General features: G+C 36.2%; 1 protein-coding gene across 1 annotated transcript; it reads left to right on the top strand.

The window, feature by feature from the left end:
• Window positions 1–47,956: 47,956 nt before the first annotated feature.
• On the top strand, window positions 47,957–49,744 carry LOC129874292 (glyceraldehyde-3-phosphate dehydrogenase A, chloroplastic-like). Its single transcript, XM_055949556.1, has 4 exons — window positions 47,957–48,191; window positions 48,356–48,657; window positions 48,742–48,986; window positions 49,058–49,744. The coding sequence occupies exons 1-4, from the start codon at window positions 48,033–48,035 to the stop codon at window positions 49,558–49,560; spliced, it is 1,209 nt and encodes a 402-aa protein (XP_055805531.1). The 5' UTR covers window positions 47,957–48,032; the 3' UTR covers window positions 49,561–49,744.
• The last annotated feature ends 22,345 nt before the right edge of the window (window positions 49,745–72,089 follow it).

Here is a 72,089-nt window from a genome sequence, read left to right as displayed (position 1 = left end):
CCATGTTTACGAATGTCTCTATGAATCGTGGGAGTTTCCACCACCCGTAGAAATGAGTCATGGAGGGAGTCATTATTAGTAGTCATGAAAAACCTAACAGGGAGGTCTTACGACTCATGTTGATGACTTGTTCTAAGTTAGACGATCCGTAGACACAACTCGTAGGAAGAGTTTTGAGGCTAAGTTCTAGCAATCTCTCAAGCTCAAGTCTACAACTTGACAGGATGGCTCATAGAAGCTATGATGGGTCATAAGAACTACCCGTTACAAAACTTTAGAGACTTGTAATTTGTAGGTTTTTGGGACCTACAGGATGAGCCAATAGGACAAATCGTAGACAACATGACGGTCCGTAATCCTTGCCCATTCCCAAACATCAGAGACTTGATTTTTATGCTCTTTTCCTAGACATCCGGGATTACTTGTTTAGAATACTTGTCGAAGTAACCTGCAGGACAAGTTTTTAGATGATTGGTCAACACTTTGACGACCGATAGAAATGGATCCATCGGGCCAAATTTCTAGATTTAATGAAGGGTTATTGTGACTTTTCTAATTTTTGGTTCAATGAACCTAGACACTTTTATGGCTAAGTTCAAAGTTTATAAATATTCAATCCTTCAAATTCCCCTCCTATTCAATTCATTCTCCCAAAATTTGACTAAGGCAAGAATAAAGTCTCTGAAGGTTTCTCTCCAAATTCAAGCTAGGGCTTCCAGATTTCTTCAAGTTTATTCTTCAATTCTTATCTAAATTCGAGAAAGGTATGTGGAGATTGATTCATGGGCTCTTTTCACCCATGAATTTCCAAAGATTTATCAAGTTTTTATTCAACTTACAACTGATTATGAACCCTAGATTTGATGAATTGCATTAGTCAGAGTTGATTTCATTTTTAGATATTATCAATGATATTTATATGCATGGTCTCCTATGAATTCCATAATTTCAAGTTGAATTATAGATACCCATGCATCAAGCTATATTTTTAAGTTATGATTATGAACTAAAGATGAGTTGATGAGTTGATCATGAGTTAAATTATTTTCAATGAAAGTTTTATATGAGTTAAAGTTGAGATTTATGATTCTAAAGTTAAAATTATGATGATGATCAGAGTTAAGATCAAAATATGTTTTAAAGATGGTGATAAGGATAATTCTCACCGAATCTATATATTCTTATGAATCATTAAGTAGATGAGCTATTCCTAATATGTTTTAAAGATGGATTGATAGGCAGTTACTATCTTTCCCTACTATGTTATGATCAAGTTTTTATACATTTCTATTGGGATATTAACTAAGCACCGAGAGGACTTCTAGGTGGGATTCGATTCGTTAACGCAGTTAGTTATGCAAGGGAATCCTAGTAGCAACCTAAAGTCCCAAACTACGTTGACCACGTAGGTTGCCTTCATGACCTATCTAGTAGATCCACATAAAGCATAGTTTAGTTGAGTTGAGTTCTTTTGGAATATGCCCTAGCAAGGTAGCCTCCCCTATTTTGATGTAGGAGTCATCGGCCTATCTCGATGGAAGAGTCATCGGTATGTCTCGATGCAGGAGTCATTAGATTATATGTAATATCTCGCACGGTCTTAGTTGTTGATTAAAGGTCCTATCCCACACAAGTTGGATTTAAGTTATGAGATGTCAAGTTATAAGTTTATGATAAAGGTTTATGATATATATTGACCAAGAGTTTCTTATGTTTTAAATTGGTTTTAAGTTTTACTCATGTTCATTATGATGGGTCATGCATCTTTTGGCATATTGATTACGTTCTTTTACTTGTTTATGCATAGCTCATATACTTAGTACATTCAAATATTCTAACGCATATTTTGCCTACATTGTCTCGTAATGTAGGGATGGATGACACTCGCGACCATCCTATTTGTGGCTAGAGTTTGCCCTAGATTCTTGAGAAATTGGTGATTCCTTATTCTATGGAGGACATGACTTTTATTCATGTTGCTATGGTTTTGACTTTCTTCTTTTCTTAGGGTGAGAGAGGAGGTTGTCGTAAGACCCCATCAAATATTAGAGTAGAGGCATGTTTAGACAATACTCATTGGTGTATTCTGAATTGAACGTTTATAGATTTGATCTCTCTTAGTCCCATTTCCTTGTGATGATTACTTCCGCTCTTGTTTATATTATTCTTTACCTTATGTATGCGATGTATACTAAGATAGTTTATGGTTTCCCTTTCATTCCGATTGTTGTGTTATGACTAGGCCCTAGCATGGGTCGTGATAGATACGCTCATACACAAGTGTAAGGTAACAACCTGAAATGGCCCCTATAAGCCAGACAGGAGCAAAGGTAGTTGAAGTAAAAGATTAGACCCTATATTGTTCCAATAATACTACCAATATTTTGGACTTGAACCGAACCATCCCAAAAGTCGAAATCTTTAACCCAAAGTAGAGTGTAGATGAAGACTTGAACAAAAGATTCATCAGTGAATATGGAATTTGAACCACATGTAAAATGGACTATGATCTTCAACCAGGTAATGGTAGCTAATGACTAGACACGAGTAAACTTCAACTAGGTAACTGTACCAAAGGGACGAACACGGGTAAGATAGACCATGGACTAAAACCGGGTAATCTTAGCTAAGGGATTGAAAAAAATTAAAATTAGCGATCAACCAAGGGTGACGAGGAGTAACCCCAAACTGAGTTCCATCAATACATCACTCCAGCCCAAACCATATACAACCGGAATTGTCAACATGGCTCCCAGAGTCAAGAACCAAGCAATATCGAACCGGGGGGAGAATAGAGCATGATGAAAAAAAGGTCACAAGCTGAGTTATTGCTTGGATAAAGTTTAAACTATCAGACTCAAGTCTACTATCTGCTATATCAGCCTATAGGGAGCTAACTATCCGAAACGACGTCGGAGAAGTTCTAAGGCCCAACATCACCAATATGGTGCAAGTCTAAGGAAACACTACTCTAAGCCTAGACTAAGGTCAAACATTCTTCCAAACATATAACCACAGGCACAACATTTATCACAAGATATGGATGATCAACAATAGTAAGAGTCATGCTTAAACAGTCCAACAATATCCCAAAATAGAGACTTGGATGTGAATTCTAGGAATTTAGCATGTTCTACACCCAAACTTCTCTCACTCATACAATTCAATATACATTTGCCTATACATGTTTAGTCTCATGAGGGGAAAATCGTAGCCTACCTATAGGCCAACCATGCACGCTCCAACTCACAAAACCAAAGCTTTTCTCTTTCGTATGACCTATGAATGCTGCTACACTATCAACAATAGAGTTACAACATTAATACGGTCGTTATGACACTAAATTATTGAATTTAGAGACAACCCAATTTCAGAGTAAAAATTGAGAATTATGGGTCCTGCTCTGTAACTCACGGAATTGACTTCAAGAATAGGCTCCAACTTCTACCCCCAGCTCATGTTCCAAAAAGGAACACAATTCACACCCTAAAATAGACTCAAACCATTTATGCCTTCATGATCAACTACATAGCCTAAGAACACAAGAAACGCAGGAAAAAGGGGAAATTACCTCAAAGGAATTCTCAACTAATAATTCTGAGCACACCACTGGGTTCCCCTAACAACATCTATTCAAATTAGACTTTTGAATTGCCCATGAATTGAAGGAGAAAATAAAGTTTAAAGTTGGAGATCAAAGCTGGAAATTTAAACTTAACGGGCTACAGGTGTCGCTAAAGCGAACACCTGCTAGTCGTTTAAGGTACCACCTCAAAGAAGTGGGCATCGCTTTAGGGATACTAGGTCGTTTAAGCGACCTATCGCTTTAGTGAAAGGTCTGTATCTTAAGCGATACCCGCCCAAAAGGGCTGGTCTCTTTAACAAGCTCCTAGCTGCTTTAACGGCCAGGAGTCTCTTCAGTGACAGCACAAGACCCAACTAGTGATAATATGATCTTAACATGCCATTTCCTCTGATGGGATGCTTGAGATTCATTCAGAATTCCATACGCGTAAACGAGATATGCTACTCTACCAAATTTGATGTTTTGGACTCAATGAGGCATTCTAAATTCCGTAATGAGGTCATTTTAATAAAAAATGGATCCACAGCTAGGGCTATATTGAGCCTAATTCCACAATGGGCCTTGAAATTAGATTGGAAGCCTCGTAAAGCGAACGAAGGGTCGTCTTGACCAAACACAACATTTCGGAGCTAACTGCGCTGTTAGAATTCTCATCCAAACAAGTTTTTCAAGAATGTTAATCAAAGTCAACCATAGGCCAAGTTTCAAAGGCAAAAGCGTCAGTCATCCTCAAACTCGTATCGATTGCTTTGGTACTTTTGCCGACTATGCTGATTTGAGACCAAAAATACATATTATATTTACTAGTGTCTCCCATTTAGTCTTATTATTTATTCTTTTTGACCATAAATTTTTTAAATTGTGCTAAATAGTGTATTTTATTTGTAGGATTAATCTTATACAAAAATAAAGAAATTTGAAGCCAAAATAAATTAAATAAGAAGAATTAAGGAAGAAAATCAAGCAAGCAACTTAATAGATTAAATTGAATATTATATTATATTTATATAATATTCAAGTGTTTGTAGTTTTCAACAAAAATAACTTTCTCATGACCAACTTCCACGTGGCAGTTTCCCATGTGGCATGAAGAATAGCGAACAAATGAAGGCAGCGCAGCATACGGACAATCAAATTTAGTTGGTTTTGGTTTCCCAATTAGTTTTGGACTCGTTTTTTTTTCAGGGTTTTGTACATCTATAAATAGTCCATAAAAAATAATTCTTCTAGACAACTTACATAGAACTAACGCACAACTCACAATTAACTTTTAATCTATGACTTAGATTTTTATAGCTTGGGAATTTTGGAAGAGCTGTCATGAAGACTGGAGAAAATTGGTTTATTTTTTTCATCTCTACTTTTTTTATTATATCTTCAAGAATTCAAGATTTTGAATTTATTCTATTCAATTTTGCAAGTTCATAATTAAGATTTTGTCTATAATTTCTAAATTGTGATTTTCAAATTATCAGAGTTAAATTGCGTAATTGGATTTGTGGGAACCATGATGAATTATCGAAGTAAGTTAATGTAAAAAGAGATTCTTGAATGGTTTTTATGCATGTATTGTTTTTCCTTTCGCTTTGATTGTTTTTAACGGTTGCAAATGTTACAACTCGTCTTATTCTTACTTTTCGGATCAAGGAGGTAACGAATGGGAAAAAGGGATTAAACAACAAGATTAAGGGCTAATCATACTTATCTAATTAGTTTGAACGGATCAAGGGATAGCTAAATCTAGCATCATTGGTCAGGGTTAGTACAGCATACACTCGTAGACAGATCAAATTGCATAGTGAAATTCACTTATTTGTCGGATCAAGAACTTAGGTGAACTTAAATTACCGATCTTGCATGCTAAGAACTAGATTCAATTACTAATAAAATATTCTTGCTGAGTTATGAAATCATGGAGAACACATTCCTAGTTACTTCTAATAATCTAAATAGAAATAAATATTTAATCCAAGCTATAATTGTTCTTTTTATTTTTGTTTCAATTTAAATCCCCCATTTTTTAAATATGGACTATCAAGTTAAATTTTGCTATTGACAATATTCTTCTATATTCTTTGTGGGATCGACCCTGACTCATATTGAGTAAATATATTGCAAACGACCGTTTATATTTCTTTTCGAAAATTATGTGTGGACGTTATAAAAACGGCACCATTTTCTGGGAATATGGCTTAAAAATTGTCTTTAGTAAATTATTTTTATTTTTAGTCCTCATTTTTTAGTTTATTTTTTTAAAAGTATTATTTTTGCATTTTTTAATTATTATTGTTAATAATTTTTATTCTTCTTAAGAAGTCATCAGAAAAAGTATGCAGTGTTAAGTGTTCTTCTAATTCGTGTAATTTTGATATTATGGATTGCTACTGGCACGACCCAATCCTAGGTCCTAGACGTGACACGAAGAATGAGACACCCGGATGTACCTCACCCAAGCCTCTTAGCATTCATTAAGTATTTCATTGGTAATGATAAACAAATCGAACGAAAACATAAGGGATATAGGGAATAAGGGGCTTCACATGAATAAGAGTCAAAGACAACATATCATCCTTTACTATGTCCAACAATACCTTCTACATTAAAACTTGGTGAGGGCTAAGACATGTCCCTAGCTCTCTCTCAAGATTAAGTCAAAATACCAAACTTAAGTGTCTAAATATAACATACGCTAGATGAGATAGGAGTGTTGTTTCTGGAATAGGGGAACTCACCAAAGGGGTAGCCTTCAACACTCAACTTAGCCACAAAGAGAAGAGTGTGGAGAAATGTCAGTCCCTACACGGTGATATCATGTAGGCAAAAGTATGTGTTAGTACTTTGAATATACTAAGTAGGTGGGTGTGCTATAAAATGAAGAACATAAGTGAATTCATGCATGAGAAATCATCATATGAATTCTTAAAACATTCATTTTGTGAGAAGGCGACCTTAACCGACATTTAAGACTATGTGAACTATTACATGGAATCTAACATAACCCTCTACATTGGCACATGGAGACTACTTGTCGGGTAGAACTCCGTCAACTTTAATCACTTCTTTAACTTTGACTTTAAGGGCTAATTGTGGATTCACTAGCCTAAATATCCTACAAGGGCTCCTATGTTGGCGCATAGTTAATGCAACATGAGACTTTACTTAAGGAACCATTAGGTCGATTCCCCATCTGTATGCTACATTCGGTGTTAGGTCAATCCCACAGAATAACATTTAAATATCATAATAACATAAGCAATGTATAACTTTAGACATCAAATCATCGTCGGTGGAATGGCTCATTGAAATATTTCATTTGATTCAAATATGTGAGAATTGTCCTTTCACATTGAATCATCTCTTTGTCTAAAAGCCCTTTCATCATCATTCAATCATTTCACAAGACTCTCTCAAACATAGGCATTTGCTTTATAAACATTCATTTGGAGTCAAAACTTTCAATTCAACTTCATTTTAACATAAGAAGACTTGGTGGGTTCATTTCGTATAACTTTCAAATACATCTAATGGATGAGACTGATGGAAATGTATCATATAAAACATCTTAAAACAACTCACCATATATACTTTAAAATTGTCTTTCAAGCACTCATGTAAGAACCCAAGCAAAATCATTCATTTCATGAAATGAAGAGTTAATATATATCAATTTAAGTAAATAAACTTCAAATATACTATAATATATGCATTTGGAATCATCATGTAAAAGCCCATAAGAATTTTAGAATTTAAAATATCAAGTTGAGAAAACATTTGGGCTCCATGGGTGGAAGAACCCATGGATGAAAACCCACATACCTTGCTTGAATTCACTAAGAATTGAAGAAGAACCTTGAAGAAATTGAATACCCTAGCTTGAATTTATAGAGAAACCTTGAGGGACCTTGTGAGTTCTTGCGTTGGAAGTTTTGAGAGAATGAATTGATTAGAAGGGGACCTTGAAGAGAAGAGTGTCTACAGGCTTTAATCTTGGCCATAAAAGTGTCTAGGTTCATTGAACCGAATATTAGAAAATACATAATTGCCCATCATTAAATTTGGAAAATTGGCCCTACGGGACCCTTCTATGGATCGTCGTCATAATGATGAGTCATGTAAATGACCCATCTTACAGGCCTGAGAAAAGAGCCTCAAACATAGTCTTTGAAGTTTAGGAACGACTTGTGTATACGACCCATCATCAAGGAAATGACTCGCTCCTTGGGCTCATCCTGCAGGTCCCCAAATCTTGCAAAATTCAAGTCTCTGAAGTTTATGAATGGGTGATTCTTATGACCCGTCTGAGCTTCTATGACCCATCTTGCAAGTCTGTAGACTTGGCCCTTAGGGGTCCTTGAAACTTGGCCTCTGAACTTATATTACGATGGGTTTCTATGACCCATCTTCTCGAGAAAGACTCTTCCTAGAAGGTTGTAGAAACTCTCCTGAGGGGAACTTAATTTTTCTTCCTGAAGGGTTTCTCTACGACCCAACCTTATGAGCTGTAGAAGGCCCTATGAGCCATAGAGGGGATCGTTCACATGGATGGGTTTGAAATTTTGAGACTTTTCTCCTTGATTCCAACTTTCTTACTTACAGGGTCTTACAATTATGGGTTAGTTTTTTTCAACGAGATAAGCTATATTGGGATATGGAAGATTTATTGATACTCCTCTATAAAATAATTATTAAGCTCACGTATGAGGTTAATATGTTTGAATGGGATACTTACAAATTAAATGTTGAGTTGAATGCAAAGATTGATGCATTTGACACCCAACACATTAGTGAGGAAGAAAAGATACCTATACACCAACTTGAGGAGCTAAAATCGAAGGGCCAATTACTTGATCATACTTATATTGATGTTTTCACGGTTGAGAAGAGTACACTAGAGTTATGTAATAAGTAGATAATATTATTTTTTTAAAATCTAATATGTGTAAATACGAGGATGTCAATAGAAATTCAATTCATGAGTTAGGGCGCATTGAACCTCATTCTAATCATTTTTCCACATTATTTTTAGATGATGAGATATTAATTGAGCCATCTGAGGTGTGAAAGAATTTCTGGAGAAGGAAAATATACCTATATTCTTGAATTTCTTATTTTAAAATTGAAAAATATTCCTTGTTTAAGGGCCAAGAATTGAAACAAATAATTTCTATTGTTTGGTTCCTTTATTTTTGTAACACCACCTCTTGAAAGAAATAGAAACATTGATGCAAAATTGGGGGTGCAATTCATTTCTCTAAATGGAAGAAAAAATAGTCATATTGATGGTGTCGTGCCGTGACATTAAATCAGGTGCTTAATGGGAGGCAAATCACGTATAAACATGATGAAGTTTGAGTATTCAAGTGACCAACGTCGTGCCACGACGTTAAATCAAGCACTTATTGGGAGGCAACCCAATTTGTAGTGTACTTCTTTTTTTATAGAGTATCACTTTTTTGTGTGGTTTTATTTTTGCAGATTTAGGGGTAGACTGAGTACTCAAATTTGGAGCTAAGGAATATGTGTTGAGCTTAAGTACAGGGCGCACACGATCCTTGATTAAAATTGAAGAAACAGGTTGTTGGCTAGGCCCTAAAGGGTCTCAGGGAGTATTTCTTACCCTTCTGCTTCATCTCTCTTTATAAATTGCTTTGGGGACAAAGCAATATTTTAAGTGTGGGGTGGAATATGTCCCAATATTTTAAGGGTGAAGTATGTTATAGTATTTTATTTACTTATTTATTTCTTTATAGTTGATTTTTTTTAAAAAAGATAAAAATACAAAAAGATTTTTCTTTTATTATTTCAATTAAAATAGCCCTTTTGTGATTATTAGATTTATTTAGAGCATACTTCATCCATCCCTTGGTTTTACTTTTCAGTTCTTTTCCGAGGGGGGTCCCTTTGAACCAAGGATGTTTTATTTATATTTTCTTAGATTAGATTTTTCTTTTCATTTTTATTTATTTATTTATTTTTGGAAGAGAAAAGAAAAGACCCTTTTGATATGATACTTGCTATTCAGGCCTAATTTATAGTGTAGCTTCTTGTGAATGCTTGAGTACTCATTAAATTACAGACTATTTGACACCTAAACTCATTCTTGTGACTCTGTATATAATTTATTTTATTGTTTTTAATGACCCTATCTACCTTAGAAGTAAAATTGATCCATCTTGATTGAGACTTGTGCCATATGAGGTGAGGTTGCTTTCATATATTCCATGTTTTGCATCCTAGTCTAGAACTTACCCTGTATGTTATTGAAGTGAAATAAAATGTATTGCATTGTCTAGAAGATGATAATAGATGTTACACCCCACGCTTTTAAAACTCGGAATGTCTCATAAGTTCCTTAGACATTATCATGTGAGCCGGATATGCTACGACACTATCAAACGACACTAAGGAAGGGAGAATGTGATACCCCATAGTAGAGAAGGTTGGAAATGGAGTCATAAGAATCTGGAAGGAATTGGAGGCCAAGTAATGAGCCGTAGGACTCAATTTACCTACGTAAGCTACTAACTTGGAAGTCTTACATACTTAAGCTATTAGAGTACGTACCAAACTTGCATAGCACGAATTACATAGGCTATTAAAATAAGATGAGATTACGAACCTATTATAGGGAGAAAAAACTAGTTTCCGAACTTACGAAAGTGAAGCAAGCAGGTGACAAGCAAGTAGGTGACTCACCTGCCTGCTTGGGGGGTGGACCCCGCTTCCACGTGGCGGCGTGTGATAGGCTGCATGAACCTAGGTGGCGTCCTAGGGGATGCCATGTGGCACCTTTTAAAGAAGTGTATATATGTGGATTTGGATGACTACTAAGTCATTCTCATTCTATTTGGAGCTGAAACTCCAGCAACCAAAAGAAGAGGAACAACGTGAGAAACAAAGCACAAGGCAGCCTTGGTTTTTAAGGATTAAAGGTAATTTCTTAAATTGTTCTTCGTGAATTAATTATATACGGTGTTATTTAAGTACGTGGAGGTTTATATATGTATCTTATGATGTCTACGGAATTAATTCTTCAGCTTAGAACTTGACAGAAAGTTGAAAGAACAAAGAGGGAAAACATTAAAAATTAGTTAAAAAACCCATTTTTGGAGGAGACAGTTGTTAGTAATATTGGTATAACTTCTTGTGTATAGCTTCGTTTTAGGTGATTAAATATTTTTTGGAAAGTTATTTCATAGGTATATAACTTTGATTTAGACTTTAGAATCCAGTTTTGCTTTTAGCTTCTCAAAAAAGGGTGATGAAGTGTAGAGGAGGTACTGCCCAGATTTTGATTTTGGAAATCTTACACAGACTGTTGTTGGTGTTTTGGGTATATCTTTTGGTAAATAATTGATGTAGGGGTGATTAGAAATTGTATGCGACCCTAAGACACATGTCTATAATTTTCATGAAGGACATAAATCCTGTTTCCCTCCATTACCCCTTCAAAACGAAGCGACAAGGTAAAATAGTAAGCTGTCCAGAATTCACGTTTTGATAGTTTTGAGTGAGTTGTTATTGCAGGGGTGTAATGCATTGTTGCAGGGCCTAAATGCATTCTAAAATGGGTGTGGATGCTTCTGGTTTTAGCCACACGACCCCTTATTTTGTATAATGAAAGACATTATAGAATAAAGACTAGACGCCCTATTTGATATCATCTTTTTGAATGAGTCATTTGGAGTTTATATTGTATATTGTTGGTCTGAATTGCTGCAGGTTTTTATTGTTGGTTGGATGTAGGTCTTAGGGACCTAATTGTAAATTTGGATAGGGCACATTATAGGGGAGGTGCTGCCCAATTTTCGGCGACGCCTTGGCAAATAACAGAACTAGTTAGGGAAACGACTAAGGAAATAGATTCCATTAATACTAAGGTGTAACCTAGGGTTCTGGAAAGTTAAAAGTGGTTGATATTCATATTACTTTCATATTGAATAGTTCCAAAGGACGGCGAGGCAAACAGGATAAGGAATAATTCAGATAAGGTATGTAAAGCTTTCTCTTGGCATGTTTTGGTATAAGTTCGTACAGCTATCTTTCTTTCCTTTTGGCAATGTTTAGCCTTAAGTGAATTGCATATGAAGTGCGGGGATAATTCCATTCCCAGAATTCCGAGTACGCCTCATAACCCCTATCCACTGTTCAGTATTAGAGTTCATGTGAAGATCAAGTATTGCCTAGTAGGGATTCTATGTGTCAGAATGTAATATATGGGAAGCTGTCTCTCATTTCCCTTGATTTGTATTTGGTACGAAAATGAGATTATGATGCCATAGTGGTTCACTAAGCCCCATGATGGGCTGGGTACGAAATATGTATATGAAGATCACCTGAAGGAAAGTACAGACTATATAGAGTTTACTCTCTTTCTTTTCTGGCATGTCTGAGTTGTAAGTTAAATATGATGTGATCTCCGGAGTAACTCCATTCTTAACATCTCCTATTTACTTTTGAATATTGAACTCTGATAGTAGTTGAACTATTTCCCTGGAAACTTCTATATGTTAAAGAGGTACCAAATGTACAGTCTCCATGTCTTAAAGACTATATGAGACTAAGTATTTTGATTCCATAAATGAGTTGGCCCTATGTTGATACATGTCTAGGGTCCCCGAGATTACCTTTCAGGCATCCCATAATGGCATTTAGAGGACACTCGAGATGACTACACCATTACTCGGGTCCTTAAACAAAAGCTTAATTGTCTTATTTTGTCAAGTCTCTGATAATGATTTAAATTGCATATAGTTACTCACTACTCTACTCGTGTATATTGTAGCACTTCTTTCACCGAGTCCCGGGCCAAGAATAGTAATCATGCATAATTCACTGTATTGTCCACTGAGCCCCTCACTAGAGGGTCGGGATACGTATGTGTATATATATGATAAAGTATTGTAATAAGGTGGTGATGGAACTACGGCCATGATGGTTTTACAGAGGTGATTTACCGGACCTCCGAAAGGGCCGACTATATGATATGATTCGAACATGCATGTTTTTGTAATTCACAAAGTACAGGTACATGTTTCTGATTTGAGATCTTATCCCTTGTTCCTCTATCTCAGATATGCTTCCAGTTGTATTATGTTATGTTTTACATATGCAGTACATATATTGTACTGGCCCCCTTTATGAAAATGTTCAATTTTCATAAGATCTTCTTCGGAAGGGCTGTGTTTCATGCCCGCAGGTACAGATATAGGTTTTGGAGTTCGTTAGCCTAGGATTCCACTCAGCTCAGCTGGAGGAGGCTCCATTGTATCGGAGCCTAGTTTTTGATACTGACCATTGATGTATAAAATTATTTTGTCTATTCAGGGGAACGGCGGGGGCCCTTTCCCACCATATGTTGTCATTTATATTTTTAGAGGTCTGCAGACATGTATATGTGGGTTGTGTATGTCAGTTTGATTCAGCTGGGTCTACATGATATATGATATATGTTATTATGCTATGGCAGCCTTGTCGGCTTGCGTGCCCTATCATGTGGTGATACAAACGAAAAGGGCTACAGGTTTATGAAAATGTTATCGCCCAGTGGGGCTCTATTACATGATATTATTTTATTTATAGTTCAATTTGACCACAGTTGATAGGTAGGTATACGGGGGGTCCAGGTCGAACCCCAGTCATGGCCTATGGGGTTGGGTCGTGACAATAGACTTTCCTTGAATTGTGTTGTTAATTTTAGCCTTTTTTCAAATATTATATCACTAGTTAGCACTTTTGATGTCACAACCCGATTTCTCAGGTCATGATAGCGCTACTATGACCTACCAGTAGGAGTACCGACCCATATCCCAAAACTGTAAGTAATGGGATGTCAGGGTAGAAGACCAGCAATATAATCTAAAATAGTAACACAACAATAGAAGCATATAATGAAAGGGTGGAAGCAACTAAATATATATATATACACAACAAAAGGATCCCTCCCAGAATCTGAAAGTCAGATGTACAGAGCTGCTAATAAAAGAGTACAAGTCCCAAAAGTGGACCACGAAAATAGAGCTATCTCAAAAAGCAAAATACAGGCAAAATTAGATTTACAGAAGGAGACGGGTAAATCCAGAATGTTGTGTGCCCACCCTCGCCTCCGATCACGACCGTGGCTAGCTCAAATCAAAGCTGATAACTAGTACTCGGACCTGCATCACGAAAATAGTTGCAAAGTATAGTATGAGCACCAAAACAATAGGTTCCCAGTAGGCATCATAAGCTGACTGAGCAAGATAAGCAAAAGTAAACTGAAATGCGAATAAAAGATCACAATCAAAGACAAGAGAAGAAGTAAATGTGGGTATGTACATGAGCGTACTAGCAAACAAAGAGAAAGAATCTAACTAACTCCGTCGGGCTTTCATAAACCCGGCGGGTAAACTTGTGTAGAAATAAAGAGTAACCACCTCCAGGGACTCCCATAAGCCTGATAGATGCAATAATAGCTGAAAGAAAATTAACGGAACCAAAGGATTTCAATAATATTAGCATTTCTGCGACTTGAACTAAACCAATTCAAAACTGTAAAACCTCATCCCACAGTTAAGAGTAGATAAAAACTTAACAAAAGATTCATCATAAAATGAGTAATTTAACCACGTGCAAGCTGGACCACGGACTAGAATCGGGTAATTATAGCTAATGGCTAGACCACAAACTTTAACCGAGTAACTATACCCAAAGGTCTAGAACGGTTAAGCTAGACTATGGACTTTAACCGGGTATCTATATCTTGGAAGCTTGGATACAAGTAAGATGGACCATGGACCTTAACCGCGTATCTGTAGCTATGGAGCCGAACACAAGTATTTTGGACCATGGACTTTGACCAGGTCTTTGTCGCTAAGGGACCAGACCAAATTAGAATCAATGACCAACCGTGCATCAAGGGGAGTACCCCTAAATCGAGTATCATTAATACACCACTCTAGCCCAAACCAAATATAACCCGAATCACCGAGGCAATGTCTAAAAATCAAGAACTGAGCAATACAAGACCGATAGGATAATAGGGCATTATGTAGGTAAGGTAACAAGCTAAGTTACTGCCTAGCTAAGGCTCTGACTATCAGACTCAAGTCTTCTATATAAGTCTACAGGGAGCTAACCTTCCAAAATAAGGTCGAAGAAGGTCTAAGGCCCAACGGCCCCAAAGTCACGCAACTCTAAGGCAACACTATTCTAATCCTAGACTAAGGACAAACATGCTTCCAAACATATAACTATAGGGAAAACATTCATCACAGGATAGGAACAGCCAACACCCACTGGAGTCATGCTTACATAATCCAACAATTACCCGAAATAAGGCCTAGGACATGGATTTATGAAATTCAGCATGCTTGACACCCAACCACACCAAACTCATACAAACCAATGTAAAATTGCCTAAACATGTTCAGTCGTATGAGGGGAAAATTGTAGTCTTCCTAAAAGCCAACCACGTGCACTCCAACTCATAAAATCAGAGTTTTTTCCTTTTGAGTGGCCTTTTAATGCGGACATGCTATCACAATAGAATAACAACATTAATACAGTCATTATGATACTAAAATTATCGAATTCGGATATAGGCTAATTTCATAAACAAAATTGGGAATCGTGGGACCCGCTCTGTAACTCACGAAATTGAATCCGAAAATAGGCTCTAACTACTACCCCACCTCATGTTCCACATGAGAGCACAATTCCCACACCAAATCAGCCCCAACACCATCATGCATTCACGATCAACTACAAGGCTCAAGAACTTAGAAACGCAGGAAAATAAGGAATTACTTAAAAAAAGACTCAAATCCTAATTTTTAACAAACCACTGGATTCCCTTAAAAAATCTACACAAATTAACCTTTTGAATCTCCCAAATCACCCAAGAATGGAATAAAAAAATGAAGTTTGAAATTTGACTGAAAATCTAAAAATTGAGTTTTAAGAACGACCCTCAAATGTCGCTTTAGCGACCACCCGGGGATTGCTTAAGCGACACCCACCTAAAAGGCAGGCCTCACTTTAATGATGCCTGGTGACCAGCCGCTTTAGCGACAAGGCTGTCGCTTAATCAAAACCTGCCTAATAGAGCTGGTCACTTTAGCGAGCTCCTGGCAACTTAAAAGACACTCGCTTTAGCAACCAGGGGTCCCTTAAGTGGCGGCACCAGATATAGCTGGTGTGAAAACAAGCTTAGCATGCCAAAACCTCTGATAGGGTGCTCGGGATTCATTCAAAACCCCATGCGCATAAACGAGATATGCTACCTTCACTAAATTCAATATTTCGGATGCAATAGCGCAGTCAAAATTTCCATATGAGGTCATTACTATTAAAAGTCCCACACCTAAGGGCCATTTTGAGCCAAATTCCATAACAAACTCGAGATTAGATCGGAAGCCTTAAGAAGGAAATAAATAGTCATTCTAGACAAAACTTAACATTCTGGAACAAACCGTGTTGTCAGAATTTTCATCCGAGCATGTTTTCCAAGAATGTTGACCAACATCAATATTGAACGAAATTTTGAAGGCAAAAGCGCCAAGTGGTTCTAAACTCATACTGATTGCCTAGGTACTTGTGCCGACCATGCAATGAGCCTAATTTGGCCATTCCTGAGCTGATGGAACTATCAAAATAATGTTCCGAGGTCATTTTCTTGAAGTGATGACCGAAGTCAACTTTTCAAGTTATAAAATCATGAAAATGGACCTAAAGCCCAAGCGAAGGACTAGGCAATCGAACAGTTAGTGCTAGTAAGTCATAAATAACTTGGGGTCATTAAAGGAATGCTCGAAATGACGAAATGAATGACTTAATTCAAAAAAGACCTGGAGGGTCATTACAACATCCACTACTAAAAGAACTTTCAGCTAAGAATGTAAGATTCAAGAAGTACCTGAACGCTTAAATAAAATGGGGAACTGTGCCTGTATCTCATGCTCGGTCTCCAAGTTACCTCCTCGACTGGAAGATACCTCCAACGGACCTTAACCACAGGAATGGCTTTAGATCGCAACTACATGACATCTCTAGCCAAGATAGCAACTAGCTCTTCAATATAGCTCAAACGATCATCCAAGCCAGCCACTTCATACTAAAGCAAATGGGACTCATTTGGAATATACCAGCGTAGCATCAAAACATGAAAAACTGTATGAATAGATGAAAAAGTCCAGAGGTAAGTCTAACACATATGCCACCTCACCAACTGTCCATAATAACTAAAAAAGCCAATATACCTAGGTCTAAGCTTGACCAACTTTCGAAATCTCATCACGCCCTTGATGGGCGATACACAGAGGAATACTGGTCTAAGCTTGACCAACTTCCGAAATCTCATCACGCCCTTCATGGGCGATAAACAGAGGAATACTATGTCACTAATGACAAATCTCAACAGCTGGCGCCTACGATCCACATAACTCTAATGTCTACTCTGAGCTGTCCTGAGTCTTTCCTAAATAACCCTCACATGATCTAAGGCCTCCTGCATCAAGTCTGTATCGCACGACCTGGGCTTTGTAGACTCAAACAAACAAACTAGAGAGCAATAATGCCTACCATATAAGGCCTTGAATGGGGCCATCTATATACTAGAGTGATAGTTGTTATTGTACACAAACTCTGTCAAAGGAAAAAAGTGCTTCCACTGACCCCAAAACCCATAACACAAGCCCACAATATATTTTCAAGGACCTGAATCGTGCGCTCCAATTGACCATCTGTTTGTGGGTGAAAAGTTATGCTAAGGTCGACATATGTACCTAGCTCCTCCTAAAGAGTCCTCCAAAATCTAGATTTGAACAGCAAGATCTAGTCTGAGATGATAGAAATAGGCACACCATGAAGACGAACAACATCCTAAATGTAAATACGGGCCAACCTCTCAGTATTGTAGGATGTATGAACGCTAAGAATGTGTGCTGACTTCATCAATCGCTTCCCGCTTCTACAATGGAAGCTTCTCCTTTACTTTTTTAGAGTGTATCGCTATTTTGAAATGATGCACGATGATCCAAATGCTATCAAGACCATGGGACGTGCAAGGCAACCCAATAATAAAATCCATGGTGATCTACTCCCATTTCCACTCAAGAATGGGTATTTCTAAAGCTCGCCACCAGGCCTCAAGTGCTTAGCTTTTAGCAGGTAACAACTCAAACAACGAGACACATAATCTATAATATCTCTCCTCATGCCACTCCACTAGTAATATCTCATGCAGCTCCACTAGTAATGTGCATTAATTCACGATACATCTTAGTTGTGCCCAGATGGATAGAATATCTAGAGTCATGGTCCTTGCTAAGGATCATCTGAATCAAACCCCCAACTATTGGAATATAAAGACGACCACGAAACCTCAAAACCCCATTTGAGTCTAAGGTAGCTGGAAAGGAGTCACCTCTTAAAATCCGATCTCATAATGCAACTAAATCCTCATCCTCAAACTGACGGCAATGAATCCGGTCCAATAGAGATGAATGAGCTCTCACATAAGCTAGCACACACAGAGAATTAGAAATATCAAGTCAAATTATCCGATTAGCTAAGGACTGGATTTCCAAAGCTAATGGTCGCTCAATAGTAGAAAAGGAAGGCTAGACTACCCATACTCACCGCTTTCCAATCAAGGCATCTACGACTACATTCGCCTTGACTGAATGGTAAAGAATAAAGAGGTCATAGTCCTGTAGGAGCTCAATCCAGTGGCGATGCTCGAATAAAGATCCCTATGGCTTATAATGCATCGAAGGCTCCTATGATCACTGTAAATCTCACACCAAACTCCATACAGATAGTGCCTCAAAATCTTAAGTGCAAGAACTACTGCCGCCAACTCTAAGTCATGGGTGGAGTAGTTGCGCTTGTGCAGCTTAAGCTGCCTGAATGTATAAGCAATAACTGACGGAAATGAATCCAGTCGAATAGAGATGAATGAGCTCTTACATAAGCTAGCACACACAGAGAATCAGAAATATCAAGTCAAATCATCCAGTTAGCTAAGGACTGGATGTACAAAGCTAATAGTCGCTCAATAGTAAAAAGGAGGGCTAGACTACCCATACTCACCGCTTTCTGACTCAAGGCATCTACGACTACATTCGCCTTAACCGGATGGTAAACAATAGAAAGGTCATAGTCCTTTAGGAGCTCAACGTAGTGGCGCTGCTCGAATAAAGATCCCTCTGGCTCATAATCCATCGAAGGCTCTTGTGATCACTGTAAATTTCGCACTAAAATCCATATAAGTAGTGCCTCAAAATCTTAAGTGCAAAAACTACCGTCACCAACTCTAAGTCATGGGTGGTGTAGTTGCACTTGTGCAGCTTAAGCTGCCTCAATACATAAGTAATAACCCGACCCTGCTGCATCAGTACACAAACTAAACCAATGTCAAACGCATTACAATAAATGGTGAATCCTTCGCCCTCAACTGGAAGAGTCAATATTGGAAAGATTGTTAGCAACTACTTAAACCTCAAAAAGCTCCTCTCACACTCCTCCGACCATACAAATGGGACATCCTGGCAATTCAATTAAGTCAGAGGTGCCACTACAATAGAAAACCCCTCAATAATATGCCTGTAGTACCCTACCTATCCGATGAAGCTACGAATCTCAGTCACAGAGGTGGGCCTAGACCAATCATGAATAGCCTCAATCTTTTTCGGATCTACCTAATTCCATCCTTAGACACCACGTGCCCTAAGAATGCTATGGACCCAAGCCAAAACTTACACTTTGAGAACTTGGCATAAAGCCACTGATCTCTCAAAGTTTGGAGCACTACTCTCAAATGTTGGTCATGCTTCTCCTGGCTCCACGAGTATACATGAATGTCATCAATAAAGACTATGAAAAATGAGTCAAAGTAAGGCCTAAACACATGGGTTATCAAGTCCATGAATGCGGCAGGGGTGTTAGTGAACCTAAAAGACATCACTAGGAACTCATAGTGGTTATAACGAGTGCTTAATACGGTCTTAGAGACATCCACTGCACTAATCCTCAACTGGTGGTAGCTGAATCTAAAATAGATCTTAGAAAACACCACGACACTCTGAAACTAGTCAAATAGGTCATCAATCCAAGGAATGGGGTAGCGGTTCTTCGCTGTCACCTTGTACAACTGCCTGTAATTGATGCACATCCGCAAAGTACCACCCTTTTTCTTAATGAATAGGACACGGAACCCCAAGAAATTACACTAGGACAAATAAATCCCTTATCCAAGAGATCCTAAAGCTGAACAATCAGCTCCTTCAGCTCTGTCTGGGCCATCCAAAAATTCTCAAATGGTAGGTATTGAATCAACTGTAGGGCCCTCCTACTCACATCTCTAACACAAGCCAAGTATGAAAAGTATCCACTAGCCACTAAACTCCATGCCCAAACAAAAGGGATCACCCTAACTAGTGTGCGACTATGAGATCCCTGCTACACCACTAGCAGAATACCAGCATGGCAATCGAAGACTATTGGGTTAGTTGATAACCAGTCCATACCCATAAATAAATCAAAATCCACCATATCAACAAAATAAGATCAACCCTAGTGTTACTCCACTGAATAGTCACCACAAAGGATATAAAGACCTGGTACACTATTAAAGAATCACCTACCAGGGTCGAAACACACAATGACTCAATTAAGGGCTCTAGGCTCATACCTAGTCAAGGCGCTTAATATATAGATATATAAGAATATGTGAAGCCTGGGTCAAATAAAGCGGATGTAGGATGATGACATAATAAGACTGTACTTGTGATCAGATCGTCTGAGGCCTCAACCTCTTCTCTAGCTGGAGTTGTATGGAAGTGGACCTGGGCTACTCTACCCTACATCGACTATACCTCTAGACCTGCCTCCTCAGGGACCTTCCCTTGCACCCTGATAACTACCCCTGCAGTCCTCGCCCTGGCCTCCGCCTCTAACCGGAGGTGCTGGTGCAGGTCTTGCTACTGGTGGAGCTTGTAAGGCTAGCCTGCGGTGAGGGAACTCACAGTACTAGTGATCTAGCTCTCTGCACTTATAGCACCTCTGGGACTGTCAACTAAAAGCTGGAGGTTGGCCACCTTGGCCGGAAGAACCCATCTGGGAACCACCTTGTCCCTGACTAACACCGGCATTAGAGCCACCCTGATGGTGCTGATCACCTTCTGAAGTCTGAAGAGAGGTCTAGAAGAGGCGATTGGACTGACCCTTCTCAAAAATCTAGCAAGATCTATCATAGGACTCCTGGGTATAAAGAGGCACTCACCTTGACCATCATCCGCTCTAGATATCTTGTCGTTATCCCCTAAGGCATCATGATGGAGTTGCTCAAGCGTCCACACATGGTCTACTACCTCCAAAAATGAGCGGCCCATCGAGACTAAAGATTGAGTCTCAATCTACAACTGGAGTCTCAATCCTCTGATGAAGCACCAAACTCTCTCCTCTTTTATAGGTAAGATCATGGTGGCATGTCTAAAGAGCTCATGGAATTGGGCCTCATACTCTAATACAATCATGGAGCCCTACTCCTATCAAGAAAATTAAGCAGTGAAGTTGGCTCCTCTTGACTCCACTAGACCCAAGGTCTGTATCCTCTCTTGGTAAGTAAGTATGAACTTATGGGCATCCTCACCCATAGCCCTAAAAAACCTTGGCGGTGATATTCTAAGGAACACCCCAAGTATCTTATGCTCTTAAAGCGGTATGACACCCTCAAAATCATTAGCTGAGCAGCAGGTGCTTGTGGCAGTTGCACAGCTAGTGCCTATAGATATTCCTAAGGCACTGGAGAAGCAAGATATGGGGCCTACTGCATACCCAAAAGCCGCTAGAATCTGGGCAAACATCAACTATAAATCTAGAGTTGTGACTAGTTAGGGTGGTGGTGGGGCTGGTCTCAAGCCCACCAATAACTGATATGCTAGAGCTACTAGTGGCTCTACCTCCAGCTCTTGAGTCTGCTCCCCGTCCCAAGCTAGTACTGCAGCCCTGGTACAACCCTTAGGTCCGCCTTTTCCTTTAGCTTATGTGCGAGCCATCCTATAAAAGAGTGGAACAAGTGAGATTTTTGGAAACCAATAACACACACACTGAACGACAGAGTTAAAAAAGAGACATGTTCTTCAGGACATCATATAGCCTCCTAAAATTAAGTCACATTCGTCTCTACGTCGATCAACAAGACTTTACTAGACATTAGCTCTATACAAGTGAGACTAGTGAACCGGAGGCTATGATACCAACTTTTCACCCCCTAATTTCTCAGGTCGTGATGGCTCCTAGTATACAACCCACTAATAGGTAAGCCAACCCATATCTCAAAACTGCGAGTAAAGAGATGTCAGGGTAGAAGACCAACAATTCAATCTAAACCCGTAATGAAATAATTGGAACATACATTAATGGGTTGAAGCAAAGCTAAATATATATATAAAAAAGATATCTCCTAGAACCTGAAAGCCACATGTACAGAACTACTACAAAAAGAGTATTAAGTCCCAAAAGTAAACCACGAAAATAGAGTTGCCTCAAAAAGTAAAAGACAGGAAAAATATATGTACAGAGGGAGACAGGTAAATCTAGAATGCAATGTTCTCACCCTCGCCTCTGATCACAAACGCAACTAGATCGAATCAACATCGGAAGCTAGTACTCAGACCTGCATCACGGAAATAGATGCAGAATGTAGTATGAGTACAAAAATAGTAGGTACCCAATAGGCATCATAGGCCGACTAAGTAAGATAAGGAAAAGTGAACTGAGATGCGAGTAAATCACCACAATCAAATAAAGGGAAAGAAGTAAATATAGGTATGTACACGAGTGTATTTAGAAACAAAGAGAAAGAATCTAGCTAAATCTGTAGGGCTCCCATAAAATCAATGGGTACGCTCGTGCACAAGTCTAATGTAATAACTTGAATAGGCCCCCCAAAAGCCGACAAGAGCAACGGTAGTTGAAGTAAAATAACTGAGCCAATAGAGTATAAATAATACTACTAATATTCTGGACTTGAACTAAACCATCCAAAAAGCCTGAAATATTAACCCAAAGTAGAGGGTAGATGAAGACTTGAACTGAAGATTCAATAAGGAATCCAGAATTTAAACCACATATAAGCTGGACCACGAACTTCAACCGGGTAACTATAGCTAATGAGTCAACATGAGTAAGCTAGATTATAGACTTCAACCGAGTAACTATAGCCAAGGGGTCAAACAAAGGTAAGCTAGACCACATACTTCGACCTGGTAACTATAGCTACGGAGCCAAGCACAAGTAAGTTAGACCACGGGCTCAAACCGAGTAAGTGTAGCTAAGGGATTGAACAACATTAAAATCAGTGGTCAACCAAGCATGATGGGGAGTAACCCTAAATCGACTGCCATCAATATATCACTCCACCCCAAACCATATAAAACCAGAATCATCGAGAAGACTCCTTGAGTTAAGAACCAAGAAATACCATCCCTTGGGGAGAATAGGGCATTATAGAGGTGAGGTCACAAGCTGAGTTACCTCCTATCTAAAGCTCAAATTATTAAACTCAAGTCTGCTATATAAGTGTACAAGGAGCTAACCATCTTAAATGACATCGGAGAAGTTCTAAGGCCCAGCGACACCAAAATTGTGCAAGTATAAGGCAATACTAGTCTAAGCCTAGACTAAGTCCAAACATACTTCCAAACATATAACTGCAGGCACAACATGCATCACAAGGAATGGATGATCAACAATAGCAGGAGTAATGTTTAAACAGTCCAATAATTTTTCAAAGTAGAGCCTAGAACATGAATTCTAGGAATTTAGCATTCTCGACTCCCAAACCCCTCCCACTCATACTATTCCATATACAATAGCATAAACATGCTCAGTCTCACGAGGGGAAACCATAGCCTACTTATAGGCCAACCACGCGCGCTCTAACTCACAGAACTAGATCTTTTCCCTTCTATACAGCCTACGAATGATGCCATGCTATCAATAAAAGAGTCTCAACATTAGTATGGTCGTTATGATACTAAATTATCAAATTCATAGATGGACCAATTTCGGAGTGAAAACTCAAGAATTGTGGGACCCACTTCATAATTCATGGAATTCACTTCGAGAATAGGCTCCAACTATTACCACCAGATCATTTTCCAATAAAGAACACAATTGACACCCCAAAATAGACTCAAACAATTCATGCATTCATGATCAACAACATAGCCCAAGAACACTAGAAACGCAGGAAAAATAGGAAATTACCTCAAAAGAAGTCTCAACTCCTAATTTTGAACATAACACTAGGTTTCTCTCGAAAATATACATAATTTAGCCTTTTGAATTTCTCAAGAATTGAAGGAGAAAATGAAGTTTAAAGTTAGACATCAAAGTTGGAAATTTGGATTAAACGGGCCTCATGTGTCATAAAAGCGAACACCTAGTGGTCGCTTAAGAGACCACCTCAAAGTGGCGGTCAGTTATTTAGCGACACGAGCTCGTTGGAGGGACCAGTCTCTTTAGCGATAGTTCTATCGCATAAGTGACACCCTCCCAAAAGTATTGGTCATTCCGGATTCGTTCGAAACTCCATGCGCACAAATGAGATATGCTACCCCACAAAATTTGACGTTCCGGGCTCAATGGCGCATTTGAAATTCTCATACAAGGTCATTTTAATAAAAAGTTGGTCCTATACCCAAGTGCCATTTCGAGTCTAATTGCACAACGGGCCTACAGATTAGATCAAAAGCCTCACAAAGTGAACAAAGGGTCATCCTATACCAAACTCAACATTTTGGAGCTAACCGCACTTTCAAAATTCTCATCCAAGCACATTTTCAAATAATGTTGAACAAAGTCAACTGTAGGCCAAGTTTCAAAGGCAAAAGTAACAATTGGTGTCAAACTCATACCGATTATCTTGGTACTCGTGCCACCATACTACTAGCCTAGTAGTATTTTTTTCCAAGGTTGATTTCCTAAAGTAATGACCGAAGTCAACTTTTCAAGTTATAAAATATCCAAAATAGAGAAACAGGCCTAAAGCCCAAACAAACGACCAGGCGACCTGGAGGGTCATTACAATATACTCTCTGCTATTTTAGATATTGTACATTCCATGTACTGACTTTTTCGATGTTGCATTACTTTATTATGCAGTTACAAGTGATAGAGATCCTCAACAGGCGCATCGTTGAAGATTATTTTTCATCCAAGTTTTTGTGAGACCTCTTTGCCTTTGGAGGAGCTCTTTTTAATTCTTCATTATTTATTTATTAGTATTTTAAGGTAGCTATGGGTCTGTCCTGGTATCTATCTAGAGTCATTAAAGGCTTCATAGATATACACAGAGTAGGGAGTTCATTTTAGTTTTTAGAGTATTTGGTTTTGAACAACCTTTATTTATTCAGATATTTTGAGACTTATGTTGAGAAGAATTAATGATATTGCTTTGCATGCCCATCTGAGTTAACTTCTGTTGTGAGTTAAGCCTTTTACTGAGTAGTTAGTCAGGCCAAGGGTTCACTTGGGAACCCGTAATAGTTTATGAGTGTCAGCCACGCCTATGGTGTAGACTCAGGGTGTGACACTAGTATATTCACAAAAGATTACTCGGAATATGAATATATATTTTGATTCTTTATAAGTTTGAATTTCTTAATAAACTCAAGATATTTAAGATGGAAATAAAAGTAGCATCATAAAAAATATATAAAGTAACTATGATTTAATTGTACTAACTTATACCTCTCTGTAGAGCTTATTATTCACTTATCTGATAGAGTAATTGCATTTCAAATATCAACACCACAGACTATATAATAAATTAGTGTAAAAGAGAAGAAATAGACTCCTGCGGAGATGATAAGATTAATAATTGACTTATTCGTAATAGTTTCTTTTTTTTCTTTTGGGATATGTCCTAAGAACTACATATCACATTCTAAATTTAATTCCATTCATGATAGTACCTTTGAAAACTATAAAACTACAGTAGATTTGACATAAGTCTAGTATATGACATGTTCAGATATAGGATTGTCCAGCATATGTGCTAAGAGGGAGAAGAAACAAGTTGGAATTATGAATGGATGTGTATGTATTAATTGGATATCAAAAAAGAACAAAAAGAAGTTTATTTTCCTATTTTAAGGAAATAAGTAAATTGTTACCACAAACTTCATATTTCTAGAATTCATTTAGTAAACCATGTTCCTATCAAAAAAGTAGTTTTACGGGAAATAAGCAAAGAAATAACAAATTAGCCAGTTGAACATCTACATGGCATATAAGAATTGACATTCCATTTCATTTAAGTAGTTGAAGATATGGTACTAGTGTTGACATAGTTTTAGCCTTTCACTACGTGAATTAATTATCAAGCTTCTTCAATTTTCAAATAATTTGAAATAACCATTTTTGAAAACGCAAAAAACAATTCAAGTTGTTTTTTTGTTGAAATTTATTTATTTATTGCTTTTTTTAATTAAACATGAGCATAAATCCATTTATTAAAAGTGGAAACAAAACATACACTTGCTTGAGTCCAAAAGTGACTGAATCCCAAAATAAAGAAATTATACAAAAACAAAGTCTAAAAGAAGATGAAACAAACAAAAAAAGGGAAACTAATCTTCTTCTTCCCATCAGCTTCAATGCAGCTTTATAAGCTCTAACTAGCATATCCTCTATTCACTAGGGCATTGTAACCTTTATGGGCTTGAGACAGATCCACGGGGGCATTTAGAATCCGTACTAATGCCATGGATTCAGGTTTAGTGAAGACTTCTTCAACTTTATCAAGTTCAACAAACATTGTTCCTCATTATAAGACCTTGAATCGACCTTCCATGGAGCTTATACTAGCCATTTCCCTAATTCGTGCAAGCTGAGCTCCAAAGAGCTAATTCCACTGCCTCGAACCATGGAATTGACCATCATAAGTTTCCATTAATGGTGACCTGGAGTCGAAACCTCGCTAATTCCCATCCTAGAGCGCACACTGGGATCCTTTTTCTTATTTTTGTACTTCTTTACTTGTAATCTAGGTCGTTGGTGTTATTTCTTTTGATACTCACTTGTGTTGTAACATACAACTTAAATGTTGTGTACATTATCTTGATCCTGATGTGTTTTTTCATTGTGAATATTTATTCTGGCCTGCCATTCTTATCCATTTTTAAAATAGCTTTAGCTTGTCCTGGTAAATCATATACTTGACTGAATTGAATATATCTTGTACCTGTAAATTAGAAACTAAGTTAATAAAACTATCTGAATCTATGGACCTCTGAAACTTCTCTATTTTTCATAGCTATTTTAATAACTCTAATATCAACTAATATAATCCAAAGTATTTCCCACACTCCATCAAGAATTTTCTTGATTATTAGAGAACCTATTTCAATAACCTAAGAGAGTAATTTATGTTCCAAATAGTGTAGTAAACCACACTTAAATGATTTAGCGTCAGCTTCAAAAGTAGAACACAACATAAAGCTTCTTGTCTTAGCAAAGACAAACTCTCCCAGTGCATTTTTTATTCCAAAATCCTTAGAACATATTTCATTATTAGCCTTGCTAGAACCATCAGTGTTACACTTGTAGATTCCTCTAATTGGAAACACCCACCTTACCATTTTGTTAATAATCAAACGTGTATAGTTTTTCAGGCATTGCACTATGGATGACCAATTATTAGGCATTCCTGATAAACATGGATATTTGCAGTGAGCCATCAAACAAATGTTCCTCTTAATGTCTAACACCATTGAATGTCTAGTTGTCCTTTCCCCATGATTTTTCACATTTCTCCTTTTCCATATTTTCCAGATAATAAAGGCAGGGACTGCTCTGTACAGTGGACTTAGCTTTTTTACATAGTCTTCCTCCTACCATTTATAAATTGTTTGCCTGAGTTGAACAAAAGGACCATGTATTTCAGGTTCTCCTGCAAATATCCTCCATAGATAATTAGAATAAGGACATGTAATAAATAGATGATTGATACATTCTTAAGCCTCAATGGCTCAACAACAACATTCCACATAATTGGTGATCCTGTTGACATCTCCAATAGGTATCCTTTCTATACCATAATCTCCATAGTAAAAACCACATCTTAAAAGGAATGCCCTTCTCCTAGTTGAACATTATATCTTTCAGATGATCTTTTTTGGTTCTAACAATATACACGCACTTCCTACTGAAAAAGTTCCCTTACTATTAGGCATCCACTAAGTCTTATCTCTCTCTTCTAACATCTGAATTTTCCCCCAAGACAGCCTAAATATGAGCACATACTTCCTCATTTAATAAATCAGTCATCATATTATTATTATTCCATGTTTCCTTGAATTTGATCTGATTCACCTCTTTTATGTTGATAAAAGGAACATGATTAATAGGCAAAATATAACATAAAGCACCTAACTATGCCAAATTATTATACCATAAGCTAGTATGATCATATCTAGGTTCCCACCAAATCTCGTGACCAGTCCACTTCCTAGCCATTAACATTAATTTCCAAGCTTGAGATCCACCCCTCCAGTCAACAACTTGTGTTATGTGCCTTTTACAATATTTATTCCATACAAATTTGGATCATAGAGTATTCTTTGTCCTGACGTTCTACCACAATTTTGCAAATAAAGCTATTGAGATAACAAAGAGGGATCTAAAACCAAGACCCCTTCCTCTTTAAGAAAATATATATCCACCTAGGAAATCTAGTGTTTGGCTTTTCTACCATCCTTGGAACTCCAAATAAATTTTGCAAAACACTTATGTATATACTTAACAAAACACTTAGGGGGAATAAGGACTGATAATAAGTAAACAGGTATAATCTACTGTAAACTATTTATCAGTGTTGCTTCGCCGCCAAAAGAGAACAACTTGTGTTTCCACACTTGCAGCCTAATCTAAATCTTCTTAATCAACTTATTGAAATGAGTTCTCATCTTCTTTGCATGAAAAATATGGTACCCTAGATACATCAAGGGGAAGCTTCCTCTCCCTAGCCCATTAACATTCTCTATCACATGAACATGGGCATATACAACCTTATTGAACGTATAGAAAAAATATTGTTTTCTTGTTAATCTTCTGTCCTGACTGATCTTCATATTCTCAACACCTCCATAATGAATTTCTTTCAGCTGCTACTAAAATAATTATATCATCTGCATAAGCAAGATGATTTAAGTTGTCAGTCCACTTCGGCATCCCACCTCACATTATCAGTTTTATAAAATAGTTGATTAAGGGCCCTGGTAAGTACTTCTACTACAATGATGAATAATGCTGGGGATAAAAGGTCTTCTTCTTCACTTCTCTTGTAAAATTAAATAAAATCTTGAGCTTGACTATTGATAAGAATAGAATACAATTATTGACAATCAACCTCCACATCATATCAGCCACAGATTATCAAAGCCCATTATTGCCATCACATCCATCATTAATTTCCAATTCACCCTATCATATGCCTTAGCCATCTCCAGCTTAGTAACAATATTTGTTGACTTCCCTCTTTTACCAAAATTAGTAATGATCTCTTGATCCAATAACTCATTTTCAGAAATATTTCTATCCTTCACAAATCAAGACTGATTCTGAGAAATCAATCTGGGTAAGATACTTTCCAGACTGTCATGTAGAGTTTTAGGAATCACCTTATTAATGAAGTTAGTTAGACTAATTGGTCTTAAGTTAGAAGAGGTCTCAATATGATCTATTTTGGGCAATAAGACCAAATTAGTGTGAGTAATGGATTTTGGCAGAGAATTGCCTTGAAAAAAAGCCTGAACAATGTCTGAACCAACAATATCCCAATAATATTAATAGAAATGACCTGTGAAACTATCAGGTCCATAAGCACAATCTTCATTAAGCTCAAAAACTATTAATTCCATCTTTCTAGGAATAACCTTAATTTTTTCATTATCATCATCAGATATGTGAGGGTAAATATTTTGTAAAAACGAGAACTATTATTTACACCATTTTTAGTAAACAGACTATGAAAGTAGTTTATAGCTTCTACTGTAATCTCCTCTACTCTTTCTGTCTAGTTCCTATCAGCTTTCAGAATTGTCTTTAAAGATAATTTGTTCCTCCTTCCCTTCACTGGGCAGTGAAAGAATTTTGTCTCTAAATCTCCTCTTCATAATGAAGATATAGTTCATATTCAAAATGTGCTTCCTACAGAATAACTTTGTTAGGAGATGTTGGGTGTTATTCAAAAAGCCCCTCCTTTTGTCTAACAAAATCCCCCCTTACCACCAATTGTTTGAAAATCTCGCCAAACTTCTCCCTACTCCATCTAGAGAGGGCAAACTTGGTTCTCTTCTGCTTTAATTTCCATTAAATGAAAACATCCTAGAGAAATCCCCATTCTAGCTCTCACTCACTACTTCTTAAAAATCATCCCTTTCTATCTAGAATTTCAAAAACCTAAATGGTTTTTTAAAAGGCTGAACTAATCCACCACAGGTAAGTAATAAGGGTCCATCATTAGGAATAATCCTGGATAAATGTTGAATCTTCATGTTACCAACCAAATCCTGTAATGTCTGATTAGTGATTACCCTGTCTAACCTCTTGAAAATATAATTTTCGTCAGATCTCCCATTTCATCATGTGAATTAGCTTCAAGAAACGTTTGTGTCAGCCAGTTCCTATGAATTTATACAAAGCAAATTCTTCATACTCTTGTGGATATTAGGAGACCACCAATTTTTTTCATCACCCAAATTACATTGAAATCACCTCCAGCCATCTGGGGAAAAGAGAAATTATTGCTAAGGGTATATAAATCATCCCAAAGATCTAATCTCTCTTCAGTAACGCATCTGGCATAAAACACAGTAGCCATCAATTATTTGCCTTCTAATGTAAGATGAAGAGTGAGCTTTTGGTCAGAATTGTAAATGACACCTACCTAAATTTTATCTTTCACAAACCCCCATATCTAACCATTGGTAAATACAAGTTACATTGAAATCACCCCCAACCATCGAGGGAAAATAAAAATTATCGCTAAGGGTACATAGACCATCCTAAAGTTCTAATCTCTCTTTAACAATGTATTTGGCATAAACTAAAGTAGCCATCAACTGTTTGTCATCTTCTAAAGTAAGATGAAGAGTGAGCTTTTGGTTAGAATCAGAAATTACACCGACCTGAATCTGATCTTTCACAAACACCCAAATCTGACCATTAGAATTATAACTCACATACTCATGCCTAACCTCATTTTAAAATTTTGTATGTGTCTAATATCCTAAATTGTTCTAACAAAGCAATTAGATAAAACTTTTGATGTCTATTCAATATTTAAACTTTATGAAATGCATTTTGAGTTATCACAGATCGTATGCTCCAAAATAAAGCTTTCATGATCATTTAATAGATGACTTGACCACCCTTTTGCCTTTCTTTCTTGTTGGATAGACATCTATGTCCCTCTTAATTTTACTTTTTTTTCTTTAGATAAAACTAAAGGTGAATACTTGCTTCTTTACAAACCTTTACTGCAATTTGATCACTCTCATCCTCCTTCCTTTCTATGTTATCTTTGCCTCATTATGTAATGTGACTATTTACCACCTTGTTGTCAAGAGATTGATGAGTTACTAATGCATGTAGTTTCTCCACGGGTTATGATTTCAAACAAACATTACTAGGTATTAATATTGTGTTCACAGACTTCTCCAAAAGGGATGTTTCCAGATTTACTGTTGTTTTAGGTAGAAACCTACCCTAACAATTTGCTCCTACAATATCAAGGGATATTTGATAAGATCCTATGCCAATGCCTCCTTATCTGTTGCTACCACCAATTCTTAATTGGTATATTATTTGTATTTAACTGTGATATGTAATGTTTTGTCCTATATCTAACCATTTATTCACTCTCTATAGGTGTTGCCATATGAAGATTTTCAAGTTCTCCACTATAACCATTTATAGCCTTCTCCATTTGTTTCAACTGTGATTGCTCTCCAATTAGTAAAAGTGTTGTTGTCCCATCCTTTTCTCTCTCTTGTTGTTGTGAATTGTTGCCACTCAGACTACCATGCACTTCACTTTCCATCTCCTTATGATTTGCAAAAGTTTGATCGATCCATTATTTTGTTAAGGTATGATCTTGATCTATCTTGCCAATATGTCTCTTCTTGGGACTCACCTTCTTAGAACTCCCTTCATCACCAACACTAGGCTCTGATCTATGTTCATTCACTCCTTTATTTATTGTATTCTCCCTTGTGATCAACCTATCAGTAGGTTGCCAATATCTCCGTATCATGTTTCTCCTTCTTGGCATAAATTCACTGCTCTTATCCATATTAGTATGCCGTTGTTGTTCTTGTTGTAGCTTCCCTTATTACGTTCTATAGTTTTCTTTAACTCCGGATGTAATTTTCTTCACATCTCATCACCATACCCTTGCACCTTACATCACTTGCAAATACTTAGGCATTATATCATATTGTATCTTAACTTGTTTCGGCCTTGATTCCGTAGTCTTATTATTGACAATCACCATCTACTTGTGTTTAGGAAATTCTGCTAAGAGATCTACCTAAACTTTGACCCTACTTACAACTTGGCTTAATTTTGTTTATTGTGTCCATATCCAGTCACATCTGCTTCCCAACCATAGAATCTAGGGAAAATAAAGCTTCCTTCACAAAATAAGTTGGTTAAAAATCCGAGAAAAAAATCATGTCACCTCCAAGTTATTTTTTCTATGATCTGATCTTTTTTGTGTTTAGAGATTTTCTAAGAGATCCCAAGCTATTTATGACTTATTGACACTGACAGCTCAGTCGCCTGGTCATTCATTTGGCTTTTATGTCTGTTTCTCTATTTAGAGCTCTTGTAGTTTAAATGATTGACTTCAGTCAAAACTCGAATAATAAAATCTTAGAACAGAATAATGATGGTTCCATTAGCTCCATAATGGCCTAATTAGGCTAGTAGCATGGTCAGCACGAGCATCGAGGTATTTGGTGCTAGTTTGTGGTTGTTTGGCATTTAGCCCTTGAAAATTGGCCTAAGGTTGACTTTGGTCAACATTCTTGGAAAACGTGCTCGAATGAAAATTTTGACAGAGCGGTTAGTTTTGAAATGTCGATTTTGGTCTAGAATAAACTTTTGTGGGGTTCTCGAGACTCCTGATCTCATTTCGAGCCTTCTTGTGTATTTTGGCTCAAAATGGTGCTTTGGGTGTGGGACCCACTTTTTATCAAGATGAACTCAGATGAAAATTCTGAGTGCATTTTTAAGTCTAGAATATTGAATTATGTGGGTTAGCATATCTAATTTATTTTTATTGGGTTGCGAATGAATCCCGAAGGTCCGTTCAGAAACTTTAAAAACTAGCAAAATCTGATTTTCTATTGCACATCTTCAATGACCAAAAATGAGTTTTTAGCGACCAAAGTTTTACTTTTTGTGACCAGTCCCGCTTTTATTGAAACCAAAATCTGCATTCAACCTTCATTTTGAAAATAATATTTCTTGAGCATTTCAAGTCCAAATTAAGTGATTCAAAAGGCTATATTGCGTGGTTGTTTGAGGAGAACATAATGGTGTGATCTAACTGTGATGGGAAATATTCATTTGAGGTATTTTAGTGGTTTTAGCTGCTGCCCTCCTCTTGACTCTTCTCTTTAACTGAGGTTTTGAATTCTTGAGCTATAAAGCTTTAATAAAGGTCATTCAAAGTGATAGATGTTTGTGTCAATTATGGGTTCACTGTGGAGTGTTCGGAGAAGCATGAATATCAACGTTTTAAGGTATATTCCGCCCCAATGGGGATGCCCAAGCTTGAAATTTAGCTTTAATGATGAAATTATTGGATCGGCAGATTCTTTTGTTTTTGATCTTTAAAGTTTGTTGTAAGTTGGAGGACAAGTTCATTTTGCTCAACTGAACCTTTTAATGGATTCAAATACTAGATTATCAGTGCGGGTTCCATAATTCCATTTTAGATCCATTTTTGGGTCCTCTATGAAAAATGTGAATTTGGTGACAAAACATTTGTATTGACATCATTGTAATACCCCAGAAGTTGGAAAGTTGGAGCCAAGGAGAAAATTCTCAAAAAAATTTCTAAATGAATCATGTTTACGATTTCTTTTACGACTCGTAGGGACTTCTACGACTCGTAAGAGTGAGTCCTAGAGTGATTCTCAAGGGTTCATCTAGAACAAAACTTAGATGACACCCTATGACTCAATAAAAAGAGTCGTATGAGTGTCTAGGACCCATAATACCTAGTCGTAACCCAACCTCAGAGTCCATGTTTCATAAGTCCCTCAAGGTTAAGTCCATAACTTGCCAGGATTGTCCGTACAAGTTGTTACGAGTCATAGAAATAACTCGTAACCAAAGATCAAAGTCTCTAAAAGTTGCAGGTTTTGGGACCTTCATGACGGACCATGTCTATGACCCGTAGATGAGTAGACAAGTCGTAATAATAACTCGCTCCAAAACATCAAAGGCTCAATTTTAAGCCCATTCCTCAGACCTGCAAGAGAGTGATCTTGACAAATCGTCATTTCTTCTACGACCTGTAGAAAGGGTCTTGTAGGTCCAATAATCTAAAGTTTAATGAAGGGTAATTATGTCATTTTATAAGTTTGGTTCAATGAACCTAGACACAATTATGACCAAGTTCAATCCTATATCTACTCAATTTTTTCAAATTCCCTTATTCACAAGACATATTTCTAAAATTTCACGAAGGCAAGGAACTCAAATCTCTCAAGGGTTTCTCTTCAAGCTTCAAGCTTCAAGCTAGGGTTTCTATATTTCTACAAGGTTTCTTCTTCAATTCTATGTGAAAAGACTCAAGATATGCAGGGATTGATCCAATGGTTCTTTTCATCCATGGAATCCTAATATTTTCTCAAGTTTTTATTCAATTTCAATTGAACTATGAACTCTAGGTTTGATGAATTACATTGAGTTGTTTCAATTTCATTTTTTAATTGTTATACATGATTATTCTAAGCATGTTTCTACATGAATGCCCATGCATAAAGCTACTTTCAAGTTATGATTATGAAAGTTAAAGATGATTTATGAGTTGATCATGAGTTTAATGAGTTTCAAAAAAAGTTTCTATGATGCAAAGTTGAGATTATGATTTTATGATGAAAGTTATGATGATGATCAAAGTTAAGATCAAAGAAGTTACTATATTGTGATAAGTCAAATTCTCACACAATCATGTTAAAGATGGTGATAAGTACAATTCTCAACGAAGTTCTGGATTCTTATGAATCACTAAGTTAATGAGCTTATCCTAATGTTTTATAAGATGGATTGATAGGTAGTTACTATCTTTTCCTATTATGTTATGGTCATGCGTTTTATGAGTTTTCTGTAAGATATTGACTAAGCACCGAGGGATTCTAGGTGGGGTTCGGTCTGGTAGCATAGTTAGTTACCTATGATCTATGTTTCATATTTCTACTATCTTACTTCCCCTTATGTTCGAGTGAGCTAGGAGCTTATACTAAGCCCTCATCAAAGACTAGACTAGAGGAATGTTTAGACGGCTTTATGATGTAGTCCATATTGGACGTCTGTTTAATTGATTTCCCTTAGTCCCACTCCTTTAAGTTGATTACTTCTGCTTATATCTCATTATCATATTCTTTACCCTATGAATGCAATATATGCTAAGATGGATTGATTGGGCTCCCTCGCATCCTGATCGTCGTGTCGCGGCTTGGTCCTTATAAATGCAATGTATGCTAAGATGGATTGGTTGGGGTCCCTCGCATCCTAGTTCGGGTCATGAAAAACTTAGTATCTGAGAACAAGTTTAGAAGAGTCCTAGAAAGTCCAACATGCCGCGTTAAGTAGAGTCTTATTCATTAATATGAAGAGCGTCACATCCATAAATAAGAGGCTACGAAATGTCTTAGGAAAAGTCTCACTTCTTTCATGATCTATATCATGCGGTAGAGTGGTTAAGTCTTTCCTCTAGAAGGAATATGGTTAAGGAGGAGCCACAAGCTCATAATGACCCTTTGAATGATCAAGCTTCTAATGCCGAGTTCTGAGTGGCCTTTCAAGTACATGCTAAAGCCGTTAAAGCCTAAGTTAATCGTGAAATAGTTGCTCCCGTGAACCTGAATGTTTGTACAGTGGCAATAAGAGTTTGTGATTTCATGAGGATGAAACCTCTAGAGTTTTGGGGTTCTAAAGTTGATGAGGATCCTTAAGAGTTTATTCATAGCATCCATAAGATTGTTGAGATCATGAGGATTATCCCGATTGAGAGGACGGAGTTATCCACTTACTAATTAAAGGGTGTTGCTCGTATTTGGTATAACTAATGGAAAAGTGAGAGGCCTAGGGAAGAGGATCCCGTGACTTAGGATGAGTTCAAAGAGGTGCTTTTTGATCGCTTCTTTCCATTGGAATTTAGGGAGGCCAAAGTGCAAGAGTTCATCAATCTTAAGCAAGGTTGTATGAGTGTGAGGGGTTATGCCCTCAAGTTTACTCAATTGTTGAAATATGCTCTATTCATAGTTGTTGACTCAAGAGCACGTATGAGCAAGTTCATGTCTGGCATATTGGTTATGGTCTCAAAGGAGTGCAAAATGACTATGTTGATTTGGGAGATGGACATATCTAGACTCATGACATATGCAGAGCAAATAGAGGGTGAGAAATTAAAGAAGAAGAATAGGAAGTCTAAGAGGACAAGGACCGATGGTGGTGATTTCTCTCATGGTAAGTCTAGAGGTGGTGGACATCCTCATTTTTTTAAAAAGTACTCTGGCCAAGGGTCATCTAATGCCACTACTACAAGGTTTGACAAGGATAGGGTGCCCAACCCTAATCCTGAAGGAGGTGCTCCTATTGGCCAAGTTATTCCTACATGCAAGAAGTATGGTAAGAACCACAAGGGTGAATGTCTAGCCAGTTTGAATGTATGCCACTGATGTGGTAAGATAGGTCATCATGCTAAAGAATGCAAGGTCAAAGATGTTCTTCCTCAATGCCATGTTGCTCAGGGAGGCCAAGTTGCTCAGGGAGCTCAAGTGCAACAAAAGGCTGGTCAATGCAATAATTGGTCCTACGCTCTCTATGGTAGGTAAGAGATGGAGGAGACTCCCAATGTTGTTATGGTATGTTATGGGTCTTTTACTATGATGTTTATATCTTACTTGATCCGAGTGCAAACTTGTCAGTTGTTTCCCCTTATGTGTCCCTAATATTTGATGTTAGGCCTGAAACATTGTTACTGTCTTTCTTCGTTTATACTCCCATAGGAAAGTCTATTGTGACTAAAAGAGTCTATAGAAGTTGTCCTATTTTGGTCTTCCATAAAGTTACTCTATATGATCTAGTTGAGCTTGAAATGACCAATTTTGATGTTATCCTTGGTATGGATTGGCTGTATGCATGTTTTGCTTTTATTGATTGTAGAACCCAAGTGGTTAAATTCCAATTCCCAAATTAGCCAGTCTTAGAATGGAAAGGTAGTAATTTTGTTTTCAAATGTCAATTCCTTTCGTGTCTTAAAGCTCAAAAAATGATTTCCAAGGGTTGTATATATCCTCTTGTGAGGGTTACAAATGAAAATTTTAAAGCCCCTATTCTAGAGTCGGTCCCCATTGTGAATGATTTTTCGGATGTGTTTCCCAATAATTTACCCAGTCTTCCTCTCGAAAGGGAAATTGACTTTGGTATAGATCTTCTTCCAGATACTCTACCCATTTTTATTCCTCCTTACCGGATGGCCTCGACGGAGTTAAAGGAGTTGAAGGACCAATTGAAAAACTTGTTAGACAAAGGTTTCATTAGACCAAGTATATCCTTATGGGGTGCTCCCATCTTATATGTTAGAAATAAAGATGGTTCTCTACGTATGTGCATTGACTACCTGCAATTGAATACAGTAACCATCAAGAATAAGTACCCAATTCAAAAGATAGATGATTTGTTTGATCAATTGCACAAGGAAAACTACTTTTCTATGATTGATCTTCATTCTGGCTATCACCAATTGAGGGTGAGGGAGCGTGACATTCCCAAAATGGAATTTTGAACAAGGTATGATCATTATGAGTTCCTTGTTATGTCTTTTGGTTTGACCAATGTCCCCCGCAGCTTTCATGGACTTAATGAATAGGGTGTTGAAACAATATTTAGACATATTTGTGATTGTATTCATTGATGATATTTTGGTTTACTCTCAGAAGGATGAGGAGCATGCTAATCACTTAAATATTGTGTTGCAAACTCTAAGGGACAAGCAATTATTTGGCAAGATCAATAAGTGTGAGTTTTTCTTAAGGGAGGTGACTTTTCTTGGTCTCATTTTGTTCGGTGAAGGGATTATGATAGATCCTAAGAAAAATGAGGCAGTTAAGAATTATCCTAGACCATTAACTACTTTAGATATTAGAAGTTTCTTTGGCCTAGCCGGATACTAAAGGAGATTTATGCAAGGATTTTCATAGATATCGTCACCTTCGACCAAGTTGACTCAAAAGAAGGTAAAGTTTTAATGGCCGAAAGCTTGTGAAAAGAGTTTTCAAGAGTTGAAAGATTATCTCACTACCGCTCCTATGTTGACCTTGTCAGAAAGGTCCGATGGTTTCGTGGTGTATTTTAATGCTTCAATAGTTGGACTTGATTGTGTATTGATGCAACATGGTAAGGTAATAACCTATGCTTTTAGGCAACTTAAGGTACATGAAAAGAACTATCCAACTCATGATTTGGAGCTAGAGGTGGTTATGTTTGCTTTGAAGATATGGAGACACTATCTTTATGGTATCCATCTGAATGTATTCACCGATCATAAGAGTTTAAAATAGGTGTTTAAGCAAAAGAACTTAAACCTTCGACAAAGCAGATGGCTTGAATTATTAAAAGACTATGATATGAGTGTGTTATACCATTCAGGAAAAGTTAATATGGTTGTCGGTGCACTAAGTAGATTGTCTATGAGTAGTGTTGCACATGTTGAAGAAGATAAGAAAGAATTGGTCAGGAATGTTCATAGATTGGCAGGTCTAGGTGTATGTTTGGTTGATTCAAATGATTGAGGTATTCTTGTTCATAATGGTTCGGAATTGTCTCTTGTGGAAGATATGAAGGCCAACCAAGAGCATGATTCGATGTTGGTTGAGTTAAAGAAGTTGGTTTCCGAAAAATCCATTGAGGATTTCTCCCAAGGGGGAGATGGTATGCTTCGTTATCAAGGTCGGTTGTGTGTACCTAATGTTGATGTGTTAAGAGAGTTGATATTAAATGAGGCCCATAGTTCTCAATATTCGATTCAACCGAGTTCAACCAAGATGTATCATGATTTGAGGGAAGTGTATTGGTGGAATGGCATCATGAAGGACATAGAAAAATTTGTAGCTAAGTGTCCAAATTGCCAAAAAGTTAAAGTTAAGCATCACAGACTTGGAAGTCTAACCCAAGACATTGAAATTCCTACTTGGAAGTGGGAAGATGTGAATATGGAATTTGTAACAGGTTTCTACAGGTTTTGGAACAAATTTTCATACTTCATTTTTCTTAAATTGATCAAATTCTTCTTGCATCGCCTTTTTCAAGTGACCGTCTTTTAAAGCTTCATCAATTCTCTTAGGTTTTAGTTGAGATATAAGAGTTATTCGCATTTTTCTTGCTAAAGGCTCTTGTCTTCATTCTTTCATTTGGATCACCAATAATGAATTTCTTGGGATAGTCAGGTTCACTTTTCCACTCATTAAGAATGGCTTCAATAGTGAATTGATGTCCTTGACTATGAGTCAGCTGTTCAGGACAGTTGACTTCTTTAAAAGACATATCAGTACCTTGAGAGTTTTGGACTTCATCATCATCTAAACTAATATTTTTCTCAAATTTTTTTATTAGAGTCATCAAATGTAACATGAATAGATTCTTTAATAACAGAGGTTCTTTTATTAAAAAATCTATAAGATCTACTGGAATTGGAATAACCTAAAAAGATACCTTCATCTCTTTGAGGGTCAAACTTATCAACATTGTCTTTTCCATTGTTGTGAACAAAATATTTACATCCAAATGGATGAAAGTAACTGATATTAGGTCACTTACCATTCCAAAGTTCATAAGGAGTCTTTTTTAGAATGGGTCTGATCAAACAATAATTTAAAATTTGAAAAGCTCTACTTAGTGCCTCAGCCCAGAATTGATGAGGGAGAGAGTGTTCACAAATCATTGTTCTAGACATGTCTTGAATAGTTCTATTTTTTCATTCAACCACTACATTTTTTTGTGGAGATATTGGAGATGAGAATTATGTGAGTAACCCTGTTCATTGTTAATAATTTTCAAAGGCCTATTTTTCCTCTAATGCTTGCAGTTCTGGTTTGTCCAAATATATCCATGTGAAGTAATTGAAGAGGTTTTGATGTGGACACCACATCTTTGACAACCAATGAATTTGTAGTTTTCTTACCCATTTGACAAGCATCACATATGTGATCCTACGAGTAATCTATCTTAGGAAGTCCCAAAAGAATCTCATGTTTAGCAAGTTTTTCAATCAATCGCATGCTAGCGTGACCAAGACTTTTGTGCCAAATCCAAGGATCTTCAGAGATATATGCCAAAAATATATGTTCTGAACTTCTTTTCACTGAGTCTAGAATATAGACATTTTTATCTCTACCTCCAGGAAGAATAGTTTTACTAGAATTATCTTCAACTGTGCAACTTGTCTTTCCGAATCTAACTTCTAAGTAGGAATCGCATAGTTGACTTATGCTCAGCAGATTGTACTTTAAAACTTTCGCAAGTTAAACAATAGTAATGTCACATGATTCATTAAAAGAAATGGTACCTATACCAATGACAGTTCTTATAGGATTTTTTCCAAAGTTAATTTTTCCACCATTGAAATCTGCAAATGATTTGAATAATTTTTTACTGCCAGCCATATGATTTGAACACGCACTATCTAGATACCATTTTCCTTTTAACCTTGAGTGGTGTTCCTTTAAAACAAGAATATTACTTTCCTTTTGGTACCCAAGTACTCTTGGGTCCTGTAGAAACTTGGTTAGATGATGATTTAGGTTTCCAAACCCATTTCAAAGAATTTGAATTAGGAAATCTACAATTGAAATGCTTGTGCCTTGATTTACCACAGTAGTGATAAGATATGGAAAAATATTTTCCAGATTCAGAAATGTTGTAATAGTCACTTTGCGACTTAGAGTGCTTAAGAGACTTAGTCGACTAAGAGGACCTGATAGGACTGCGATTATGAGATTTTTGGAGGCTGAATATATGCATTCTTAGATTATGATTTTCTTTGTCAAGAAGATCTCTTTCAATAGAACAAACTTTTAGTTTTATTTCTAAATTATGTTTTTCTTTAAGAAGAGATCTAACATTGTCAAAGGTTCTATTTAAATCAAAAATAGCCTGGTCCAACAGGTTTTTTAATTCGAAGCAATTTTGATAAGTTTCAGAGATTACCTTGCTAGATTCTCCAATAGCCATGAAGCAAGCATTTCCTGGATCATTTTGTTCAAATTCTGAGTTGTCTTCATCACTCCAGTTTCTAAGGTCCTTAGGATGACTTTGAAGATATCTTCTTCTAGCTTCAGGACATTAACTAGTGATATGTCTGTATTTACCACAGTTATAGCATTTTCCATCGTTCCTATTGTATTCAGTAATTTGCTTACCTTTGGAGAAATTCTGCTTACCCCATCTTCAATTTTTGAATCTTCTAAAGGTTTCCATAACTGATTTTGTGATGGCAATCTAATCTTCTCCAAAATCTTCTTCATCTCCATTGGTCTCTTCTATTGCATTGAAGGCAACTGTCTTTTTCTTGTCCTCTTCCTGTCCTCTTTTATTCAGATGGGTTTTCTTAAATGCAATGAGATCTCCCCTTAATTCATCATAGGAGAGATTCTTAAGATTCATGCTTTTGGGTGCAACAATTTTGACATGGCATTGTGGTGGTAAACTCCTAAGGATTCATTTACGTTGAGTTCCCCAATGATTTTTCTTAGACAAGAAAATATTTTTTCAATAGTCTCTTCTTCCTTCATATGAAATAATTCATATTCATATACTAGAAGGCTGACTATAGTTTCTTTTACTTTGTCAGTTTCTTCGTAAGTGACTTTTAATTTGTCTCATATTTTTTTTGCAGTTTCACAATAAGAAATCTTTTCATACTCCTCTCCACTTATAGCATTATGTAAGACATTCTTTGCTTTGTAGTTTATCTGAATGATTTGTATTTGTTCATCAGTGAAGTCTTCCAGATCCAGAGTTGAAGTAGCTTGTTCTTCATTGGATTTCTTTGAAGCAAAGTGGGAAAGTCTCCAAGCTTGATTACTTTTCATACTTTCATATCTATGATTTGATGAAAGTCTTTATCCTAATCTTCCAGTGAGAGAAATGCTTTCCATTAAAGTAGGGAGGCCTAGTTTGAGAAGTTCCTTCTGGAATAAAGCCCTAATTATTTGTTGAGCCATGATCTTTTCTCATCTACAGTTGTGCAATATAAGTTTAATGAGACCTGCTCTGATACCAATTGAAAGTGTAAGAGGGTGGGGGGTGGGGGGTTGAATTGACTATTTTGAATATTCATTGGTCGACTTGCAACAAAAATAGTTAACTTGTAAAATCAGATATTAAAAGACGACTGTAAGGAGCAAGAAGGAAATGTGATACTAGATATTTTTATACTGGTTGGAATCCAATGTGGATCTTAGTGCGGTCTCCTTGGGTTACAAGAGTGTTCTATTAAAGCTTGTGGAAGGTTACAAATAGAACAAAAGTAGATCGTAGATCTACACTCAATTCTTTTCTTGATCACTCTTTTTTTTGTTTCTTTTTGATACAATCCCTCACCACTCTAATTCTCTTTTTTCTTTTTGAGTACACAAAAATTCTCAAGGAATAAAAATGTTTGCTAAAGTAGAACATAGATTTGTGTAAGTATATTCGACAGAGTGAATACTTCAGCGAAAGTCTTGGTCATTTTATAGTTTGTTGAGGCTGAGTGCAACCCCAAGGAATTGATCCTTGGAAAGGAAGGTGTATCCTTCTTTCCAAGAATAAGGGCAAAATATTGATAAATTTGGAATCTTAGCCGTTCCAGATGATGGCCTTGTTCACGGTATTTGCTTGATTGATTGACTGATTATCCTCCATGAATTAAGTGTATGGAATCCTTTGATTAGTCCGCAAATCTTTTCTTCAATCAGCTTGGTATTTTTTCCTTCTTTGTAGAATCCTTTTTACTGATTTCCTTCTTTTGCAGATTATTAGCTTTCCTTTCCTTGCTCTATTCCTGACTTGTAGATCCTCCATAATTTACTGCTGAGAAAACTTTGCTGATTTTTTTGATTCTTTCTTTTTTGTGATACCTACATATTATCATCAAAATTAGCTTCAACACATTGCTTCATTCAAATCAGATCCATACTACTCACAATAAGAGATATTGTAACACTCTCAAATTTATATGATTTTAGTAGTTAACATTCTTAGGAAAGCAAATTCTAGTTAACATTGGGAATAGAAACCATTGAACTTATCTTGCCATAGGCAGTATACTTCTCAACCTGTTTAACTCCAATTAGATTGAGGCTAGTATATTAAGGAATAAAGAACTAATGTTAAAATGATTTCATTAGAAAATTTTATCCAAGGTATTTTATGTTTCTATTAGTCTGGCTACTTCATTAATAGCTCATGTAGTTGAAGAAATACATGATAACTGATTAATTGAGTTTAAAGTTGTCACAATGAATAATCATCCATGAATTAACAATGCAAGCAAACTCATATTTATATACAACTGATTCTAGTTTACTATCAGGTAGACCGGAACATTTATGTTTTTGGTAATACGCACAACTTCCAAAAAAGAAAAATAAGAAACTAAGTATCTCTAGTTACCTCTTTATGCCCGAGGGGAAGACCTGATCTTGCACCTCAGCCTTGGGTGTGCTGCTGTATTCTCTAGTGTGACTCCAGATGCGTCAACTACACTAATAAGTTCATCCTCACCTGCAGAAGGGTGTTCAGTAGCAACTGGATCAACCCCTGCTACAGTAGTGTCTTTAGCAGCACTCCAACTCATTCATATCCAACTCTCAACCTGAATGCCAACGTTTTGAGATGACTTGGCTCCCCTAAAGATTTCAATCATATTATCAACAACGAGACCTTTGAAACAATGAACAATAAATAATGCAAAACCAGTAAGTTGACATCGAAATATTTTTAGAGATTGTTATTAGTGACAATTACATTTTTAACATTCTTTGTAAATGTCCCTAAAGCCTATAACGACATTAGATTCAATGACAATTAACTAATGTCCGTAAAGGCTTTAGCACACTTTGATTATGTACATATTTATTGCCGCTACAAGTTATTTTTGTTGTAGTAATTGTGCTTGGGAGAGACATTTATTTCATAAAAAAGATACATGTGAGACTATACCTTATATTACATTTACATGGTTGTGTAACTTGATGACAAAAGAACGTATCAATCCATCTAAATTCAACTATTAATCAGAGAGTTCTTGCATTAACTAACATAGAAGTTTCTGTATCACTTTGTCCTGTGTACATATTTATTGCCGCTACAAGTTATTTTTGTTGTAGTAATTGTGCTTGGGAGAGACATTTATTTCATAAAAAAGATACATGTGAGACTATACCTTATATTACATTTACATGGTTGTGTAACTTGATGACAAAAGAACGTATCAATCCATCTAAATTCAACTATTAATCAGAGAGTTCTTGCATTAACTAACATAGAAGTTTCTGCATCACTTTGTCCTGTGTACATATTTATTGCCGCTACAAGTTATTTTTGTTGTAGTAATTGTGCTTGGGAGAGACATTTATTTCATAAAAAAGATACATGTGAGACTATACCTTATATTACATTTACATGGTTGTGTAACTTGATGACAAAAGAACGTATCAATCCATCTAAATTCAACTATTAATCAGAGAGTTCTTGCATTAACTAACATAGAAGTTTCTGCATCACTTTGTCCTGTGTACATATTTATTGCCGCTACAAGTTATTTTTGTTGTAGTAATTGTGCTTGGGAGAAACATTTATTTCATAAAAAAGATACATGTGAGACTATACCTTATATTACATTTACATGGTTGTGTAACTTGATGACAAAAGAACGTATCAATCCATCTAAATTCAACTATTAATCAGAGAGTTCTTGCATTAACTAACATAGAAGTTTCTGCATCACTTTGTCCTGTGTACATATTTATTGCCGCTACAAGTTATTTTTGTTGTAGTAATTGTGCTTGGGAGAGACATTTATTTCATAAAAAAGATACATGTGAGACTATACCTTATATTACATTTACATGGTTGTGTAACTTGATGACAAAAGAACGTATCAATCCATCTAAATTCAACTATTAATCAGAGAGTTCTTGCATTAACTAACATAGAAGTTTCTGTATCACTTTGTCCTGTGTACATATTTATTGCCGCTACAAGTTATTTTTGTTGTAGTAATTGTGCTTGGGAGAGACATTTATTTCATAAAAAAGATACATGTGAGACTATACCTTATATTACATTTACATGGTTGTGTAACTTGATGACAAAAGAACGTATCAATCCATCTAAATTCAACTATTAATCAGAGAGTTCTTGCATTAACTAACATAGAAGTTTCTGCATCACTTTGTCCTGAAACTTTGTCCTGAAACTTGGCATCCGACACTTATCCAGGAAGAAAGAACCCTTAGCGGTTGAGGGTAATTGCTGGAGAGTATGCCACATCTATACTTGTGTCTGCATTCTAAGGTTAGTATTTGCTATTTCTATGTCCACAATTCCAAATCCTAGTAACTTCGATAATTCAAGTACTACATGTCAATTCATGTACTTCGACTTTATTAACCACTGACTATTATTCCCAATTGCAGTGATTAACAATTTAGGGAAGTGGAAAGACAGAGGAGGGCTTGAAGAACCTAAAAAAAAAACTTAAATCAAGCACTAAGCATATTTTTCAAAAAGAAAAAGATTAGTATCATTGCACTTGCATCGGTAGCAGAGGCCTCCCTAGATAACTCATTTCTGCTTCAAACACATCAATCCATGTATTGATTAAAGAAAATGATTGGTATACAGACCTTTGATCTGGATTGTAGGTTCTGGAAAAACAAATATTTGATATCAGTGTCGGATAATAAATATCAATTGCAAGAATTAGACAAAAATCTTTCTTATTTCTGTGTGCACACTTCCAAATCTTCGCAAGTCCGGTACTTCCAGTGCTACATGTGAATTCACGTACTTCAGCATTATTAACCACTGACTATTATCCCAATTGCAATGGTTAGTAATTTAGGGAAGTGGGGAGACAGAGGAGTTCATGCAGAAGCAAACAAATACTAGTGAAGGAAGAATTTGAAAGGAGAGAAGAGAATACGAGTTTCAAACCACGGCATTGCCGAACCGGTGTTTACTTTTCGCTTCACAAGTTTTGTGATTTTAAGAGGAATTTGCCAAATTTTGTGGTTTAATATAAATAAAATCCCCTATTTTCTACGAGAGCCACATTAACGGAACTTAGGATTCTATATATAATATATATATATATATATACTTGTTCTGGGAACGTGTGTTGCACCTTTATCCAAAATACTTCATATAAATTTTGTATTGAAAATGACATATTTTATCCCCTTCAAATCTATTGGTAGTTACTAAAAATAATCCATCATTTTTATGAAAAAAAGTACATATATCTTTCTAATTAAAAAATGCATCCTTAATTATAAAATTAATTTAAAATGCGTAAAGTAAAAATAACTAACTATTGTACAAATACAATATTCAAATGAGTATACTAAAATACTACATGCTAGACTAATGTATACAAAGCAACAAACCACTGTAAATTTCCAATAGTAATAACAAAATAATAGAAACTTGTACAATTAAAACAAACAAGAAACATAAACATTAAACAAAACAAACAAGAGACAAGAGAAGAGAGCATAGAGATTTTCTCATATATATTTTTTAATTGTTTTAAGTGTGTACAAAATTGTGTTAAATGTCTCTATTTATAAGATAGGATTGAGGAATACAAAGAGTTGTCATGAATTTGAAATTAATCTATTTGAGATCATGGATGAGAGGTGTGAGTAAAAAACATAATGAATATATTTATTAGTGGGAGTTACATATATTTACATAATGGAGAGTTAGTGAAAATAAAATTTATGTATTGTACTTCACATTAATAGAAATATTTATGTATAAAAGAAGAATATAATATAGATATGTATGATTTTTTTTCTTTTTGTGAAGGGCAAACATAAGCATTCATATTTCCAATTGAAAGATGAACAAAACAAAATATTCATGAATTTACTCTAGCATGGAATTAATACAAAGATTAAATACAAAGAATACATATTCAAGTGTTGATTCATGTACTAATATGATGATTTACTATATAATATTTAATTATTTATTAAATAGTTTATAACATTTAAAATTTACTGTAGGGATAAAACCGTCATCTAACTTTTGCCTAACATTCTTCCCACTTTTAGTATAATATATATATATATATATATATAAATAATTATAAACTTTTTGGATTTTTATTTTTAAAAATGTCATGATTGCGTGATTATAAAAGTTTCACACTAAAATTAAAATGAGAAATTTAAAGTCATATAATTTTTAACTATAAAATTTTTATATTTATTTTTGAGTCAAGCCAATAAGGACATAATGTTGCATAAACAGAACCAAAGTGAGTATATAGTACAGTCAAACCTCGCCATAACAATCATTCGTTATAATAACATTGCACTATAATGATCTTATTTTTTACAAATCAAACATTTCACTATAACAACTTCTTTTTTTCTTTAGAACTGATTTTTCATGTTTTATTTTATCTCTCTATAATGACATTCTACCTATAATAATAGTGACATTCATTATAGCGGTATGTTAATTGCGTGTTTTTTCTAATAACAATTAAATGAGATCTAATCGTCAAAAAAGTATACATATATAACAACACCTCACTATAGCGACCATGAAATTAAATTTTCAGACAAACATTACCACTACAACGAGGTTTTACTATATATAAATTTCTGAGAATAGTAATAAAAAAAATAAAGTTCAAGTTTAAACGGTATATTTAACATCATTGATATATGTCAAAAGGTCATTACACATATACAACAAATATACTCATATTTTAATTATTGAAATAATAAGTAAGGTGGTAGCGGTAGGAAATTAAAGGAGAGCCATAGAATGAATGAGAGGCTATGTATGATCCATAATCTCATCCACTCCATCCAATCTTCACTAAATATAGTGACACCAGTGAGAGGGTTGTGAATACATACCACACAAATCAATGGCTTCGGCTGCTCTATCAGTAGCCAATTCTTCTCTCCACGTCAGCAACAAAGGATCATTCTCAGAGTTCACTGGTCTTCGAACCTCATCTGCCGTTCCATTCGGAAGGAAAGCTAACGATGACTTGCTATCTCTTGATGCTTTCCATACCTCTGCTGTATGTTATAATTCCATTCTTATACTACCTTATTTTTCAAGTCTTCTATTTAAATATATGCATGTTCAATATATATAATTGCGACACTAGTCTTGTTTGTTTATCTGTCATTGTTTGGTGGTATATGGTATTTAGTTGGAATTAATGAGTTGAATAAAACGTAGATTGGTGGAGGGAAGAACAAGAGTAGAGTAGTGGAGGCGAAATTGAAGGTAGCCATCAATGGATTTGGAAGAATTGGAAGGAATTTCTTGAGGTGCTGGCATGGCAGGAAGGACTCTCCCCTTGATGTCATTGCCATCAATGACTCTGGCGGTGTCAAGCAAGCCTCTCATCTCCTCAAGTACGACTCTACCCTCGGCATCTTCGACGCTGATGTTAAGCCTGTTGGTACTGATGGCATTTCTGTTGATGGAAAGGTCATCAAAGTTGTCTCCGACCGTAACCCCATCAATCTCCCCTGGAAGTAAGTTGTTTAATTTGAACATGTTAACATAGGGTAATTATTCTTATATGCTCAACGTACACTAACATATACAGTTGTCCCCAGGGATCTTGGTGTTGACTTGGTAATCGAAGGTACCGGAGTGTTTGTTGACAGAGAGGGTGCTGGGAAGCACATCCAAGCTGGAGCTAAGAAAGTGCTGATCACTGCCCCCGGAAAGGGTGATATTCCTACCTATGTCGTCGGTGTCAATGCAGACCTTTACAGCCCCGATGAGCCCATCATCAGCAATGCTTCTTGCACCACCAACTGTCTTGCTCCTTTTGTCAAAGTCCTTGACCAAAAATTCGGTAATATAGAGAGACTTCCAATAGCAAAAAAGATGATAGAATCAGAAAACTAATCAATTTTGATTGTCTAGGCATAATCAAGGGGACCATGACAACTACACATTCCTACACTGGTGACCAAAGGCTTCTTGATGCAAGCCACAGGGACCTTAGACGTGCAAGAGCTGCAGCTCTCAACATTGTGCCAACCTCAACTGGTGCAGCTAAGGCTGTGGCCCTTGTCCTTCCCAGCCTCAAGGGGAAGCTCAATGGCATTGCCCTGCGTGTCCCCACCCCCAATGTATCAGTCGTGGACCTTGTCGTTCAAGTATCAAAGAAGACATTTGCAGAGGAAGTGAATGCTGCATTCAGGGAGTCTGCTGACAAGGAGCTTGCTGGCATTCTCTCCGTCTGTGATGAGCCACTTGTTTCAGTAGACTTTAGGTGCTCTGATGTTTCATCAACTGTGGATGCTTCACTTACCATGGTCATGGGAGATGACATGGTTAAGGTTATTGCTTGGTATGACAATGAATGGGGTTACTCACAGAGGGTGGTTGATCTCGCTGACATTGTTGCCAACCAATGGATATGAAAATGCTCTTATCTATTAAATATTAGCTTAATTTTTTGCCTTACTATCTGTAGATTATATTGCTTCCCTTTCCCTTTTCTGAAAATTGTAACCATCGAGAACCCAGACAGTTTTCTATCGTAAATTTGTGTAACATCATCAATTCATTTCAAATAATGCATGATCGTAGTGTACAGAGCTTAAATAGCAGAGCATCCTTCTCAGTTTATTTTAACTTTTTTTACATCTCAATTTAAGGAAAACGGTTTTGAATTTTGATTTTTCCGAGTCAACTTGACCTTTAATTCGAAATGCACAAATGTTCTTAATTCTATTTATAGAAAAAGCACCCAAACTATGGTGATTGACACCCACACTAACCCCGGTGGACGAACCATCTCTTACCAACTAAACTATGTCATAACTAATTTATTCAACACAATTCAAGCATTAAACATGAGAAAAAGAGTTCTATAAATTGTCAATACAATAAAGTGCGGAAAGTCTAACTATTACATCCCTAGAATTCAAAAGTCATCATTTAGGACCTAACTAACAATATCTAAGAATAGTCATAAAAGTAAATAAATAAAATAAGTAATGTTTGAAGAAAGTAGACAAAAATAATAAAATAATTTGTGGCAGGGATAGGAGTAACTCACCATCAAATTGGAGATACTATTGTGCTAGATAAGGGGTGAGTAGACGACTCTGGATCACAATCAACACTTTGAAGAAAATTCCAGGAATACCATCAATACAAACACTATGTATTGGTAGACATCACCGGCTGACTAAGATTAGTAATAAGTATATATATATATATATATATATATTAGTCTTGGGAACGTGAGTTGCATTGTTTATCCAAAATACTTCATATAAATTTTGTATTGCAAATGACATATTTTATCCCCTTCAAATCTATTGGTATTTACTAAAATAAATCCATCATTTTTATGATAGAAAATACATATATCTTTCTAATTAAAAGAATACATCCTTAATTATAAAATTAATTAAAAATGTGTAAAGTAAAAATAATTAACTATTGTACAAATACAATATTCAAATGAGTATACCTACATGCTTGGCTAATGTATACAAAGCAACAAAACATTGTAAATTTTCAATAATAATAACAAAAAAATAGAAACCTATAGAATTAAAACAAACAAGAAACATAAACATTAAACAAAACAAACAAAAAGAGACAAGAGAAGAGAGAATAGAGATTTTCTCATATATATTTTTCAACTGTTTTAAGTGTGTACAATATAGTGTCAAATCTCTCTATTTATAGGATAGGATTGAGGAACACAAAGAGTTGTCATGAATATGACATTAATTCATTTGAGATCATGAATGAGTGGTGGGAGTAAAAAACATAATGAATAAAATTATTAGTGGGTGTTATATATATTTACATAATGGAGAGTTAGTGAAAATAAGATTTATGTAATGCACTTCACATTAAGAAAAATATTTATATATATAAAAAGAATATAATATAGATCTGTATGGTTTTTTTCTTTTTGTGAAGGGCAAACATAATCATTCATATTTCAAATTGGAAGATGAAGAAAATAAAATATTCATTAATTTACTCTAGCATAGAATTAATACAAAGATTAATATAAATAATACATATTCAAGAGGCTTTATGGTGGTTGATTTATGTACTAATATGATGATTTACTATTTAATATTTAATTTATTAAATAGTTTATAACAGTTAAAATTTAATGTAGGAGTAAAACTGTAATCTAACTTTTGCCTAACATTCTTCCTACTTTCAGTATAATATGATATATGATATATATCAAGCCAACAAAATATGTAGACATGTACAACTACACATAGTCAATAAATTCAACAAGTCAACAAATTAACAACAACCGGATAGATAAAGTCATTACCGACTTATCAATGTCATCAATCACAAAACATATAGGTCACCACAACAGATTTAATGGTCATCACAAAACTCTACGCAATATAAGCAGTCACACACAACATGAAATTCTATCCACATTGATTCACAACTTTATAGCCTCTATATCTCATCAATCTCATCTGTCATCCACACAGTAACTCTTCCGTCACTCCTTTGTACACAAAAGTTAAGGGACTTTGATCTTACTCAATTAGTCATGAAATGCAGGGACCCGAGGAGTCCATGTATCGTACCAGTGTGGTACCTGATCCAATACACAATCGCTCATCCATAAGCTAACGTCAAACTTGAACCACTCATCATCAGAGTAATATATGTATTCTTATTATCTCAACATATCTCATTATACTTTTTATGCAATCATTTTTCAGGACAAGACACCAAGTACAAATGTATATCACAGTGCACATAATAAGCACAAGGAATTACATACATGTTTCATTTATTCAGATCTTATTCATAGAAGCATTGTCAACCCAACAAATATCAATCACAAGCTATGTTTGAAGATTAATCAATATTCATTATAGACTCACAACACATACAAGGGACTAATCAAGGTCTAACTCCAGGTAAACCGTAAACTACCTCAACTGAAAAACTCAAATCAAGCAAGCTATTTCATGTGAGCCTTCTTTTTCCTCAAAGCCTCAAAATGCTCAAAGTCTAAAATAACAAATATAAGAGTATTTAATTGACTATTCTTCAAACAACAACTTTGAGAATTCAAATCCACTTCATTCTACCCTTCCTCTAGGTCTAATTTTTTATCTAAGGGTTATATTATCATACAATAGTTTTTCCATGATTAGAATGACCTATTTCATGAAGTTTCGGCTCATTCACTCTCTTAGAGTAATTTTTACATTGAATGAATTATTTTTATGGAAATTCATATTTTCCAACCATCATACACAAGAATTAAAACATCAATTCCATTCTAAGAAGTATAAATTAACAACTTAGAATCAATAGAATCGCTAATCACATCAACTCATATGCTTTTACATATTTTTCATGAGTTCTAGGGTTCTAACCCATAATTCTCAGTTAAAATTACCCCTTTGATTCTAAGACGATAGTAAATTACTAGAAGCAATGGTTGACGGGGAAGACTTACCTCGAAGAAGAAAGCAACCTTAAACCTTGGAAAATTTCCTCTTAAGTTTTTTGTTTGAGTATTCTAAGTTATGAGGCAATACTTGAATAAACAAAATCAAAATGTGTATTCTACCTCGCTTCATCTGCTGCAACAATCACTCTTGTCCATTACACTGGAGACATCATGGCGATGTCGGCTTTGCTATGGAGAATCTTGCCTCCTAGCCTACCCTCACTATGTCAAGTCAAATCTCACTACATCGGTCTCGCTATAGTGAAAGCCTCATCGTTGCAATGAAGAACCCTTAACTAGTAACTCAAGGAAATAGTAAGCCGCATTTCACATAATTTCCTACCTCAAAGCATCATGACATAAAATAGTTGTGACAACCACCGTAATTGGTTGTTTTGACTCTCTATTTAGTCTTAGAATCTTCTACAGAGGTCTAGATCACCATGTTACCTCTTAATGGAATACAACAATACATAAAAACACAAATCATCAAAATTAAACAAGGGATATTAGTAAACCTCCCCATCTTGACTATTTATTGGCTCATTCATTATAGAGTCTCTAAAAAGGTTACTATGGCCATTACCACCTCATAACAATCGGATGTATCATTACAGTCGATATCAATTAAATAACAATTCATCTCTAAATGGAAAAAAAAGGGGAACAAAGAAATAATTACTTGACTCAGCGAAACATAGGGATACTTATTACACATGTCTGATTTTGTCTCCCTAGTGACCTCCTCCACAAAATGGTTCTTCCACTAGACCCTTACAAATGAATCTCTCTAAATCTCAGCTTACAGACCTATCTATCTAAGATAACCACAAACTTCTCTTCATAATATAGAGTCTTATCAATAACAACTAAATCCCAGTGAATGATATAGTTTACATCACTATGAAAATTTTTAAGCATAGAAATATGAAATACTGGGTGAACTCCTGACAAATTTGGAGGCGAAGCCAATTCATTGGATACCTTCTCTACACGTATAAGTATATCAAATGTAACAATTAACCTACGAATGAGCTTAACACACTTAAAAAACCTCATAACATCCTTCATTGGTGAAACCTTGAGCAACACTTTCTCTCCCACCATGAATTCCATATCACAGACCTTTCTATCCACATAATCTTCTTATCTACTCTGGGCTTGTAGTAGCTTATTTTGAATTAGCTTGAACTTCTCAAATGATTCCTTCAAAAGACCAGTGCCCTAGGGTCTAAACTCAAAAAAATCAAACGATCCAATTGTAGATCTACACCTCTTCTCAAACAAGACAACAAACAGGGCCATATCAATACTAAATGGATAAGTGTTGTTATAAGCAAATTCAGCCAATGGAATAAAATGGTCCCAATAACCGCCAAAGTTTATCATATAAGTGTGGCGCATATTCTCCAAAATAATAACCGTCTTCTCAAACTTCCCATCGATATGAGGATGAAACAATATACAAAGTTAAATCCTAGTACCCAAATCTGCCTACAAAGTCTTCTTAAAGTCATAAGTAAACTACGTACCTCTAATGGAATTAATAGAAAGCAGAACCCAATGCACCCAAAACATTTCCTTAATGTATATAATGGCAAACTTATCTGCATTATAGGTCACCTGAACCGGTACCAAGTGCAAAAACTTACCTAACCTGTCAACAATAACACATAGTCAAATTTACCTAAGGTCTTAGATATATAAATCAAGAAGTCCATCACAATCTTTTTCCACTTTTTTTCATAAATGGGCATTCTTAAAGTGTTCCCTTGAGTCTCTAGCATTCATACTTTACTTGGTGGAATTTCGGACACTGGCAACAAACTCAACAATGTCACGCTTCACCCTTCTCCACCAATAATGATGTCTCAGATCATGATACATCTTGGTGGTGCCATGATATATGGAATATCTCAAATCATGGGTAACTAAATTACTAGCAAGAGAACACACACATGCCCCTTAATACTCAAGACACCCTCATCATCAATCACGACCTCTTTGTCCTTTCCTAGAAAGATTTTGAATCTTGCTTAACTTGACATCCTCAAACTATCTGGCCTTAATCTGCTCTGGAAACAAAGACCTTACCTCCACATGAGCCAACATCCCATGTGATTTTGATAACTCCAGTCTCATAAGGTTGTTAGATAGAATCTGAACCTCCATGGTTAATAGACATCTCGTAACCTTCAAAGAAGCCAAGCGACCCATGATTTTTGACTTCTGATGTCCCCAAATTATAACTTCAAATGGGAATAAAGTGGTCGCTATCAAAATATAGTAACCCAACTAGGTTAGGATCAAATACCACAAAACGTGTGGTGAGTGAACTTTATAATTTGCTAATGAAATTCAAACTAATGACTATAATTTTCTTTGGGGTTTTATAAGGGAAATTTATAACTAAATTATACTACTTTAGTTGTTATCAATAATTAAAGATGAACTAGTGTTACGATTCTTAGATATCAGAATTTAAATAAATAATTTACTATCAACTCATTCAAGTGTGTTCATTGTAGAAAATTGACAAATCTATTAATCTCATAAAGCCTATCTGCCAAATTAAGAGAATATCACTAAAGTACTTGCCGTTACATGGGTGTCGAATTAATTTGTTCAGTTATCATATGCCTCAGGTTAGCTATCATATCTTTCAAATTAATTTTTTCAATCATCACATGCCTCGGATAGCTATCCTATCTCTATCTCAATCTATTAGATGGGGATTGATTGATTAGTTGTTATTTTACTAACTCATTACACTCAAATTCATGAATTATTGTTATATTTTAATGCTAATTGAGGGGATTTTAGGTCCTAATTCTCTTGTGTGTAGGCATTCCTTAAAAAATTCAAGTTTAAAGGATTTAAAGCTTAAAATCACTTAACCACATAGACAAGGAACCGATATCCCACAAGAGCTAGTTGGCGTCACGCCGGCTAAATGTCGGCTGGACTAGAAGAAAATTGTCTAAGTACCAATAATTCATTGGTGTTGTATAATTTTTGATTGTTGGAACACCAATCCCATCATAGATGTGACTGAAAAAACTAAAGGCCAAAGCGATGCCAAGATTGGTGCTCAACAATCTTGAATTAACATTTCATCGATCCAACACAAGTCAAGGAATGGAAGCTCAAGGACAAAAATTTATTTGGAGGATAAAGTGCTTTCTTTGAAAGGTTCCTAGGATAGAATAGGGATTTGTGTAATTATGTACAATTATCTTCTTTCCAATTTGGGATAGTCTAGAGAGTTATAATTTTTGGATAATTTTGTAGTGATAGAAAGTACCTAAGAGCTTTTCTTACTTGCTAAGGAATAAAAACCATATTTACATCTTTTCAAGCATGGATCTCCGATTTTATAATTAAGTTTTCTTGAAATAGAGTTTTCCTCTATGAGTATAGTCTCCATTTCTTCAATTATGAGTAACTAAATTTATAGCTAGGGGTGTGTGTGCAAGATGTGAGTGTAAAACCCATTTGGTATTGATTAATTAAAATCATAATAAGTTGTTATGCATGGATCTATTGTTGTTTTTAAGTTTTAATCTAAAAATCAGTGGTTGCAAATATTGGTTAAGCTCTCTAACACTATCTTGCTTGAGAAAGCAAAATAGAGTTGGTAAGACTTCATTAGTGAGAACTTGGTGAAATTAGTCTTTGGATTAGATCTTGATATGGTCTAGTCTGATTAATTTCTGATTTAAGGATATGATTTAGGGATAGTCTATCCACTCAAGCAATTTGTCACGACAAAAGATAGGCCTTAAGTGTGACATGACAATTAAAATTCTCAAGAAAACCCCAACCAAGCCTCTTAGCATGTGATAAGCATACATAAGGTAAGTAAATCAATAGTAGGAAGCAAAGTGATAGTTATGTCTCACATTAAAGTCTAAAGATAAACATGAAGCTTAGGCCCGATTAAACTGACTTACACATTTTCTTTGTCTAGACATGCCTCTACTATACTAACATAGGTGGGGGCATAGAACAAGCCACTAGCTCATCCAAATAAGAAAAGAAATGTTCTCAAAATAATAACATAGTCTAGAGGTAGAAAGAAAATATAAGCTCAATAATAAGTCCCCAAAGCATAAGGACTTACCAATCAAGTGAACAAGCATTATGTCTAGGCGTAAAAGTGTGTAGGGTGATCGCCAAGCCCTACATTATAAGATAATATAGGCAAACAAAAGAAGTATACATTAGTACTTTGAATGTGAGAAATGCAATGCATGACATAAAAGAAATGATCTAATGATCAAGTTTAGAACACATAATAAGTAAACCATTTTACATGATAGTGAATCAAGAGTAATGTTAATGTCATGTAAAACCATAATGCAATCTTAAAAAGAGAACTTGTACAATGCCTAGATAGTCATAAGATATAATGAGAAATTTAAATAAGTAGTAGTAAGAATCTTAAGTCAACGTGAGTGCCACAAAACCATGAGTGAGAGAACATACTTTACTTTGTGAAAGCAACCGCAAACCGATATAAACTATATGAGCTATAACATGGAGTCCCAAAGTTTACCCATACTTTGGAGGAAAGGGGGAGGTTTCTTGAAAAGGTAGAATTCTATATGCATAAGTGGATCCACTAAGTTACATCAAGGATTGAGCCTCTACTACGGGTGACCCTTAAAGTAATCGAGCCTCTACTACGGGTGATCCTTTATCCTACGGTGGCAGGTAGTTATAAGATAATGGGATCTTATTACAGTTCTCTTGCCTCAACTATGGAAGAGAGTGCCTATCCCAAGGTCCACTCGGTGCTAGGTAAGTTCTCAACTAAATAGAGAAATCATAAGTCATAAAGTCAACATCAAGTGGGAGGGGTCATATCTTCTACCCGTCCAATTTGTAAGAATACATAATCATAGAATAACTGCTTGATCTGGTCTCATGTAATGTGAGTGTAGTCCTTTCATAATTACATATCTTTATTCATAAAAGAGCCTTAACTCACCCTATCATTATCTTACTTGGAATATTATAGTATCATCATTCATAAACTTCTTTGCATGAAGCATTTTAAAACTCACTCATAACCCTTGTCAAACATTCATAAAGCTTTCGTTGAATATAACTTGAAATTAAAGATCATAGCTTATACTTGAGATTTGGGTAAAACATCCATACATGATCAATTGACTTGGAAATCATGAAATCTGATTAAAAATATGCATGATCGTATTCTTTATATCAACCCATACATATTTTATGAAAATAATATCAATTAGAAGCATAATTGAAATTACCCACAATCCATTTCATAAACCCTAAAGATCACCAGAGGAAATTTATAGAACACTTTTCAATTCAATATCACAATCATCAACATATATTAAAATAGATCCATAACCATGAGTAGAATCATAATTAATGCAATTTAGTAAGAATTAAACAAGATCCATAATGAGATCATGAACCCTAGATATTATATAAGAGGATGTATTGGAAAATCATTGAAATCATGGAATATCTTAGAATTCATGCATTATTTGAGTAGAGTCATATAATAAAAACTTAATTCATGAAATTGGAAGAAAAAACATGGAAACCATAGTACCCCAAACTTGAATTTAATAGAAAACTGGAGAAATCAATTGGGCTTCTTAAATGAAAGGATCAATGAATCGATACCCACATACGTTGGGTGAATTCCTTGATTAAAGTTTGAAAATTGATGCAATAAATGGAAACCCTAGTTTATCCTTCAATGAAGTCTTGTAGGAGAAGAAGAGAGTCTTGAGAGGATATTCTAGAGAGTGGATTTCTAGATACTTGAATGTTTAGATTGATGATTATGATGGAAAACCTAGTTAGTGGAATGATATATTCTTTCAAAACACATACAAACGACTTAGAATAGGGTTAAAATAATTTTAAAATGACAAAAATAGCCCTGAGACGCGTCTAAGAAGTTTCTGAAAAAAAGTTGTAGCTATCCATCATAGAAGGAAATATGCCCCACAGTGACCTTCACGGTCCGTAGTGCCGATTATGAATATATTACTGCCCGACAGGGCTTCACTAAAATTGACATAACTTTTTATTTTAAATCTAAATGAGTCAAACTTAGTGGCATTGGAAAGAGGACTCAATAAAATTTAATGTGATATGTATAGGCCACCTAATTCTGTATATTCTAAGAGATATGATTATTTAAAGTTGACCCATGTAACATCTTACATCGAAACTCAATCGGTAAGGAAGCTTTCAACTTAACTTTGTGCGAATAGATTCTTGTGACCATAAAACATCTCCAAATATATTTCCAAACTAAAGAATTGACCTTAAAACCCCTAATATAAAAATGAACAGACCCCTGAACAGACCATTTTCACGATCCATGAAAAGATGCACGGGCCATGGGGTGGTCCGTGAAGATTAACTTGGTTAAGCTTGGACAAGAACTCTTTACGAAAGGGGACCATGGGCCATGAAGGACTCTATGATCCATAGTGGCTCTAGCGCAGCTAAAAAACTTCATGGTTTTGAGTGTTGTCTTCCATGGACCACTTGACAGTCCGTGATAATGACTATGGGTCGTGAACCCAGTCTTGTTCCTCTCCTGATCTCAGTTTTATTCCTTGGCACTACCACGACTCCCTTCCACGGGACATGATGCTTAAAACATCCCGTGATGGGCTTCGTGAACCTGAACTGGTGAAAATTTTTCTGAAATTTCATCCTAACATTCCATTCTCCAATTTTTCTAACTTTTGGGGTCTTACAATATCTCCCCCTTGGGAATATTCGTCCTTGAATGGAACTAAAGCTAGCACAAATAGAGTGGAATGAACATCCAAAAACCCAACATGAATGCAATGACATAGCCAAAATGCATAAACCATGAGATTTTCAAACTTAACATAAAACATAGACTTACAATCGAATTCATGAGCATGAATGCATATGAAATAATCATGTAAATGCTAGAACATAGTGGTGCATGAGAATGAACATGGAAGGCTAGCACCTTTATCAATACCACAAATCAACCTCCAAGGTTATCAAGTAAATCATAACACCACGAACACAAGGCCAATCCATACCAACCATTACCATTTCAAAAAAGGGAATTCACACTTACTGAATGAAGTAGCCTGAGCCATCTCCATTCCTCTTCTAGTAGCTACTAGATAATTCTTCATCTCATACCACACTTGTAGCAACCTTTCTTACCAGCCATGAATTTCCCTTGGTGAGTCCTACTAAAAATTTCATAAGGCAAAAAGGGACGTCCTTCCTTGTTAGGCCTAGACACCAGGGTATTAGTAAAAGATGAAACACTATCAAATTTTGAATAAGAAAACCCATTTTCATACCGATCCCTCTTGTACTCCCTCACCTTTCTCTATTTAAGCTTCTCCCCTTCAATTTGCTCAGCATAAGTCATAAGCCTTGAATTATCTATCTCCTTGATGAGCATAGTGGTTCAACATTCATTCATCACAAAGTACGACATACCTAAAATAACCTTACTCATTCAGGCAAGAGAGTCGGTTATGAAAGAAGGAGCATACATGGAAAACTTTGTAAACTTGAGGGCATATTCCCTCACACTCATGTTTTCTTCCTTGAGGTTGATAAACTCCAACACATTCTTCTCCGTTAATTGAAGTGGGAAGAAGTGGGAAGGAAATGCAACTTTGAAAATTTCCCAACCTATAGGACCCTCTTCGACTCTTTCAGTTTTCCGTAGCTTCTACCACACTTGGACGACACCTTTGAGTTGGTAGGCCGTGAATTAACATATATTAAAATAGATCCAAAATCATTAGTAGAATCGTAATTCATGCAATTGAGTTAGAATTAAACAAGACCCATACTGAGATCATGAACCCTAGATTTCATATAAGGGGATTTATTAGAAAATTATTGAAATCATGCAATATCTTAGAATTCATGCATTATTTGAGTGGAGAATCATGTAATAAAACTTAATTCGTGAAATTGGAAGAAAAATCATGGAAACAATAGAACCCCATACTTGAATATAATAGAGAACTTGAGAAATCATTTGGGCTTTATAAATGAAAGGATCTATGAATTGATACCCATATACTGGGTGAATTCCTTGATTGAAGTTTGAAAATTGATGGAAGAATTGGAAAGCCTAGGTGATCCTTCAATGGAGTCTTGTAGGAGAAGAACAAAGTCTTGAGAGGATTTTCTAGAGAGACGATTTCTAGATACTTGAATGTTTAGATTGATGATTATGAGGGGAAACCTAGTTAGTGGAATGATATATTCCTTCAAAACACCCAAAAATGACTTAGAATAGGGTTTAAAGGCTTTGAAAAAAACTAAAATAACCCTGGGACACGTGTAGGAAGTTGCTAAAAAAAGTTGCACCCATCCATCATGAAAGGACATATGTCCCGTACTGACCTTCATGGTCCGTAGTGCCGGTCGTGAATATGAGACTTCCCGACAGGGCTGCACTAAAATTGGAATAACTTTTTATTCTAAACTCTAAATAAGTCAAATTAGTGGTATTGGAAATAGGACTCAAAGAACTTCAATGTGATATGTCATGGGCTACCTAATTCTGTAAATTCTTGGAGATCTAATTGTTTAAAATTGACCCATGTAAAATCTTACATCGAAACTCAATCGGTAAAGAAGCTTTGAACTTAACTTTGTGCTAAATGATTCTTGTGACCTTAAAACATCTCCAAATCTATTCCCACACTAAAGAGTTAAACTTAAAACCCCTATGATAAAAATGAATAGATCCCTGGATGGACCATCTTCACGGTCCGTGAAAAGGTCCACGGATCATAGGGTGGTCTATAGAGATTGTCTTGGTCAAGCTTGGATAAGGACTCTTTATGAAAGGGTAACACGGGACATGATGTACTCTATGGGACATAGTGCCTCTCGTAAATCTGACCCACTTCATGGTTTTGAGTGTTGGCTTCCATGGACCACTTGACTATCCGTGATCAAGACTACGGGTTGTGAACCCGGTCGTAGTCCACTCCTAATCTCACTTTCATTCCCTGGCACTATCACGACTCCCTTCCATGGGATGTGGTGCTAAATACGGTGCATGATGGGCTTCGTGAACCTGAACTGGGGAAAATATTTCTCAGATTTCATCCATATATTCTATTTTTTAACTTTTCAACTTTCAAGGTTTTACAATATCTCCCTCTTGGGAACATTTGTCCTCGAATGAGACAAACTAGCACGAATAGAGTGGAATGAACATCCAACAACCGAATATGAATGCAATGACACATCCCAAATGTATAAACTATGATATTTTCAAGCTTAACATAAAACATAGACTTAAAATCAGATTCATGAACGTGCATGCATATGAAATAATAATGGAAAAACTAGAATATAGGGGTGCATGAGAATGAACATGGAAGGCTAGCACCTTTATCAATACCACAGCTCAACCACCAAGTGTTATCAAGTAAATCATAACACCACAAACACGAGGCCAATCCATAGCAACCATTACTATTTCAAAAAAAAGAGAATTCACATTTATCGAATGAAGCAGCCTGAGCCATCTCCCTTCCTCTTCTAGTAGCTATCAGATAATTCCTTATCTTATGACCCATTTCACCGCACTTGAAATAATATTTCTTACTAGACATGCAATAACCCTGGTGAGTCCTACCACACCTTTCACAAGGAGAAAAGGGTTGTCTTTCCTTGTTAGGCCTAGACACTGGGGATTAGCAAAAGATGAACCACTATAGAATTTTTAATGAGAAAACCCACCTTCAGACCGAGACCTCCTAGACTCTCTTACCTTTCTCTCTTTAAGATTTCCCCCCTCAATTTGCTCGGCATAAGTCATGAACCTTTAAATATATATCTCCTTGATGAGCATAGTGGTTTGGCATTCTTTCATCACTAAGTCTGACACACCTAAAAGAAACTTACTTATTCGGGCACGAGAGTCGTCTATGAAATAAAAAGTATACTTGGACAACTTAGTTCCTGCAACACACACCACACAACCAGCATCAGCCTCCACACACACAACGCCTCATTTCGACTACAATTTAACTACAACGACTTCAATTTCGATTGTTTCTATCGTCGAGCATTACCACGACTTTGCTTATACTTAAAGCAGTATAAAAGGTATATAATACACTAAATAACAACCCCATAAACTTCAAATTAGAAGGTAAGACCTTACCTTTTCCGAAATTGGCCAAAACTCGCCAAAATTGTGCCTCGTAACTTCTTTAGTCGCGCTGAACAGCGTGGACTGCTTGCTGTCCGTTTTGGCTGCACCAAGCCATGATTTTATACTTATAATACCTCCATACCATCGTGGTATATTCTAGATAATTAATTTATGGAATGAAATCGGAACTTACCTTATTTTTCCTCCAAGGCCGTCACCCTTTTCTCTCTTAGCTTAGGGTTTTCTTTTCTTTGTGTTGCTGAAGTTTTTGGTGTTTTGCTGCAGGTTTTGGATAATTTAACTGAAGATAAGAGTCATTTTAACATGTATATATGGGCTTCCTTAGAGGTGACACGTGTCAGCCCCTTAGGATGACACGTGTCAAGCCATGATTGGCCACCGTAACATGCTGCCAACTAGGGGCTGCCACATGGCAGTGGGGTCCACCCCCCAAGAAGGTGGGTCACCTACTTGATCCCAAGTAGGTGGGTCACCTGCTGCCACGTGTCATCTCCTTATGCTGCCATGTGTTATTTTCCCCTTTACCTCGTGGGTTCATAATCTGGTCTTATTTTACGTACCTATGTAATCCGTGCTACGTAAACTTGGTATGTACTCAGGTAACTTAAGTATGTAAGGCTTCCAAATTACTAGCTTACCTAGGTAAATTGAGTCCTACGACTATTTACTTGGCCTCCAACTCCTTCCGACTTCTCATGACCTCATTTCCAACCTTCCCTCCTTTAGGGTATCGTATCACATTCTCCCTTCCTTAGATTCATTTGATAGTGTCGTAGCTTATCCGACTCACATGATAATGTCTAAGGAAATTAATAAGACATTCCGAGCTCGAGAGTGTGGGGTGTAACAATGATCATGAATTTCATGCTATATTCAAATAATGCTTTATGAATGTTTAACAAGGTTTATGAATGAGTTTAAACTGCTTTATGCAAAGAAGTTTATGAAGGGGATACTATGATGTTTCAGGCAAGATAATGATACAGTGAGTTAAGGACATAATGATGTTTTATGAATAAAGATATTTAATAATGAAGGGTCTACACTCACATTACATGAGACAAGATCAAGGATCTGTTCTATGATTATATATTTTTACATAGTGGACGGATAGTAGATATGGCCCCTCCCACTTGATGTTAACTTTATGACTTATGATTTGTCTATTTATTTGAGAGCTTAGCTAGCACTATGTGAACTTTCAGATAAGCACTCTCTCCCATAGTTGAGTCAAGACACCTGTAATAAGATCCCATTATCCCATAACTATGAGCCACCGGAGGATAAAGGATCACCCATAGTAGAGGCTCAATTTCTTTAAGGGTCATTTGTAGTAGAGGATTGATCATTCATGTAGCTTAGTAGATCCAATTAGGCATATTGCAGTCCATTTTGGCAAGTAGTCTCCCAATGTATGGGTAAACATTGGGATTTCATGTTATAGCTCACATGGTTTATGTTGGTTAGAGGTCCCTCTCACAAAGTAAAGTATGTTCTCTCACTTATGGCTTTGTGACTCTCACTTTGACTTAAGATTCTTACTATTACTTATGAAAATTTCTCATTATGACTTAAGACTATCCAGGCATTGTACAAGTTCCCTTAATAGGATTGCATTATTGTTTTAAATGAAATTAGCCTTACTCTTGATTCACTACCACACATAAATGGTTTGCTTATTAAGTATTATAACCTTGATCATTACATCATTATTTTATGTCATGCATTGCATTGCTTACATACATAGTACATTCAAAGTACTAAAGCATACTTCTTTTGTTTGCCTACATTGATTAATAATGTAGAGCTTGGAGATCACCCTACACACTCTCATGGTTAGACAAAAGGCTTGTTCACTTGATTGCTAAGACCTCATGCTTCGAGGACTACCCATCAAGCTTATATTTTTCTTGCTACCTTTAGACTGTTACTATTTTGAGAACATTTTTTTTCTTTTTTGGGTGAGCTAGTGGCTTGTTTTATGCCCCAACCTATGTTAGTATAGTAGAGGCATGCATAGACAAAGATAATGTGTAAGTCCATTTAATCAGACCTAAGCTTCACCTTTAGCTTTATACTTTATTGTGAGATATAACTATCACTTTGATTCCTATTATTGATTTACTAAGCTTATGTATACTTATGATATGCTAATAGGATTGTTTGGGATTTTTTCAGGAATTCTAATTGTCGTATCACACCTAGTGCCTAGATTGGGTCATGAAAAACTCGGTATAACAGCACAAGGTTCATGTTTTATAAGGAATCTAACATCCCGCATCATGTATAGTCTTGTGTATCAGTGTGAAGTGCGCCATATCTATTAATAGGATACTATTAGGCTTCTTAGGAACCACTTCACTTCTTTCAAGATCTCATAATGCTATAGAGTAAAACTTTAAGGTTCCTTCCTCTAACGCTCTCTCTTAGCGATTATAGAATCATGCCTCCATAAAGATACCTAATTGGATGGAATGTTGATAAAGAAGATAAACAAGCTCTGAATGACCCTTTGAATGATCAAGTGTCTAATGTAAAGTTCCCAACTACTTTTCAAATATTATTCCAAGTTGTGATTACTCAAGTGAACTGAGGGGTAGATGCTCCTCCAAACAAGGTTGCATCGCCTTCAAGGATTAGAGACTTCATAAGGATGAAACCTCCTAAGTTTCATGGATCCAAGGTTGATGAGGATCCCTAAGACTTTGTTGATGAGTTATACAAGATCATGGATATTATGGAAGTGTCTTGATAGGACAAGGCAGAATTCATGTCCTACCAACTCAAAGGTGTTTCCCAAGTGTGGTATAACCAATGGAAAACCAAAAGAGTCCAAGAGGGTCCCATAGGTTGGCAAAATTTTAAAGTTACATTTCTTGACCACTTCTTTCCACTTGATTTGAGGGAGGAGAAGGTGTTGGATTTTATCAAACTCAAGCAAGGAAATATGAGTGTGAGGGAATATGCCCTCAAGGTCACAAAGTTGTCCAAGTATACTTTTTATTTCATAGACGACTCTCGTGCCCGAATAAGTAAGTTTCTTTTAGGTGTGTCAGACTTAGTGATGAAAGAATGCCAAACCACTATGCTCATCAAGGAGATATATATTTAAAGGTTCATGACTTATGCCGAGCAAATTGAGGGGGGAAATCTTAAAGAGAGAAAGGTAAGAGAGTCTAGGAGGTCTCGGTCTGAAGGTGGGTTTTCTCATTAAAAATTCTATAGTGGTTCATCTTTTGCTAATCCCCCAGTGTCTAGGCCTAACAAGGAAAGACAACCCTTTTCTCCTTGTGAAAGGTGTGGTAGGACTCACCAGGGTTATTGTATGTCTAGTAAGAAATATTATTACAAGTGCGGTGAAATGGGTCATAAGATAAGGAATTATCTGATAGCTACTAGAAGAGGAAGGGAGATGGCTCAGGCTGCTTCATTCGATAAATGTGAATTCTCTTTTTTTTGAAATAGTAATGGTTGCTATGGATTGGCCTCGTGTTTGTGGTGTTATGATTTACTTGATAACACTTGGTGGTTGAGCTGTGGTATTGATAAAGGTGCTAGCCTTCCATGTTCATTCTCATGCACCCCTATATTCTAGTTTTTCCATTATTATTTCATATGCATGCACGTTCATGAATCTGATTTTAAGTCTATGTTTTATGTTAAGCTTGAAAATATCATAGTTTATACATTTGGGATGTGTCATTGCATTCATATTCGGTTGTTGGATGTTCATTCCACTCTATTCGTGCTAGTTTGTCTCATTCGAGGACAAATGTTCCCAAGAGGGAGATATTGTAAAACCTTGAAAGTTGAAAAGTTAAAAAATAGAATATATGGATGAAATCTGAGAAATATTTTCCCCAGTTCAGGTTCACGAAGCCCATCATGCACCGTATTTAGCACCACATCCCATGGAAGGGAGTCGTGATAGTGCCAGGGAATGAAAGTGAGATTAGGAGTGGACTACGACCGGGTTCACAACCCGTAGTCTTGATCACGGATAGTCAAGTGGTCCATGGAAGCCAACACTCAAAACCATGAAGTGGGTCAGATTTACGAGAGGCACTTTTCAATTCAATATCACAATCATCAACATATATTAAAATAGATCCAAAATCATTAGTAGAATCGTAATTCATGCAATTGAGTTAGAATTAAACAAGACCCATACTGAGATCATGAACCCTAGATTTCATATAAGGGGATTTATTAGAAAATTATTGAAATCATGCAATATCTTAGAATTCATGCATTATTTGAGTGGAGAATCATGTAATAAAACTTAATTCGTGAAATTGGAAGAAAAATCATGGAAACAATAGAACCCCATACTTGAATATAATAGAGAACTTGAGAAATCATTTGGGCTTTATAAATGAAAGGATCTATGAATTGATACCCATATACTGGGTGAATTCCTTGATTGAAGTTTGAAAATTGATGGAAGAATTGGAAAGCCTAGGTGATCCTTCAATGGAGTCTTGTAGGAGAAGAACAAAGTCTTGAGAGGATTTTCTAGAGAGACGATTTCTAGATACTTGAATGTTTAGATTGATGATTATGAGGGGAAACCTAGTTAGTGGAATGATATATTCCTTCAAAACACCCAAAAATGACTTAGAATAGGGTTTAAAGGCTTTGAAAAAAAACTAAAATAACCCTGGGACACGTGTAGGAAGTTGCTAAAAAAAAGTTGCACCCATCCATCATGAAAGGACATATGTCCCTTACTGACCTTCATGGTCCGTAGTGCCGGTCGTGAATATGAGACTTCCCGACAGGGCTGCACTAAAATTGGAATAACTTTTTATTCTAAACTCTAAATAAGTCAAATTAGTGGTGTTGGAAATAGGACTCAAAGAACTTCAATGTGATATGTCATGGGCTACCTAATTCTGTAAATTCTTGGAGATCTAATTGTTTAAAATTGACCCATGTAAAATCTTACATCGAAACTCAATCGGTAAAGAAGCTTTGAACTTAACTTTGTGCTAAATGATTCTTGTGACCTTAAAACATCTCCAAATCTATTCCCACACTAAAGAGTTAACCTTAAAACCCCTATGATAAAAATGAATAGATCCCTGGATGGACCATCTTCACGGTCCGTGAAAAGGTCCACGGATCATAGGGTGGTCTATAGAGATTGTCTTGGTCAAGCTTGGATAAGGACTCTTTATGAAAGGGTAACACGGGACATGATGTACTCTATGGGACATAGTGCCTCTCGTAAATCTGACCCACTTCATGGTTTTGAGTGTTGGCTTCCATGGACCACTTGACTATCCGTGATCAAGACTACGGGTTGTGAACCCGGTCGTAGTCCATTCCTAATCTCACTTTCATTCCCTGGCACTATCACGACTCCCTTCCATGGGATGTGGTGCTAAATACGGTGCATGATGGGCTTCGTGAACCTGAACTGGGGAAAATATTTCTCAGATTTCATCCATATATTCTATTTTTTAACTTTTCAACTTTCAAGGTTTTACAATATCTCCCTCTTGGGAACATTTGTCCTCGAATGAGACAAACTAGCACGAATAGAGTGGAATGAACATCCAACAACCGAATATGAATGCAATGACACATCCCAAATGTATAAACTATGATATTATTCAAGCTTAACATAAAACATAGACTTAAAATCAGATTCATGAACGTGCATGCATATGAAATAATAATGGAAAAAACTAGAATATAGGGGTGCATGAGAATGAACATGGAAGGCTAGCACCTTTATCAATACCACAGCTCAACCACCAAGTGTTATAGTAAATCATAACACCACAAACACGAGGCCAATCCATAGCAACCATTACTATTTCAAAAAAAAGAGAATTCACATTTATCGAATGAAGCAGCCTGAGCCATCTCCCTTCCTCTTCTAGTAGCTATCAGATAATTCCTTATCTTATGACCCATTTCACCGCACTTGTAATAATATTTCTTACTAGACATGCAATAACCCTGGTGAGTCCTACCACACCTTTCACAAGGAGAAAAGGGTTGTCTTTCCTTGTTAGGCCTAGACACTGGGGGATTAGCAAAAGATGAACCACTATAGAATTTTTAATGAGAAAACCCACCTTCAGACCGAGACCTCCTAGACTCTCTTACCTTTCTCTCTTTAAGATTTCCCCCCTCAATTTGCTCGGCATAAGTCATGAACCTTTAAATATATATCTCCTTGATGAGCATAGTGGTTTGGCATTCTTTCATCACTAAGTCTGACACACCTAAAAGAAACTTACTTATTCGGGCACGAGAGTCGTCTATGAAATAAAAAGTATACTTGGACAACTTTGTGACCTTGAGGGCATATTCCCTCACACTCATATTTCCTTGCTTGAGTTTGATAAAATCCAACACCTTCTCCTCCCTCAAATCAAGTGGAAAGAAGTGGTCAAGAAATGTAACTTTAAAATTTTGCCAACCTATGGGACCCTCTTGGACTCTTTTGGTTTTCCATTGGTTATACCACACTTGGGAAACACCTTTGAGTTGGTAGGACATGAATTCTGCCTTGTCCTATCAAGACACTTCCATAATATCCATGATCTTGTATAACTCATCAACAAAGTCTTAGGGATCCTCATCAACCTTGGATCCATGAAACTTAGGAGGTTTCATCCTTATGAAGTCTCTAATCCTTGAAGGCGATGCAACCTTGTTTGGAGGAGCATCTACCCCTCAGTTCACTTGAGTAATCACAACTTGGAATAATATTTGAAAAGTAGTTGGGAACTTTACATTAGACACTTGATCATTCAAAGGGTCATTCAGAGCTTGTTTATCTTCTTTATCAACATTCCATCCAATTAGGTATCTTTATGGAGGCATGATTCTATAATCGCTAAGAGAGAGCGTTAGAGGAAGGAACCTTAAAGTCTTACTCTATAGCATGATGAGATCATGAAAGAAGTGAAGTGGTTCCTAAGAAGCCTAATAGTATCCTATTAATAGATATGGCGCACTTCACACTGATACACAAGACTATACATGATGCGAGATGTTAGATTCCTTATAAAACATGAACCTTGTGCTGTTATACCGAGTTTTTCATGACCCAATCTAGGCACTAGGTGTGATACGACAATTAGAATTCCTGAAAAAATCCCAAACAATCCTATTAGCATATCATAAGTATACATAAGCTTAGTAAATCAATAATAGGAATCAAAGTGATAGTTATATGTCACAATAAAGTATAAAGCTAAAGGTGAAGCTTAGGTCTGATTAAATGGACTTACACATTATCTTTGTCTATGCATGCCTCTACTATACTAACATAGGTTGGGGCATAAAACAAGCCACTAGCTCACCCAAAAAAGAAAAAAAATGTTCTCAAAATAGTAACAGTCTAAAGGTAGCAAGAAAAATATAAGCTCGATAGGTAGTCCTCGAAGCATGAGGTCTTAGCAATCAAGTGAACAAGCCTTTTGTCTAACCATGAGAGTGTGTAGGGTGATCTCCAAGCTCTACATTATTAATCAATGTAGGCAAACAAAAGAAGTATGCTTTAGTACTTTGAATGTACTATGTATGTAAGCAATGCAATGCATGACATAAAATAATGATGTAATGATCAAGGTTATAATACTTAATAAGCAAACCATTTATGTGTGGTAGTGAATCAAGAGTAAGGCTAATTTCATTTAAAACAATAATGCAATCCTATTAAGGGAACTTGTACAATGCCTGGATAGTCTTAAGTCATAATGAGAAATTTTCATAAGTAATAGTAAGAATCTTAAGTCAAAGTGAGAGTCACAAAGCCATAAGTGAGAGAACATACTTTACTTTGTGAGAGGGACCTCTAACCAACATAAACCATGTGAGCTATAACATGAAATCCCAATGTTTACCCATACATTGGGAGACTACTTGCCAAAATGGACTGCAATATGCCTAATTGGATCTACTAAGCTACATGAATGATCAATTCTCTACTACAAATGACCCTTAAAGGAATTGAGCCTCTACTATGGGTGATCCTTTATCCTCCGGTGGCTCATAGTTATGGGATAATGGGATCTTATTACAGGTGTCTTGACTCAACTATGGGAGAGAGTGCTTATCTGAAAGTTCACATAGTGCTAGCTAAGCTCTCAAATAAATAGACAAATCATAAGTCATAAAGTTAACATCAAGTGGGAGGGGCCATATCTACTATCCGTCCACTATGTAAAAATATATAATCATAGAACAGATCCTTGATCTTGTCTCATGTAATGTGAGTGTAGACCCTTCATTATTAAATATCTTTATTCATAAAATATCATTATGTCCTTAACTCACTGTATCATTATCTTGCCTGAAACATCATAGTATCCCCTTCATAAACTTCTTTGCATAAAGCAGTTTAAACTCATTCATAAACCTTGTTAAACATTCATAAAGCATTCGTTGAATATAGCGTGAAATTCATGATCATTGTTACACCCCACACTCTCGAGCTCGGAATGTCTTATTAATTTCCTTAGACATTATCATGTGAGTCGGATAAGCTACGACACTATCAAATGAATCTAAGGAAGGGAGAATGTGATACGATACCCTAAAGGAGGGAAGGTTGGAAATGAGGTCATGAGAAGTCGGAAGGAGTTGGAGGCCAAGTAAATAGTCGTAGGACTCAATTTACCTAGGTAAGCTAGTAATTTGGAAGCCTTACATACTTAAGTTACCTGAGTACATACCAAGTTTACGTAGCACGGATTACATAGGTACGTAAAATAAGACCAGATTACGAACCCACGAGGTAAAGGGGAAAATAACACATGGCAGCATAAGGAGATGACACGTGGCAGCAGGTGACCCACCTACTTGGGGTCAAGTAGGTGACCCACCTTCTTGGGGGGTGGACCCCACTGCCATGTGGCAGCCCCTAGTTGGCAGCATGTTACGGTGGCCAATCATGGCTTGACACGTGTCATCCTAAGGGGCTGACACGTGTCACCTCTAAGGAAGCCCATATATACATGTTAAAATGACTCTTATCTTCAGTTAAATTATCCAAAACCTGCAGCAAAACACCAAAAACTTCAGCAACACAAAGAAAAGAAAACCCTAAGCTAAGAGAGAAAAGGGTGACGGCCTAGGAGGAAAAATAAGGTAAGTTCCGATTTCATTCCATAAATTAATTATCTAGAATATACCACGATGGTATGGAGGTATTATAAGTATAAAATCATGGCTTGGTGCAGCCAAAACGGACAGCAAGCAGTCCACGCAGTTCAGCGCGACTAAAGAAGTTACGAGGC

Source organism: Solanum dulcamara, chromosome 11 (genome assembly GCF_947179165.1).
Source record: "Solanum dulcamara chromosome 11, daSolDulc1.2, whole genome shotgun sequence".
In the NCBI taxonomy this organism is placed as follows: Eukaryota; Viridiplantae; Streptophyta; class Magnoliopsida; order Solanales; family Solanaceae; genus Solanum; species Solanum dulcamara.
This window is presented reverse-complemented; position numbering and strand designations above follow the sequence as displayed.

Coding starts and splice junctions, on each gene's coding strand:
- LOC129874292 (XM_055949556.1), top strand. CDS start 48,033: ATGGCTTCGGCTGCTCTATCAGTAGCCAATTCTTCTCTCCACGTCAGC. Junction 48,658..48,741: donor CCCATCAATCTCCCCTGGAA/GTAAGTTGTTTA, acceptor AGTTGTCCCCAG/GGATCTTGGTGTTGACTTGG. Junction 48,987..49,057: donor AGTCCTTGACCAAAAATTCG/GTAATATAGAGA, acceptor TTGATTGTCTAG/GCATAATCAAGGGGACCATG.